Source organism: Miscanthus floridulus, chromosome 17 (assembly GCF_019320115.1).
Source record: "Miscanthus floridulus cultivar M001 chromosome 17, ASM1932011v1, whole genome shotgun sequence".
NCBI classification, from domain to species: domain Eukaryota; kingdom Viridiplantae; phylum Streptophyta; class Magnoliopsida; order Poales; family Poaceae; genus Miscanthus; species Miscanthus floridulus.
In genome coordinates this window covers 64865913-64938001 of record NC_089596.1, presented here as the reverse complement: position 1 = coordinate 64938001, position 72089 = coordinate 64865913, and the positions used below count along the sequence as shown (strand labels likewise).

The following is a 72089-nucleotide window of genomic DNA, read 5'->3' as shown; positions in this document are numbered from 1 at the left end:
AACTAAGGAAAGAAAAACCGCATGAAAAAAAAGAGGGAACGTTTGGAACAGGAATTTGTAACACAGGAATTGCAAAGCATATGATTGATAAAAGACACTCAACACATAATGACATTGGAATTTGTAACGCATAGAGTGGACCCAGGTAGGGCCTGCTATCCATGAGCTATAGCTTGAGGCAGCAAGAACAAAGCTAAGGCCCCGTTTAGATGCGAAAATTTTTGGCTTTTGGCCACTGTAGCACTTTCGTTTGTATTTGGTAAAAATTATCCAATTATGGACTATTTAGGCTTAAAAGATTCGTCTCGCCAATTACGGGCAAACTGTGTAATTAGTTATTCTTTTTACCTACATTTAATATTTTATACATGTGCCGCAAGATTTGATATGACGGGAAATCTTGAAAATTTTTGGATTTTGGGTGAGATCTAAACAGGGCCTAACATTGCATGGTGATATGGCTTGGCTAATCATTTGTCCCCAACTATGTTAGCACCTTAACAGTAGCATGCTGCCTTGACTTCCGTGAACAGGAAAAAACCATGGAATGGAGTGGATTTTTCCATTCAGGTCTTGTTCGGATGTTATCGGATTTACCTCAATCCACACCCCAACATATATGGATTAATACGAATCCGACTATATCCAAACAAGACATGTGAAATCGTGAAGGGACTACGAAAGCAAGGGGGTGTTTTCCTATGTTCCAAACAGCATGCTTGCTTTCCTTTCCTCTATTTTGGTTTTCTTTGAACTTCCTAAAAAAATATCCTATGATCCAAATGGGCCTTTAGAATGTTTTTGTCTACCAAGGTGGTGGTCCTACTCCACCTACACGATTCATCACCATCCAATTAAACGTAGGGAGTAGGATCCTTGTCCGAATTAATATAAATCTTGAGTTACCGAGTGAGTCACCCATGCTAAACACTCGATCAGAAATTTATTAGTCGAAGGCGCAAAACACCGGCAATAGCCGAAGGCCGTGGAAGGATTTTGTGATCTAGCTATTGACTTAAGATGGGAATTCCAAGAGATATTTAATTCATGCAGAGGAGTATAAGACTATTTTACAACAATCACATAGTGGATTTGGTGGAGTATAGTGAACACGGTTGCTATGGTAAAAACTTGGTTGCTTCGATTTCACATAAAACTTGCAGTATGTACTTCTGTGCTAACCGTTCGTGCTTTGTTAACAAGGATCTAATAATGTCAATGGGCTACAAATAGAATTTACAAAGATCACAATTAAAATGTTATTTTTTAGTTATAAGTACAATACACGTGTAAACTATAATTATCATGATGTTATTTTTTTATTCTTGTTATAATGCATGAGTATAACCAAAAGAAAATGGACCAACTCAGTCACGAAAACTGAGTCTACGCGTCCACGTGACAATATTGTGCCTAAATTTTAGGCCTGATATGGGCTTCAGGTCAGGCTCGGGCCTGCCAATGCCAAGAAACCTTCTTGCTAAACCCGACGCAAACCGGCAAACCGCGGCTTTCCGAGTTTCCGACTCGGCTTGAAAGCACACGTTGCGTTAAATTTGCCTTTATCGACCGGTCTCTTCTCTTCCTTGTTCCTTCCCAAGTTGTCAGGTTCCACCCCCGTCCCCAATCCTCGCGTCCCCCCAAACCCTAGTGCATTGCAAAGCACCGGAAGCCATGGCGGTCGCGGGGCCGGGGCAGCTCAACCTCGACGAGTCGCCGTCATGGGGTTCACGTAGTGTCGACTGCTTCGAGAAACTCGAGCAGATCGGGGAGGGCACCTACGGGTACGCATGTCTCAAAATCTCCCCTCAATTCCTCAATCCCTTGGGGACGCCGCCGCCTACGCGTCGGCGCAGTTTGTGCGGCCTTGTTGACTCGTTATAGTGATTGTTTCTAGCCAAGTCTTCATGGCGAAGGAGACGGAGACGAAGGAAATCGTGGCGCTGAAGAAGATCCGAATGGACAACGAGCGGGAGGGCGTAAGTATTCCCCTTCCCCTTCTCATGGCTCGCGTAAAATTCGTGCTTGTCGCGGCTTTAAACTCGTTTGAATTGAATCCGGCGCAGTTCCCTATCACGGCCATCCGCGAGATTAAAATCCTGAAGAAGCTGCACCACCAAAACGTCATCAATCTCAAAGAGATCGTCACCTCGCCAGGTTTGACAAATGTACCACGATTTTTTTTTCAATGAAAATCTACCACGAGTCGGGGCATTGTCCCTGCGAACTGTTTTCGCGCGGTCTATTATTGGCTACTGTTAATTGTTTCAGGGCCAGAGAGAGATGAGCAGGGGAAGCAAAGTATGATTCTTAACAAAAAACTACTTTTTTTTTTGCTTTATTGCATAATTTTGATCTCCTTGTTGTGATGTTGGATAGTTGAGGGCAACAAGTACAAAGGGAGCATTTACATGGTCTTTGAGTACATGGATCATGACTTGACAGGGCTGTCAGACAGACCTGCAATGCGGTTCAGCATACCACAGGTTAAGGTAAAAACCATCCATATGTGTGATGGTTCTTGGTTGCCATGAGGTGTTGTTCGTGATCTAATGATAGCAATATGTCTGGTATGTTATGTACCAGTGCTACATGAGACAACTCCTTATGGGTCTACACTACTGTCATATCAATCAAGTTCTGCATCGAGATATTAAAGGTATAACACACTAGTTCTTTTTCTAGGGTCTATGTTATGACTTGCTTGTCTTTTTCTCTAACATTGTATTTAAACATATATTCACTTTCAGGATCTAATCTCTTGATAGACAATCATGGTATCTTAAAGCTTGCTGATTTTGGCCTGGCGAGATCATTTTCAAATGATCACCATGCAAACCTCACTAACCGTGTTATCACCTTGTGGTACAGGTAGATGTTCTGTTAGTAGACTATCATTGTTGTATGCAAGCTATATACTGTATTACTTAGATGTATATTCTTCTGATGTTGTTGGATTAATGATTTGCAGACCCCCAGAGTTGTTGTTGGGAAGCACACAATATGGGCCAGCAGTTGACATGTGGTCTGTGGGTTGTATTTTTGCAGAGCTTCTTTATGGAAAGCCTATATTGCCTGGAAAGAATGAGGTATGATTTCTTGTAAGCTCTGAACCACCAACTTAGTTATGCTAGCAATTCCTATCGACTGTAATAAGTTTGTTGCTGGTCTGAGTGTCTGCCATAAGCCCATAAAGTAAGCAAACCTAGAAATATTCTGATATCTGCCTTGTTTGGAGTTGTCTATTTTTAAATTAGGTAGGAAGCACTTTCTGATATGTATTATTTTGCTAATTCATCCTAGATGATGCTGCCTCTTATTTGACTGAAGGAAACTTTAGATACTATTTTTTGTCACAATTCTCATCCAAACATTTTATGTTATGAATGCCATGTACTCCCCTACTTATTCTCTTTTGTCTTAACTGAAGTGTGTGTGGATGGGTTTTGATGATAAACAAAAAACTTGGAATGTATGAGAAACTAGAGCATGTATGATATCAGAAACAAACTTATGTGACAGGTGTGGTAGTAATAGAAAAGGAAGATTTCATGTTATAAAGTCATGTTAACTTGATTAGATGAGAAGCGTACTCATGTAGGCATGTAGCCTAGTCATGACGATTTTCAATCACATTTGGATATGTTTGAAGATTGAGTAATCAAAATGAAGGCTTGTGTGTTTGCCAATAGAAACATCAATGCGTCTAAGTGGCCATTGTCTATCAAATTCTTGCCCGAAATCTGCTTCAGGATCATCCTGGTTTTCTTAGGATCAGATATAATCATATACCTCATTATTGCAATATTGTTCCGTCTAGCACAGCAGCCCTCTCCTAATAGTATGCATGCCCAATTAGTTTCTGCAATCATTTTCCATTACTAGTGTACTCCCAAACATGATTTTTTTTCATTATAGTTATGATTAACAGACTTGCATCCATTAGTTCCATTTTGAAGCTCATACTTATAAATAAGAACCTTGTTGTTTTCTGTTTTTGTGATGCAGCCGGAGCAGCTGACAAAAATATTTGAGCTTTGTGGTACACCTGATGAGTTCAGCTGGCCAGGCGTCATGAAATTGCCATGGTATAATAATTTAAAGCCTCCTCGAGTAATTACAAGACGTGTTAAGGAGGTTTTTAAGCAGTAAGTATTATACTTTGTATTCACCATGTTGTAGCTTGCCCTGCTTCCTCACATGTTTGTGATCCCAGTTTTGACCCGCATGCTCTGGATCTGCTTGAGAAGATGTTAACACTGGATCCATCACAGGTACAATTGCTTCTTCTTACTGTTACTTAGCATCGATATGTATTTGCCATGTGAATTGACTAAAATCTTGAGACCTGAATTGGCATGCCTTTACACTTTTCAGAGGATATCGGCAAAAGACGCACTTGATGCAGATTACTTTTGGACTGATCCCCCGCCAGCTGAGCCTCACACGTATGGTTCATTGCTTTTTTTTACTCACAAAGCTTTGTGTCATAATAAGTTGTTCTAAGTCAATTCAATTGTGCTTTATCTGTTCTTTCTTAAATTAATTGTATATATTTCATGTTTGCAAATGTAGCTTGCCCAAGTACGAATCATCACATGAATTCCAGACTAAGAAAAAACGTCAACAGCAGCGGCAAGCTGAAGAAGCGGCAAAGCGGCAAAAGGTTCAGCATCCTCATCCACATGCTCGTTTGCCACCAATTCAACACCAGGGCCAACCACATTCACAGATCAGGTCAGGGCAACCTATGGGCAACCCTCATGCTCCAATGGCACCTGGGCCAAGCCATCACTACACAAAACCCCGAGGTCCAGGAGGGCCAAACAGATATCCACAGGGTGGAAACCAAGGTAGAGGATACCCAAATCGTGGTGGGCAAGGCGGCGGCTACAGCAGTGGCCCTTATCCTCAACAAGGCCAAGGGCCGCAGCCATACCCTGGTGGTGGGATGGGTGGAACAGGTGGCCCAAGCGGTGGAAATGGAAGTGGCTATGGAGTTGGCAGAACAAATTATCAGCAGGTTGGCCCTTACGGCGTGTCTGGCCCCGGCAGAGGGTCAAACTATCCCCAACAAGGTGGTTCTCGCAATCAGCAGCAGTATGGAAACTGGCAGTAACATTTAAACACTACCTTATTTTTTTTTTTAGATTTGATCACTTCAGATGGTCCTAAATCAGATAAATTTATTGAATTGTAGGTTGATTTAGTATGGTAATAAATACCCATTGACTATAATTACAGTTAGTCACGAATGAACTATCTACGTCTAGTATAACTAGGTGATTGCCCATGCTTTGCAATGGATCAACAAAAAATTGCACGAGATGTATGCAGCATGCTTGTTTGTAACATAATCTAGTAGTCACTGCCAGCCGCTTTTGGTCCCAAATCTTTAATTCTTTTAACCCAATTCAAGCTGAAGAAGCTTATAATTTAACTCTTTTAACCCAAATCTTTACGTCAGCTAGTCGTTTGAACATATAATTTAACTCTTTTAACCCAACTCAAGCTAAAGAAACTTATTCAGTGGTCACTGCCAATCGCTTGTGGTCTGAAATCTTTGGTGTTGCTAAAATAATGTTTTTGGTTCCAAATCTTTGGTGTTGCTTTTTTAACCCCCATAAATGTTGGTTACATTTCTTTATGCTATTTGTATCTGTCACCGGTTTATGGATGAGTGCTACGTGCCTATGATTTCGTTTCCCAGAAAATCCTTGTAATTCTAATTTAACTCCAAATAAGAAAGGGTGCAACAGGCACGTATCACTGTTTTACCTTATGACGAGTTTTGTATTTTTAATCATATAAGATCTAAATTCAACCACGGCCGGCTGCGGAATTCTGGAAAGATAAAATAATTGTAAAATTAAAGCATGACTTGGTTTATCATCTTGTACTTTCACATGGGAGTTCCATTTAATACTCCGCAATCCTCATCTTGTACTTTCACTTGAACGTGCCAAGTCAATTATCTTTCACAATGATACGTATAATAAAAAGGAACGGAATCCTAATACTTCTCATACAAAGAAACGGAGGGAGGGATTTTTCATGCTCCATTGTGCATAGTATACATGCTACTGAGAAGACTCAGAAACTCCAAATTTTTTAAACTCACCGCCCTAGGAATCGGCTTCTCAGCGACTACTAAGCCGTCGCACTCTGCAAATGCGCTTCGGCCTTCTTCTTTGACTCAGGCGTTTCTAGGTTTTTGTCCTGATAGTAGTGCGGCGCGATCTCCAGCAACCACTCCGGCTTAAGCTCCGTCACCTGCCTCATGTACTCCTTGGTCGTCTCCACTAGCTCGTGATACAACACCCAACGCGCGGGAGGTTCCACCCGCGCCATCCCGGAGCTCGGGTGCACGAACACCGTTCGCCAGCTCTTGAAGGTCCGGTACGACCCGTCCTGCCGCAGCTGCGCGGTGTTGCGGAAAAACCCCGCCGTGATGGCCTTCCTCACCGCGTCGAGGTCGCCGGCGCTTGACCGGCGCTCGATCTCCACCCGCTCCAGCAGCGCCTCCAGCTGCTCCCGGACGTCCCGCGCGCGCCGCATGGTGCGTGACTGCACGAAGTGATCGAGGCACCACTGCGCCGAGTGCCCGGACTCCTCCCACTCGGTGTACACGTTGAGCAGCGCGATGTGGTCGCCGACGTTGCCCGCGTTGAAGCGCTGCCGCGCGGGGTCGGCGATCAGCGCCTTGTCCCTCGGCCGGTAGAAGACAGCGTTCCCGGCCGACAGCATGGCCGCGATGGTGAGCACCTCCTCGGAGCACCCGTACCTCTCTGACGCCACGATCGCCTTGGCCATCATGGGGTCCAGCGGGAGCTCCGCCATCCGCCGCCCGGTCTTGGTCAACTCGCCGCGGCTGTTGAGCGCGCCGAGGGCGAAGAGATCCTCAAGCGCCTTGAGCAGCGCCTCCGACGCCGGCGGGTCCATGAAGTCGAAGCTTACCAGGTCGTTGATCCCCAGCGCCTTGAGCGAGAGCACCACGCTATCCAGGTTGCTCCGCCGGATCTCAGGAACCATCTCGTCCTCCATGTCATTGTTGTAGCTGTACTCCGTGAAGAGGCGGAAGCACTTGCCCGGGCCAGTGCGCCCCGACCGGCCGGCCCGCTGGTCGGCCGACGCCTTGGAGATGGGGTGGACGAGCAGCGACTCCGTCCCCGTGCGCGGGCTGTACAGCTTCACCTTGCAGAATCCCGGGTCGACCACGTAGCTGATCCCGTCGATTGTCAGCGACGTCTCGGCGATGTTGGTAGCCAGCACCACCTTCCGAGCGCCCGGCGGCGCTGGCTCGAAGATCTTGGACTGGAGCTCGGTGGGCAGGTTCGCGTAGATGGGGCAGATCACCAGCTCCGCGATCTTGGATCCCAGTCCCCTCGTCCGGCGCCGGAGGATCTCCTCCACCGTCTCGATCTCCTCCTGCCCCGTGAGGAACACCAGGATGTCGCCGGGGGGCTGCGTCACGTGCAGCTGCAGCACCGTGGCCACGGCCGCGTCGACGTAGTCGGCTTCCGGCGCCACCGTGTAGTGGATGTCCACCTTGTACCTTCTCCCGGGGATCTTGAACACCGGTGCCATGTCGAAGTAGTCGCTGAACTTCTCCGCGTTGAGCGTCGCGCTGGAGATTAGCAGCTTCAGGTCCGGGCGAAAACGCGCGACATCCTTGACGAGGCCGAGCAGGATGTCGGTGGTGAGCGTGCGCTCGTGCGCCTCGTCCACGATCACCACACCGTAGCTGGCCAGGTCCGGTTCGCCGAGGAACTCACGCAAGAGCGTCCCGTCGGTCATGTACTTGACCACCGTCTTCTCCGACGTGCAGTCCTCGAACCGGATGGAGTATCCCACCTCGTGGCCGAGCTTGACGCCCATCTCCTGCGCGACCCTCGCCGCCACGCTCATAGCGGCTACGCGGCGTGGCTGGGTGCACGCGATCTTCAGGCCATTGGCCGTGTACCCTGCCTCGTGAAGATACTGCGGTATCTGCGTCGTCTTGCCGGAGCCGGTCTCTCCGACCACGACGATGATCTGGTGCTCGGCGATGGCCTTGAGCAGCTCGTCCTTGAACTTGTACACCGGGAGAGTCTTCCTCTCGTCTTGGAGCTCCCTCTGCAGCGTGACCTTGGCATCGATTTCGTCGGTCAGTTCGTCCGTCTCATGGTCCTGCTCCGTGCCCGCCATCGCCGCCGCGGACTTGACGAACTCAACGGCATCGTCGAACACCAACTCGTATTCATCGCTGGCGCCGCCGCGATCCTTCGATCCAAACTGCAGCCGAGACTTCCTAATCTGCTGTTCTTCCCAGGACTCCTGCTCCGAGAATGCCTTCCCCTTGGCGCCTCTCGCTTCGCGGTCATCGTCGTCGTGCCGCCGTCTCGCCACGGATAACCTACTCTTCTGGTCCACGTTCGCGGCGTCGTCGTAGGCGTCAGGCATCCGGTAGTAGTCGCCTGCGCCTTCGTCTTGATCGGCGCGGCGGCCCTGGACAATAAGGTCGTAGATTTCCTTCTTGTGCTTTAACTCCCTCTCCTCGGCGTCCGTCAGCCTTACGCCGCTGAAGAGGAACTCGTTGTCGTCGATCTCGCACTGCAGCTCCCCCATCTTCTTCTCCTTCCGCTTCTTCAGGTACGCTTGACGAGAGGACCGCCTGAGCTCCGAGGTGTCGCCCCTGTCCATCGTCTCGGATCGTCGAGCTTGCTCGTCCAGCTCGTGCCTGGACGGCTTCCGATCCATCAGTTTCCTCGTGTTGGCCTCATCGCGTTCCCGGATATTCCGTTCGAGCTGCGCCTTCTCACCCTGATCACGCCTCATCTCTTCCTCCTCATCACCGAGATCGTCGGCGTCCTCGTCCGATTCCGGGCACCGCCGCCGCCGCACGTCGCGTCCAGAATCGGAGAGTGCGGCCGCCTCTTCGTCATCCTGTTGGGGCGCCCCCTTCTTCCTAAAACGCTTCCGGCTGCTGCTATGACAGGACGACGCGGCGACGCCAGCCTCGCCGTCGTCATCGTCGTCGAGTAACTTGAACTCGCTCTGCTTCTTCACCAACGCCGCCTCTTCCTGCATCTGCCTTCGGTACTCGGCGCCGGCAGCCGCGCCCTGTTTGCGAGGGATCCTGCCGTAGACGTCCTCCGCGAAAGCGACAGTGTCTGGGGAGGAGGGGAAACCGCCAAGATCCACGAGCCGTGCCGCGAGATCCCCCGCGGAGGCGCAGTCCTGCGCGAGCCGGACCACGAGCTGCACCACGATGCCCTGGGAATAGCCGAGCAGCGCCATGAGCCGATCCGAGACCCACGTCTTGAGCTGCCTCTCGCCGCTCTCCATGGTCGTGGCCCTTGGCTTCCCGGCCGTGTGATGTGGGATGGAGAAATTCGTAGACGTAGGCGGCGTAGCTCGGTGCGACGAGGGCACGCGCTGTGGCGAGGATTATTCGTGGATTGACGGATCCGAGGCAGCATCGTTTGGTTTGACCGAGTCGAATCTTGAGGCGGTTTCGGTATGTCGGTTCGGATGCTTCGGCCCACGCGGCGAACCGCTGTGGCGAGGATTATTCGTGGATTGACGGATCCGAGGCAGCATCGTTTGGTTTGACCGAGTCGAATCTTGAGGCGGTTTCGGTATGTCGGTTCGGATGCTTCGGCCCACGCGGCGAACCGGCGTGACCGGCAAGGCAGCTCAGGGAAAGAAATCCGAAGGTGCGCTGATTCTTTGGGGATGAAAATGGAAGGGATATTTTCCAACGGTATTTGAGACCGAATTCGTTAGGAGGGGTTTAGATCTATCCGTATCTGAGTTCGGATATTTAACATTCGATACCATATCCGTATCCATATTCGAATATTCAAAACACATATTTATGATGTCAACATCTAATCGTATCCTATCCGACATGGCTGACACTATCCGTATTTGAATCCGACCAAAAATATGAAAACAAATATAATATTAGTTATATCTGTAAGTATCCTATCCGTTTTCATCCCTAGTTAGCAATGTGAACACAAATGTTATGGCATGTTTGGTTTCATGGGACTATTCGGTAGTTCTTTTTTTAAGTCCCATTTATAGTCTCTAATTTGCTAAATATGGGGGACTAAAAGAGGGACTAAAGTGGTCTAACTGAGTAGTCCTATGAGGGGTGAGTTTTGGGACTACTCGTCCAACTAGATAGCCCATGCCCCTCAATTATTGTCTCCCATCGTCAGATTTGAGCATTGAATAAGGGTAACTTGGTCTTTGTTCATATGTTTTAGAGATCTTTAGTCCATTTTAGTTCCAAGAACCAAACATGGTAAGGGACTACAATTTAGAACATTTTCCCTGTGTGCCATTATGAAAGATGCTCTAGGCCTACAGGTCACTAAAAAGTTCAAACATAGCCTGGTGCCATGACGCTAAACTCTTTTGTCCAACACGCCATTCCATCCACTTTTAGCTCTAACGGTGTCAAACTATGCTAGAAAATGTCTAAACTACCCTCAGGTCTGCTAGCATAAGTGTATGCGATCTTTTAATCTTGGCCGCAGATCCAGAGAGGAACGGTGCAGGTTCATTGCCATTATAAGTGTATTTCTAAAGTATTTCTGAATTTATTTTTTAAAAGGAAAATGTCTGTATAAGGTGTAAGCATGACTTCACGGTGAGGTCATCAAGCTAGCAAGGCAGAGTTCCCTCTGCTGCTCGCTCTGGCCGCTTGCACAGCGTTTCGCGCGTGGCGTTGTCGCAGAAGCCAGTGAGGACGACAAGCCGCGTAGAGCTGCGCCACCCCGTCCCGAGCCACCGACGTCGCCGCGGTAGAGTTCGACACGCTCCTGAACGTCCAGTTCGGCGACACTAACGGGAATCACATCAGCCCGGATCTCTGCTCCATGGTCTCCGCCGCCTCCGCCAACCTCGGGGACGACGCCACCGGTGGCGTCGACCTCACCTGCGAGAGGACCGTCAACACCTGGATCGACTACCGTCCCTCTGGTTCCAGCGACGGGAAAGGCGGTGTCTTGGAGGTGTTCGTAATGGCACACAGGTAAAGGGCTCTACAATTTACACTATAATATGACATACCTTTGCCGACACTTTCTACTATTGGCAAAGGGCATCTTTGCCGATAGATAACCTCCTGCGAAAAGTTTTACCGACAGTTTAGAAATAGTCACGGTAGAAGCCGTCGGTGAAACTTTTGCCGACAGTTAAAGGAATTCCCGTCACTTTTTGTGTAGCCAAATGGTGCACCTATGCCTACAGTTGAAACATTTGCCGACAGTTAACCCTTTGTCGACAGTTAAGACCTACGTCGATAGCTAGAACCTTTTCCGAGAGTTTGTGTGTTGGCGAAACCATTTCCGAGGTATTTTGTAAATCATACCCTGTCAAACAACTAAACTATCGGCAAAACTATACTGCAGGTATAGATATAAATACAATTTGAATAATTTGACAAATCCACTTTTGTTCATATAGAAGGCATCACATTGAGCAACTTCACATGATTTTATAGAAGTAATATATTAGATCTTCCATACATACACCAACTGGATATGTGTGTGTGTGTGTGTGTATATATATATATATATATATAGCAGGGTCAAGTAATGATCACAGTACATTGAGCCATACATATACAGGTCCAAGATATAGATTAGTCACTAGCAGACATATATAGACCTATACTATAAGTCTTGTACTAATTGGTTATGGCTAAAGCTAAGAGATCAATAGATCATGACTTGGGCACAAAAGTGGCATTCAAGTCTTCCATATGTCTTTGGCCTACACGATAGTAGGTGCAAACAAAAGAACAAAACTGCAATTCATGCCTTCCTGCAGCAATTCTCAGACACTTGTTGCCACTCCAAAATACTTGAACACCAACTTGGTGCACATATGGTTGCTGCCGCTCCAGAGAACATGTAACAGCTCTCTGATCGGACCTCAAAAGGTTGCCTATCCAAAATACTTGCAACACCACATAGCTTAAGTACTTAACATGAAAAAGGAAAAATATCAGTGAAATGTGCTTTGTGTTGTTTAAATCTAAGTCCCCCTAGACATCTAAGCCCCATGCTATGTCTTGAAGTAAACCAGAGATATCATCCTCTTCATTTGGGTCGCATACTTCTACCCTTTCATGTTGGCTGCTATTTATGAAAAAACTAGAACTAGGTTCACCATGATTCACCCATGTCATATATCCATCCCTAAATCCCTCACATATCAAGTGCTCAAGTATAATACTACGGACCCTCCAACAAGAGTTCTTGCATGCCTTGTAGGGACACAAAATCTGATTTCCTTTTGCTGAATTACTAAAGGCAAACTCTAAAAACATATCCACTCCTCTATACACAAGGGTTTGCCTACATATGATTATCAAGATATCAGACCAAACACCCTATGCATGCAGGTTCTAGTATATGGTCATAGGTTTATAATGTACCTAGGCCAATCCATCCATGTTTTATCCATGACACACCTTTTACAAAATGCAGTGTCAAAATAGTGAAATATTACTCCCAAAATAAAAAATCATTCAGTTCAGATTGGGTTGTTCAACAAAAATAAAGATAATGCCAAACAGTTGTCCAAATTAAATCAATTTCACCACACTTGATGCTAAAAAATCATCTCACCACAAGCCATCAATAGGAACTATAAGGGAAATTTAGTCTAGTTTTAAGAAACTAAATCATCACATCACAGATCACACACAACCTGCAATTCTAAGCCAAATGCAGAGACAAAGTTCATAAGAAAAGTGTAGGATCTCTAGTTAGCCTAGAGGGGGGGTGAATAGGCCTGTCAAAACAAACACTCAAACTTTTATCAAATTCACCCTGTGGCACTACCGCTCTGGAGAGCAGCGCTGTCGGACTACGGCATTGCTGGACCAGAACAGCGGCACTATCGCACCTGCAGACAACTTCGAGTCACAGTTCAAAATCAGTGAAAGGAAACTTAGATCGGAGAAATTTCTCAGCCTACTGCAGGTATGATAGTCACAGATCAAAAGCTAGAAGTTATAGGAACACCACACACAAGTAGATTAACTAGAAACCCTAGAAATTACCTCAACAACAATATGTCATGCAAGTAATGTAAATCAAGCACAAAAGACACAATGATTTATCCTATGGTTCAGCTCGCCACCAAGGCTTGCCTACGGTCCACGTTGTTGAGGTTAGCCACTAAGGCTTAGGGCTTTCCAACCCTTCCTCGTTCTCAAGTCAAGAGACTTAACTCTTGAGATGATGGGTGAGTTTACTAGCTTCAAGAGATGGTTACAAACCTCTTGGGGCTGCCACACAAGTTGACAAGCTCAACGGGAGACGCTCTAGCTAGCTAGGAGCCAAGCTTCAAGAGTAACAAACACGATCGCTGGCCAAAATGTGAACCAAGTGCTCTTTTGAGTTGAGGAATCAATGGAGCTGCTCTCTAATCGAGTTTTGAACCCTTTTCTCTCAAGGATTGATGGGGAAATTAATGGATTTGCTTGAGGGCTCAAGGTCAACAATGGAGGGAGAGAGAGAGGCTCCTTTCTATTTTGGATGAGCTAGAGTGAGGAAGAAGATGCAGAGAGCCATTGGGGAGGAAGGGGAAGGGTATAAATACCCCCAGCCCCCAACGGTCACTTAAGTCACGGCAGTGCCGCGGCTCAAGTGCGGTAGTGCCTCTCTTCAAGTGCGGCAGTGCCGCACCATGTAAGACAATTAGGGTAAGAGTGAAGTGTAGATTGTCTTGGCTATGAATCTGAGGATGCATGTGTATGTTTGAGCACTTACTAGCACATATTAGCTTAAGCATTGTGTCCCCCTTTATAGTACGACTTTTCTTATACTCAAATTCAAAATATAAAAGAATTTAAACCTCCTTTGAGTTTGAAGCCATCAACATTTGCAATTGGGGGCTCCTCCATTTCATGTAGCATTCTCGAATATAAATTCCCTGCTTATCATCTCGATAAATCTTATTAGTTCTCTAATTGTGTGGTCATTATCACCAAAACCCACAATTAGGGCTTGATTGCACTTTCAATCTCCCCCTTTTTGGTGATTGGTGACAATCCAATTAGAGCTTACAAAAGATATAAAATAAGTACTGAGATTTTTAAGCCATGGGTGTAGAGCCTCCCCCTAAATATGTGAATAGAGAATTGAATTCTCAAATTGGCATAAGAAGCCAAGATTCATATTTTAGTGAAAGTGATGGGGCTCCCCCTACATCCATGCTCCTGTGGGGTGCTGCATACTGTGTCAGGTATGTAAAATGTGATGCAAATAACAGTTTATGCACAACATGGTTTGCTTTTGCAGCTGGGTGCGGCACTGCTGCACTTGCTAAAATAGCACAGATCAGAACAGACACCACACAACATGTGATACATATAAAGATATACATTCTAGCATAATTGTATCACAAGCGACAGCATAGATTAATATATGTCCATATCCTACATATATATAAAGTACTTAAGTAGCATTATTACATAAATAGAGTTTCTAATGGACTCTCAAACTCTCACCTAACGAAGACTACTCTAAACGAATATGAACATGACTCTAGCTGCAGCAACCTCCTCTTCATGGCATCGAAAAAGTTGTTGACCCCTATAATTTTCTCCCCCTTTGGCATAAAGCACCAAAAAGAGAAGAAAAGAAGAAATACCAACACTCACTCCTCATCCTCTTGGATGGTGTCCCAATCGACATCATCCCCACCAGCAGCTCCACTAGCACCTGCAACATCCTCCTCTCCACCATCATCATCATCATTGTTAGAGGAGGAAGAAGAAGACACCACCACCCTTCCTTGGCAATGAGTGATTGAAGTGTGGTGCTCACGCCTGGTGCTCCTCCTCATAGACTACAAGGTGGACCTCATACTCATGTGAGGATCAAGCTCTAGCTCCTCCTCCTCCTCCTCCTCCTCCTCCTCCTTCGAATCTATCTCAGAAAGGCTAGGGAGGTCATCAAACCTCAGTGGTGACTGAACTGGAGAAAGAGGTGGCAGCCTTGCATGCTCTCTAGCCTCCCAGTTAGCTTCACGGTTCTCCAACCAGTCCTGATATATGGTCCTTGCTGCATAGGTGCATGTGGTGAAAATAGCCTTAATCCATCTCCCAAACTTCTCCATCTTCTTTTCCTTGTGAGGCCTAGATCAGGATGACTCAGGCATGTCCTCAACTGATGGAGAGTGTCTCACTGCCCTGCTAGCACTTGCCCCTTGGGTCTTCTCAATTTTGTAGATGGTGTGAAGACCATCTTTCTCAAATCTGTAGCCGGAGACCCTCTCAATCATAAATATGAGATAGGGGGCATAGGGTATCCCCTTTCTCCCATCCTCCATGGCGTTCCTCAGCTCACGCCACATGAAGCGAGGGACATTAAACCTGTCACCTCTAGGAGCAAATCTAGCAAGCACATTCCTCACATATCCATTAAGATCAGAAGCTGCTCCATCCTTGAGATTGATAGTGTGTCTGATCAAATTATTCAGAATGTAATAATAGCTCTTCAGGCCACTGACATTCCCATATGCACTTCTCCTATCAATCCACATATAGACAATATCATAAATCTCAGCTCTAGCCTCATCATGAATATAAGTGAAGCCCCGCTCCTCTCCAAAACTAAGAATCCGGTTGAAAGTCACAAAATCAACTCTATAATGACGTCCCTCAGTCTTCTAGTGAATCTCATCAGTGTAGATGCTATAGAAGAAAGTGGCATGGAACTGGGCTAGCACTTCCTCATTCCAATTATATCTGAAGCTCATAATATCAGTTAGGCCAAACAACTCACAAGCCTTGATCACCTTAGTGAATTTTTGCTCATTCTTTGCCTTCATCTCCTCCCAATCAACATACTGCATCTTAACAACTTTGGATTTCTTGGAGTTGAAGTTCATAGATGCATAGAAGTTGGAATGAAACTCATTCCAAAACTTGTAGTCTATCTCCAAATCCTTTGACTGCTCATAGGGATTGTTCTCACATGCTTTCTCCACCATCTTTAGCTTTTCCACATAGTTGAGCATGGGATAAGCATGTGTGTCAATAGGATGCCTCATGACTACATCCTCAGAATATTCTCTGATGTAGCTCCTTTCAAACTCCTCAAGATGAGGTGGAGTATCTGGCAAGAACCTGGACAAATGGTGTGGCCATCCCTCTCTAGGTTCTCCTCACCCTGGATCATTTGATCTCTCCTCCTCATGTCTCTGGCAACATCTCTGCCTTCTGCACTACCTGCTGCCCCCTATGGTCCTCACATGGCCACGATGAGGCATCTGCTTATCCTGAGGCTCGGTCATCTTCCTCTTCCCCCTTCGGTCATCATCACCTCCAGAGGACATCTATGCAAACAAATATAGGTCCAAATAAGAAACTGTACATAAGGGATATAAAAGAACACTTGTAAAACACTCTAGATAGATGAGATGATTCAAATCACTGCCACACCCTAGGAGCGGCACTGCCGCACCTAGTGCTTCACCTCTCCCACGACTCAATTCTTCTTAACTATTTAGACTATTTCTCAAGCATTCTCCTAAACTACTAGACAATCTTAGAATGAGTAGACCAAAAAAAATACATGGAGTTGTCTACAATGTAGGTGAAGTGGCTACATATTTAAGATAGAAACAAATCTGGTGCACAAATCCAACCAAAACATATAGTCATCGATGGAACAACGTCTGCATTTACAAGTTCAATATGTTGAGTGCCGCATTGCCACACCCAACATGCAGCACTGCCATGGGTACAGATGTGGCTCAACCAACGAATCGTTGTTTTGATTCAATTCATCCATCAAACTAGTTTCTACCCTAATCATGCAGTCACTAGAAACCATCTTCCAACAAATATAGAACTCCATGGCATAGATCGGGATTAGGTTAGGATTTCACCTTGATTTACGTGGATTGAGGAGGAAAGGAAGAGAATGGCGCTGTCCATGAGCTACAACTACTATTGGTGATGATGAGCAAGAGCAGCAGCAGGGCGCGGCACAGCCGGAGGCGGCGGTAGTGCTGGATAGAGGCGTGGCGGCAGCTGCGTGCGTGTGAGAGAAGAGGGAGAGGCATCGACGTCAGGTAAGAGAAGAGGGTTACCCTGGGGGCCATGTGAAATAAGAGGTAAGAAAATAGGCCCCCACAGTAACTGTTGTCGTGGGCCAAATTTCAGTTGAAATTCAAAGTGCGGCACTACCATAGGACAGGTGCGACACAGTCGCACTCCCCAGTACAACAAATTTAGCTACTAACTAAATACCTATATATATATAGGATATGGACACATATCTCAAGCACACTATGACCAGCAACAAATAATCAATACAAACAGTGATTATAATGCACTTGTTTCTTATGATAAAATATTTTAAGCACAATATTTATACTTTTGCAATTTATTTCTCCTATCCATGCTAGTTCATCAATCAAGGTGTGCTATAGTTCAAACCATGTTACGAGAATCAAGAATATTTAGCTCACTACGCAAAGCACAAAACCTTGACTCATCAAGAGGCTTAGTGAAGATATCGGCTAGTTGCTTTTCGGTGCTCACATGTCGAATTTCGATATCTCCTTTGGCTTCGTGGTCTCTCAAGAAATGATGTCGGATGTCTATGTGCTTAGTTCTTGAGTGGCTTATGGGATTGTTGGCTAACTTTATGGCACTTTCATTGTCACACAAGAGTGGGATTTTAGTGAAGTGACATCCGAAATCTTGAAGGGTTTGCCTCATCTAAAGTAGTTGAGGACAACATGCATTGGCTGCAACATACTTGGCCTCGGTGGTGGAAAGGGCTACATAGTTTTGCTTTTTAGAACTCTAAGACACTAGGGACCGTCTAAGGAATTAACATGTCCCCGAAGTGCTTTTTCGATCTACTTTACAACCGGCGTAATAAGAATCCGAATACCCAAGTAGATCAAACCTAGAGCCCTTAGGATACCACAAGCTAAGGTTAGGAGTGTGTACTAAATATCTCAAGATTCTCTTAACAGTCACTAAGTGATACTCTTTCGGGTTAGCTTGAAATCTAGCACACATGCACATACTAAGCATAATATTGGGCCTAGATGCGCATAAATAAAGTAGAGAGTCGATCATGGAGCGATATACCTTAGTATCCACGGCTTTCCCTTCATCATTGAGGTCTAGATGTCCATTGGTTGGCATGGGAGTTTTGATAGGCTTGGCATTCACCATGTCAAACTTCTTGAGCATATTATGGGTGTACTTCGTTTGGCTAATAAAAGTTCCATCATTTACTTGCTTGATTTGGAATCCAAGGAAGAACTTCAATTCATTCATCATGGACATCTCAAATTTGTTGGTCATGATCCTACTAAATTCCTCACAAAAAGAATGATTAGTACTACCAAATATTATGTTATCGACATATATTTGGCACACAAATATATCTTTACCAACTTTGTGAGTGAAAATGGTAGGATCGACTTTGCCTATTTCAAAGACTTGTTTAAGCAAGAATTCCTTAAGGCATTCATACCATGCTCTTGGTGCTTGCTTAAGCCCATAAAGCGCCTTTTGGAGTTTGTAGACATGGTTGGGAAACTTGTGATCTTCAAAGCCCGGTGGTTGCTCAATATAGATAAGTTCTTGAATAGGGTTATTGAGAAATGCACTCTTCACATCCATTTGATATAGCTTGAAATCATGATGAGCGGCATAGGCTAGAAGCATTCAGATTGCTTCAAGCCTTGCCACCGGTGCATATGTTTCTTTAAAGTCCAAGCCCTCTATTTGAGTGAAACCTTGAGCAACCAACCTTGCCTTGTTCCTTGTCACCACTCCATTCTCATCTTGCTTGTTGCGGAAGACCCACTTGGTGCCAATGACATTGGTATTGGGTCATTCCACCAAAGTCTACACTTGGTTTCTTTCAAAGTTATTGAGCTCTTCTTGCATGGCCATCACCCAATCTAGGTCTCCAAGTGCTTGTTCTACCTTAGGAGGCTCCAAAGAGGAAACAAACGAGTAATATTGACAAAAGTTTGCTAAATGTGAATGAGTTATTACCCCCTTTCAAAGACTCCCAAGGATGTTATCAATAGGATGATCCCGTTATATGGTTTGCCTTAGCCTTGGATGTTCAATGACCTCTTGTTCATCTTCTCGATCTTCATCATCTTCTTGCTCAAATATGGTTTGTAGGTCTTGTCCATGAACTAGAGTCGAATCAGCTGCTGCTAACTGTGTAGGTGCGGCACTGCCGCCCTCAAGTGCGGCACTGCCACGCTCTGGAGTTGTAGCAGATGCTTGCTGCAGTGTAGCATTAGGTACATCAGCAGAAATAGGTGCAGCAACAACTTGAGGAACCTCCACTTTAGTGACTTCTTCTTGTGGTCTAATATCACCAATAGCCAATTGATTGATTACTTCACATAGTGGATCCTCCTTTCCTACAACACTTGAATCAACTTGCTCCACTTGAGAGCTGTTAGATTCATCAAATGTCATGTCTATCGCAATCTCAACTCTCCTAGAGGTTTTGTTGAAGACACGGTAGGCATGCTCATTTGATTCATAACCAAGAAGAAAACCTTCATCAACTTTAGGTGCAAACTTAGAGATTTTGGGTTTCTTGTTAAGTATGAAACACTTGCACCCAAACACTCTAAAGTAGGACACCTTAGTCTTGTTACCGGCTAGAAGCTCATATGAAGTTTTCTTCAACTTATTGTGTAGGTAGAGGCAGTTGATGGCATGGCAAGCTATGTTGATGGTGTCACACCAAAAGATGTCCGGCATCTTGTACTCATCTAGCATTGTTCTTGCCATGTCAATAAGTGTATGGTTCTTCCTCTCTACTACACCATTTTGTTGAGGGTGTATAGAGTTGAAAACTCATGCTTGATGCCCTCTTCATCAAAAAACTCCCTATAACAAAACCGTTCAATTTATAAGAGCACAAGTACAATAGCAATCACCGAAGTGATCGAACCATCATACTTGAACCCATATAAACCCGGTAGTTTGATGAAATCATGAAGGATGTCAAACAAACCAATGTACAAACCAAGATTGTACATGATTCAACACAACCAGTCACATGTTACAATAGGTTCACAAATAGTTCTCATACATCAGAGTTTCAACAGAGTTATTACAACCCAAATTGAGAAATAGCGGAAGCAACATAGTTTCGAAACATCATCAAGATAGTTTAAATACATAGCTAGCTCATGATCATCTCCAACAAAAGCACATAGGTGCGATGATATAGAATGACCATGCCCTTGGTCTTACTCTCCATCAACTGTAGGAGTTATGCAATGCTTGCAGTAACCATGGTACATCATGTCATCTGCAACAAATGGGAATAAACCCTGAGTACGAGAATGTACTCAGCTAGACTTACCCATCATAAACCAAAATAATAAGACACCAAGAATTATGCATGGCTTTAAAAGGTGGAGTTAGCTTGACAACATTTTGCATCAAAGCTTAAGTAACATAATTTGGAGATTTAGTTCCTTTAGCATCAATTTGAATACCTATTCAATTAAGCATCTCTAGATTAGCACCTGTACTAGAGCAATCACTTGATTAAGCTAACAAGCATTAGTAACCATATCCAGTATAAGAATAATTTGAGCATCATCATAACCATCAAGTTTCAATTAGTGCTTCTACGTTGCTTCTGCTTAGTCAAGTTCTCACTATCCGGGAGAGACGGCGATTCGAATCGATTCCTACCCAGCTGGGGAATTTATTCCTAACACAAACTGAGGCACACCCCACGAAGGTAGCCCTAGGTCACCTTTGGTACAATTTAGGACTAACTCATGGGTCCAATCAGCGCTGCACCCTTAGATATTCTACTAATCTGCTAGGAAGATTGGGACCCGATCCCGCCCTTGGACTCACATCATTGGCTCTCTACACATCCTTACTGCCTCCAGTGTGCGCACTTTCACTTATCAGGGCCCGGCCTAAATTGAGCTACTTGGCTTTGCGGTCGTATCACCAGATCTGACCAACTAAGTGCTAGGCATGCGTTCAACATGATACAAGAACATACAGCGAATTAGTCCTTAATTAACATAGATGAGGATAGATAGGCACCTAAGACCTCCATGCCTTGTTGCTTCTCTATCACGATCCCACCTGGTCTCCTTTATCCATTGACACATGGTTATATTCCACGCTAGCACATATAGCCAATCGTGATTAGTTATCAGCCTATATCATGTAGGTGATAGGTAATCACCCGACTTCTACCGACTAAGCATGGCTAAGCATATATTTGATCTTGGACCTACATAGGATTCAAGATGTATATATATATCTAGACAAGAAAGATAAATGCAGCAAGTGGTTCTAATCAATTCCTAGTACTTAATGCATCAACATAAAGGACTCAAGTTGATAGTTCGAAAACATAGAAGACGTAGAATGCTCTGGGGCTTGCCTTTCACAAAGGTTGAGGGCTGGTGATCTAGGCACTTAGGCAACTATTCACCATCAGGATCACCTTCTGGAAAGCTTATGAAATTGGCTACAACTTTAATTTAATCATCAAAAGCTGATTCAACTACTATCCTAGCCAAAACAGGTAAACTTTCTAGGTCTGTCCAGAAATTCTAAAGAGTAAGCATTTTGGAAGACCAACTTCTGACAGCTATAACTCTCAAACCATTTGGCTTATTGCCTAGAAATTTTGACACAAGCTAGATAAAGAAATTCCCTACAACTTTGTTATTAACCATTTTTACAACAAACTCCATTTTTCCTATGCAAAACACCTAGCAACAGAATCTATCCAAAACAACTTTTATAATTGAATTTTAGAGCCATAATATTTTATTGCATACAAGAAATCAAAATTGGGCACAACCAAAGGTATCAACAGTTCATAAGCATCATACACACTCTAGAAAACATGATGGTCAACCCAAATAATTTATTTACATGCCTTTATTAATTCATTAGGACACAAAGGAGAAATAAAGAAAATATATCAAAAGTGCACAATAAATTCTTAGAAAATTACAGTAGCCTACATATGACCCCAAAAGTCTACTATACAAATTTCATGCCATTTGGATGAATATAGCCATCTCTACAAAAATGAGAAGTTACATAGGTTTATTTTAGTAAAAATAGTTTAGCCTAGTGAAAAGTGTCCAACAACATATTTCATATTTTTCTTAGCTTTCTTAAAACACATTAACACTGCACAAAAATTTGCATGGCAATATGTTACTTATTTTTATCCTTATGAATTTCCTCAGAAAACACCATTTATTAAAAGATAAATAGAAAGACCCTACTCCAATCAAGTTTAGTGCAAGTTCAACTTTTTTCCTAACTAGAGCAAGTCAACACAAGATCAGTAAAATTTGACTCAGAATTTTATCACTTTCCTAGCTCAAGTTATGCATTTTACAAGATTGCAAACAATTTAAAAGCACTTATCTATCTCCATTTAATTCTCCTAGAAAAATATCCCAAACAGTAGGTTTCATATTTTTATCAAATATTAGACATCATTATGAATCCAAAAAAATTTGGTTCACCCAATTTGGACATCTACAACTGTACTTATGAATTTTTGAAACATACATTCAAATATGTGAAAACAAAAAAGAAATCTAAGACACACAGTGACTAACAGATGGCGCCCGCTGGTCAGTAGGACCCACGTGTCAGCGATATAGAAATAGAGGAGGTACACTGGCCAGCCATATCTCACCGGTGGCAAGATCACCGATGACGACGGTGACACCAAAGTGTTCCCCTAACCAAGCCGCGTCGGTTGGTGGTGAATACGCTACCTAGGGTTCACCAGAGACAGCTCGCCAGCGGTAATGGTGCACGACAAAGGTAGCGTGGTGGTACGCCGACATTCTCCGACCACCACATGCTCTAGTGAGGTGTGCTATGACTTCGTAGGAACCAAACGAAGCTATCTAGGGTGGTTGGGGTTTTGGTGAGGTGACGGTGAGCTCTGCTCACGTGCATGGCCACACGGTGGCGATGGCACGACAGTGCGCGGCCGTGTTCTGGCGCCATTATGGCGGTACCATCTAAAAGGTCACCGGCGTGAGTTCCTATGACCTAAAGAGGTGATAAGACAAGATAGAGAGAAAGAATGAAAAGGCTCGAGCTTGTGTTGGCCATGATGAGCATGGAGCTCGCGGAGCTCCGGCGAGATCACCGGCGGCGGAAACAGCAAAATGCGCTCCTACCTAGACTCGAAGTGCTTAGCAAAGTGGTGGAGGTTGAAGCATGGAACAAGGTGGAGCTATTGGCATGATCGATTGGAAAATGGTGTGATGACAGTGGTGCTACATGGCAGCGAAGCTAGCGGCGGCAATGGCGAGCTCGGCGTCGCCTGGCAGGTGCGAGAGCGACCGAGGGAGACAAAATGAGCGAGAGAGAGTAGACGGGTGCGTCATGGCGATGTTGAAGCCTTCCCTGGCTAGACTGGTGGGGCACACGCCAGTGTATGGCCGCCAGATGGCGAGCGCGGCCTAATGACGGTCGGCCACCACTGGCCTGCTCTGACTCGGCTTATGCTGTTTCAAAACGACTGAAACCGCCTCCTTTCTCACTCTCTAACTCTCAAACCAGCATGATTCAGCGAAAACTATAATAACCAAAGTTGTAGAGCTACATGTAAACTCCAACTTTGCTCAAGGGAGCAACATCTAATTCGCCATAGTTTTCAAAAAACAAAGCTCCAAAGTATGGTACATTGAAACTAAAAATCAGTCCTAGACTTAGAAAAATTTCAAAGTTTGAAAATAGTATTTTATTGCTACTTGTGAGCTATTTTTGAGCATGCTATGCACCAAATTAGGTCTTGACCCAAAAATAAAAGTTGTTACCCTAGTCAAGTACTACAACTTTGCTTAAGGGTGCACAGACATGCAAAGTCTTAATGCTATAGTTCAACTTAGGTCAAACATGCAACTTGAAAATAATAGCTTACACTATAACCATGACTTAGAGGCCAATTGGGTCCAAGTCATGAATACCAAAGTTATTTCATATGAAATTATAAACATATTTAAGGTACCCCTAAGGTCTTCCAAGCATTTTATACATTGGTCACATGTAAACCCTAGCATATGTAAAGCATTTAGTGACAACACATGTGATATAAGCAATCATAGAGAAAATTTGAGATGCTCATGCTCTTGAATGATCAATGATGCTTGTGCTCGTGCAATGCCAATGCCAAATGCATGCTTAACACCATGGTGTTATAGCCTATAACATCCCGACCTAGGGCTTAATAGGATTAATAGGATACTCATACAAATAAGTTGCAACTTCTTTTCCAGAAGCCCATCTCTAAAGAACTTTGAGGTTAAGCGTGCTTGGTCTAGAGCAATTTTAGGATGGGTGACCGATCGCGAAGTCCGTCCCGGGTGCGCATGAGTGAGGACAAAGTGCATAGAAAAGACTTGTGTGGGTCTGTGAGGACAGTCTATGTCCTAGAAAAGCTGCTAGATGTAAGCGGGCCCAGCCTTGTAGAGGCGGGATGTTACAGAATGGTATTAGAGCCGACTCTCGCGGTTTCACAGGCGCATGTGTCATAGTTGCATAGGCATGGTGCACATGACTAGAGTGGTCCTAGAGTGGTCACATAGCATGGCACATGCGCTAGCACTGGACACACGGATGTGGCCAAGAGGGGACGTTCCTAGCTTGGGATTGACCGACGAGGACGTCGGTCTCTTAAGGGAGTGAGGATGTAACATCCCGGCCTAGGGATTAATAGGATTAATAGGATAGTTATACAAACAAGTTGCAACTTCTTTTCTGGAAGCCCATCTCTAAAGATCTTTGAGGTTAAGCGTGCTTGATCTAGAGCAATTTTAGGATGGGTGACCGACCGGGAAGTCTGTCCCGGGTGCGCATGAGTGAGGACAAAGTGCGTAGAAAAGACTTGTGTGGGTCTGTGAGGGCAGTCTATGTCCTAGAAAAGCTATTAGATGTAAGCGGGCCTGACCTTGTAGAGGCGGGACGTTACACAACCCCTCCCCCTTTATAGAAATCTCATCCCAAGATTGGAAAGACCTACCAATTCTTGAAGAAAATGGGGTAGGCGTCACACAGAAAATCATCCTTTTCCCACGTAGCATCTTATTCACTATGGTTGTTCCACACCACTTTATAGAACTTAACCACCTTCCTTATAGTCACTCTCAACATTTCTTCTATCACCTAGATAGGTTCTTCTTCATACGTCAAGTCAGACTGGATCTTGACATTAGTGGGTTCAAGGGCTTCTTCGGGCATACGAAGACATTTCTTCAATTGAGATACATAGAAAACATTGAAGATGGCACTCATCTCTAGTGGTAGTTGAAGTCTATAAGCTACTGGTCCACATTACTCAATAATTTTGTATGGGCCCACATACCGGGGCGCTAGCTTTCGCTTGACACCAAATTGCTATACCTTTTTCATCAGTGATACTTTCAAGTACACGTAATCACCAACTTCAAATACAAGAGGACTCCTTCTCTTATCCACATAACTTTTCTATCTTTATTGAGTAGCTTCTATATGTTGCTGAATGATCCAAACTTGCTCTTCGGCTTCTTTGACAAAGTCAATACCATAATACATTCTTTCGCCTGGCTCAACCCAATTTAGAGGAGTTCTACACTTGCGGTCATATAAAGCCTCAAAAGGGGCCATCTTGATGCTTTTCTGATAGCTATTGTTGTAGGAGAACTTAGTCAAAGGTAGCCATTTCTCCCATGAACCCTTTGAAGATATTACATAGGCCCTTAACATATCTTCAAGAATATGATTTACTCGTTCTGTTTGCCAAGCAGTTTGAGGGTGATAAGCAGAACTTCGGATCAATTTGGTACCCAACTAATTATGCAAATGTTCCCAAAAATGATTTACAAACTATGAACCTCTATCAGACACAATGGTGCTTGGTATCCCATGCAATCACACTATATGGGTGATATACAACTCTGCATATTGATATGGGTGGTAAACTATCTGAACTAGAATGAAATGTGCAAACTTCGTTAGACGGTCCACAATTACCTAGATGGAATCATTACCCTTCTAAGTGGTTGGAAGACCAACAATGAAATCCATGCTGATTTCTTCCCATTTCCAACCTAGAATAGGCAGTGGTTGGAGTAGCCCTGCTGGCTTCAAATGAACGGCTTTGACTCGGCAGCAAGTATCACATCTAGCCACATATGCAACAATCTCTTTCTTCATCTTTGTCCACCAAAACCGGATCTTCAAATCCTAGTACATCTTGCTACTACTAGGATGGATGGACAATTTAGAAGAGTGTGCTTCATCTAAGATTTGGTTTCTATGTTCTCTATCTTTAGGTACAACAAGTCTATCCTTAAACAAGAGTACACCTCTCTCATCTAATCTGAAATGTTTAGTCTTTTTTTCTTCCATCTTTCTCTTGATATGAAATATACCCACATCGGTCTTTTGGAGTTCCATGACCTTAGCTTCAAGAGAGCAACTGATAGTGAGATTATGTAAAACTACACGATGCAGTAGGTTGAAGCCACTTTCTAGTAATGGTTTGCTATGATACTTTCAGCTCAAAGCATCTGCAACTACATTTGCCTTGCTTAGATGATAATGCACCTCTAGGTTGTAATCCTTGATTAGCTCCAACCATCTTCTTTGTCTGATGTTCAACTCATGTTGCGTGAAGATGTACTTGAGGCTCTTGTGATGAGTGTAAATGTGACACACATTGCCAAGCAAATAATGCCTCCAAATGTTCAAAGCATGAACAACCGCGGTGAGCTCTAAATCATGAGTTGGGTAATTAACCTCATCTTTCCTCAATTGAAGCGAGGCATAGGCAATGACTCGGCCCTCTTCCATGAGCACACACCCCAAACCAGCACTAGATGCGTCGCAAAACACATCAAATGGTTTTTCTATGTCGGGATGTGCTAAAACCAGGGTGGTGGTCAACAAAGTTCGTAAAGTGTGAAAAGCAGCTTCACACTCCAAAGTCCACACAAATTTCTCATCTTTTCTGAAGTAATCTGGTCATGGGCTTGACTATCTTAAAGAAGTCTAGAATGAAACAACAGTAATAACCTACTAATCCAAGGAAACTCCGAACTTCATGAACTAAAATCGGGGCCATCCAATCCATAACTTCTTGTAGTTTGCCTGGATCTACTGAGATTCCATCTTCAGATAACACATGACCAAGGAAAGGTACTTTCTTTAACCAAAATTCGCATTTGCTAAACTTAGCATACAACTTATGTTCTCGCAACCTTGTTAAGACAACTCTTAGGTGTTCTTCATGATCTTCCGCATTCTCAGAATAGACTAAGATGTCATCAATAAACACCACTATGAATTTATCAAGTTCAGGCATAAACACTAAATTCATGAGATACATGAAATGGGCAGGAGCATTAGTCAGCCCAAAAGACATGATAAGGTACTCATATAGACCATACCTAGTGGAGAACACTACTACACAAACTTTAATGGAGGCGGGCGTTTTTGATTTTCTGCGGCGGGCAAAGCCGTCCGCCGCGGCCTAGAGGCCACGGTAAATCGTGGCTTAACCGCGGCGGGCGGCTTTGCCCGCCGCGGTTAACCGATTTACCACGGCGGGCGGTGTAACGTGCCCGCCACGGTAAATATACTTTTACCATGGCGGTCACGTTGAACCGCCCACCGCGGTAAATTATTTTACCACGGCGGACATGGTACACCGCCCGCCGCGGTTATGTTCGTTAGCCGTGGCGGGCATTATTATTTGCCCGTCTCGGTAAATTATTTCCTGAATTAAAAAAAATACAGCAGGCATATAATTAAATTCAAATTCAAATTCAAATTCAAATCACATCCAGATTTCACAGATTAAACTTAAAAAGTATGCAGGCATTACACATGAGATAATATACATATATATACATTCACTTAGTCGTTCTTGTCATCGTTAATTCATTACATTTACATATTAAAGTCGTTATACATGCCCTAAGGAGTAATCTTGCGGACGCATCATCGTGGGCCATTTCCTCAGCCTCTTGTACTCCGGTAAAATCGCTAGCTGGCTGTTCTCATTGAAGAACATGCTCCCTTCAAGCACACATTTGTCTAAGACAAACTTACATATGTCCGCCTTTGTCTGCTTGAAGAAGTGTTGGGTGCTCTACACGTCTCTCCACCAGTTCAATCCATTCTTGAGCACCCTCCAACTACTGCTGTACTGCTTGCACTCCCTCAGGTACTCACAGACGTAGAAGCCACAGGTTTGTGATCCTACCGGTTGTTTGGCACACTGCATGATCGATACACAAGCATTAGAATACAGGCATTAGAACGCTTATGAACAGAAAGCACAATTAAACCTTTCAAATACTTACCGGAAAGTTGCGTCTGATTTTGATGCGGTTCTTATGCTTAGCCTTAAAATTCTCTATTCTTCGATCATAGCATTCAGGATCCTTCACGTACTCCTTATAAGCGCTATACGAAATGTACTAGTATTAGGCAGGGCATTAGAACGCATATGAGAAGACAGTTCAGTCACTTACACTCTGAGGCAATCTTCAAAGGCCTTGTACCCTTTTAAGTTTGGCATTCTCAACGAATCAAATACGCAGGCCCTGCCATCCTAAGGGTAGATGATAAATGCAACCCAGTGACCCTCGAGGCCTTGGCTGCGCCATTGAAACAAAATACAGGTTACAATGAGAAATAATAATACTAGCTAGCTACCCACTTATCTCTACAGGCATGTCTTCGACTTACCCAAAGTGGTAGGCAGCTACGATACACCCATTTCTCCTGATCTTCTTCATTGCTCCTAGTATGTACCTTGAAATGTTCAACTTCTCATTGTCCATCAGTTTCTTCCTGTGTGCCTCTCTCTGTCGCTTGGTCAAGTCTTTCATGGTTGGATGATTGTCATCTAGGTGGTAACCAATGATGACTCTTTGAGCAATATGCATTGGAGATAGATAGATAACATCAAGTTTTAGTTCCTTGGATATATAGGCCATCAACCTGCAAGGACAAGCCATCGTGGCATATATAAGTAGTCTTGACCGATTCAAAGGCAGGTGATATGTGAAACTCGCAATTCATCACTTACATAGAGAACAAGGTGACTTGGGTGATGTCAAGGTCTTGTTCCCGTAGTAGTCTGTACATGTCGTGGAAGTCCACGGGGAGTTCTACATCATTGCCGGGCAAGTGGAAGTACTCCGCCACAACCTTGACTAGAAAACCATGTAGGCCAGCTTTTGCCGCTTCCATGTACCAGAGATGAAACCTCCTTGTCTCCCACCTTTCCTCGTCGATGAGCTGGGCCTTGGTTATCATGAACTTCCCATGCTCGTAATGGCCGGGGCAGTCATCTGATTCAGGAAATAGATGGAAAGGTGATCTCGGCCTGGGATAGAAATGTTAGTACCATATTATGGCAAAGAAAAGTTATTAGCAAATTATGCTCGCCGCTACCATACCTTTCGAACTCAAGTGAGTATGTGAGATGCCCTTGGTCGCCTTTAGTCTTCGCCGGCGGTGGAGGACAGTGGCTTGTGCTCGCAATGGCAGCAGGCGGTGTCTTTGCCCCCGGTTCCTCCGTGCCTCCCGGTCCTTTGCTTGTGCCCTTAGACGGACTATCGGGAGGTGGAGGTGGACTTGTTGTTGGAGGAGGAGAACGAGGGTGAGGGCTTGTGCCTCGGGGTGACTTCCTTCCCTTGTCATCCCCGCCATTGCCTTCGTCATCGCCGTCACCGTGATCTGGATCATCGGGGGGACAAGATCCGGCAACGGATGGTTGTGATGCTGGTGTCACCATCGGCGTAGAAGTCGGCGTCGAGAGAATGATCTCTATGTCATCCTTGTTCCACAGGACTTTGGAACCAATGGCAGCTCCAAGGATCGTTACCCCTTGTGCAGTTGGATATTCCATTTCAAATTCTTCGTATTGGGTCGCATACCATGTAAGTATCACGGCAGCATAGTTGGTAGGGATCTGGTCTTGGTTGAAATCTTTGATATCTTCTTTGGGGTGCATGTAACCCTCACCCACGGTCAACTTTTTTGCCCTGTCGAACGGGATGTTGAGGTGGACGCGCATGGGTTGCCGGATGTCGTCGACGGGGTGCCTTGGGCGATCCTCGATCATCGGTAGTGGCTGCCCTTGTGTCTGCCCTTGTGGAACTTGTGGCACGGCCACGCCAGCCTAGCGAAGCATTTGTGACCTCATCGACACCATATCTGGGTCATTGCTCGTGAAGGCTTCTTTTATGGACCGACTGATCATTTTGGCCACGCCTTGATCATAGCCCTTCTAAAAGATGCCCTCCTTGTACCTCTGCCTTGACCGGTATGTGGCAGCGTCGGATTGCCATGACTCCACTGAGTTCCAGCTCATCTTCGACGACATGCCACGGACGCGGCCACGGTGCTCGGGGGTTCCCAGCGCCAGGGTTAGCAAGTCTTGGCCCCTGCGAACCTTGAAGCTGTCCTTGGATTTAGCGGCCTCGATGAGAGCCCTCTCCACCTCCTCGAACTTCGGCTCATTGAACTTGCTCGCGCCCTCCTTGAGCTTCTTCGGCTTGCGGGCATAAATGAAGTCCTTAGCCCTCAAGTCTACACCGTCGTACGGATCGGGAAGCCCGGCAGCAGCTCTAGCCCTTTCTTCCTCCTGCCACTGGGGCCTCTTACTAGCAAACCCAGTCATGCCCAAGTGGTGGGGGTGCAGGTTCTTCTTCACGAGTGCGCTGAACTTGGCACTCTTTGCCTTTGCTTTTTCTGTTGTTCTTTGTTTGCAGAACTCTTCCTAGTGATGTTCCTTCACCATAGTGTATTTGACACAGGGTGACTTGCCTAGCTTCAGGTAGTACCTGGTCAGCATGGACTTGAAGTTTCTAAAGGCTCTTCCTGCCACGTGCATGACCCACTCCCTACACTTGTCCAGATCGGCGTCCTCGGGATAATGGAAGCTCCTCATCACCTCACCCCAGATATGTGTCTTGTAGTCGACCGGGACATTGTTCCACTCTGCCCAAGTGATCTCCACCTTGTCCTTGACTATACATGCCACCTGGTTGCTGTACTTGGCAAGGACCGTGGGTGGCGACAACGGGTTTCCCTCTGGTCCCACCTCATGGATCACATGCACTTCGCCGTGGATTTCCCTCCGGTGCCTCCCGTGTTCCCCCCTTCTCAGCTTTGTCCTCTGACCACTAGACTTGCCTAAAGTGGTTGGAGATGGAGTGGGGGGTTCTTTGTCACTGACTTGTTCCTCCTCAAAATTCAATTCTCGAGGCACCACCGGCATCTATTCAGGGTTTGGAGACCGCACACTTTCAACTTCATCGTCCCTCGGTTGGTAGGTCGAATCATCATCGTCCTCTGTATGACGTTTCTTTGTTGGCCTCGGGGTCATGGACACTTGGCTCTCGAGGCTTGTTGATGATGATGCACTAGGGGTAGGGTCGCGCCATTCGCTTATCGGTTCCTCCGCCATTGGAAAGCTACAATGAATACATATTTCAGTTGTATAGACACAGTTATAGAGTAGTAAAGTAGAGTAGTACTAGAGTAGTAAAGTAGTAGTAGTTGGCTCAGATTTGCCCCATTGTCATCACATCGCTTTTAAACTGGTTGCTTGTATCTGGTATACAAGCCATCCTAGTTTAGCGGGGGCACTCGATCATCATCGCCACTGCCTCAGCATAAAAGGGTTCACATCATTGCATATGCCACTGCCTCAGCAATAAGTTTAAAAGTTCATCATTGCATATGCCAAAAAAGGAACCAGCCCCATTAAATAAAAACCTTTCACAAATCAAAAATAGGAGCAGCAGTAGTAGAATAGTAGTATAGGAGGGAGTAGAGTAGAGGAGGAGGGAGTAGTAGTAGGCAGTAGTAGTAGTATACTAGTAGTAGTATACTACTAGAAAGTAGTAGGCAGTAGTAGTAGTATACTAGTAGTAGTACAGGAGGGAGTAGAGGTAGGCAGTAGTAGTAGTATACTAGTAGTAAAGGAGGGAGTGACCAATTCATCTCAAAATTCTCACAAATTATATCAAATTTGGCAAAATTGCAGCAGAGTGACCAATTCATCTCAAAATTCTCACAAATTTAGCTCAGAATTAGTTTAAAGGCAAGGTGCATCATAGGCAGTGGCATATGCTCAGAATTTTGTCATAAATTTCTTTGGCATCATAGGCAGCAAAAAGAATTGAATTCAAATGCTACGGTTCACCAAAAGCATCATAGATCAGTAGTATAGCAGTTCAAAATTCACCAAGTGTAGTATAGCAGTTCAGTTGAATTCAGAGTAGCAGCAGCAGTAGTAAGACAACAGTGGTAGAGAGAAATAGGTAATACAAGTACAATTTTGCATCAAGCACTAGAGTACCAGTAAGGGGATAAGTAGTAGCTAGCCATCTCAAAAAACTTTCACAAATCAAAAAATTTGCATCAAGCTATAGAGTGTAGGCAGTAGACAGTAGAGTGTAGGTAGTAGAGTGTAGGCAGTGGATTAATGGGCATCATGGCAATTGGCAATGCCAAACTGCCAATGACAAGCAAGAGAGGCAAATGCCAAAAAAGTTCATCATTGCATATGCCAAAAAAGGAACCAGCCCCATTAAATAAAAACCTTTCACAAATCAAAAATAGGAGCAGCAGTAGTAGAATAGTAGTATAGGAGGGAGTAGAGGAGTAGAGGAGGAGGGAGTAGTAGTAGGCAGTAGTAGTAGTATACTAGTAGTAGTAAAGTATAGGAGGGAGTAGAGGTAGGCAGTAGTAGTAGTATACTAGTAGTAAAGGAGGGAGTGACCAATTCATCTCAAAATTCTCACAAATTATATCAAATTTGGCAAAATTGCAGCAGAGTGACCAATTCATCTCAAAATTCTCACAAATTTAGCTCAGAATTAGTTTAAAGGCAAGGTGCATCATAGGCAGTGGCATATGCTCAGAATTTTGTCATAAATTTCTTTGGCATCATAGGCAGCAAAAAGAATTGAATTCAAATGCTACGGTTCACCAAAAGCATCATAGATCAGTAGTATAGCAGTTCAAAATTCACCAAGTGTAGTATAGCAGTTCAGTTGAATTCAGAGTAGCAGCAGCAGTAGTAAGACAACAGTGGTAGAGAGAAATAGGTAATACAAGTACCATTTTGCATCAAGCAGTAGAGTACCAGTAAGGGGATAAGTAGTAGCTAGCCATCTCAAAAAACTTTCACAAATCAAAAAATTTGCATCAAGCTATAGAGTGTAGGCAGTAGACAGTAGAGTGTAGGTAGTAGAGTGTAGGCAGTGGATTAATGGGCATCATGGCAATTGGCAATGCCAAACTGCCAATGACAAGCAAGAGAGGCAAATGCCAAAAAAGTTCATCATTGCATATGCCAAAAAAGGAACCAGCCCCATTAAACAAAAACCTTTCACAAATCAAAAAATTTGCATCAAGCTATAGAGTGTAGGCAGTAGTATACTAGTAGTATAGGAGGGAGTAGAGGAGTAGAGGAGGAGGGAGTAGTAGTAGGCAGTATACTAGTAGTGTTCACAGGCAAAAGCTATAGCTGTGCGTGTCCTGTCAGATTCAAGTGAAATACGATGAAGGTCATTCAGTAGTTCATACAACTGCAAAATAACCTCACAGTATCTATGCCCCCAATTGGAGGTTTGATTACTGAAAATATATAACTGATAGCAGATTGAATAAGTATTCACATGAAAGGAAAAAAATATGCCATTTAACTGTACTAGAATATAGTAAAAATATCTTAGATACATGAGACATGCAAACCAAGCAGCAGGATTATACAGACATGTTTTATTTCATTATTTGTAGAAATTCATATGCCTAGTTGCTAAATAATTTATTGCTGGAAATTCATATGCATAGCTGCAAAATAATTTATTGCTGAAAATTCATAGCCTAGCTGCTAAATAATTTTCGGTTCTAAGTAGCTAAGTCCAATTATTTCTGATCTTAAAATTCAAGTCTGAAAATAATTTACGGCTGACCTGTACAAATTCCAAAGCTGATTTACTAAGTTCTGTTTTCTTTACCCAGTCCAGGGCAAAGTGGGACTGCTACTGTTTTGTGCTTCATTTTTTCAACTGTCCAGTTTAGTCAAGTTCTTGATTCATGATGACTTGATGCTGCTACAGGAGGTGAACGAGATGTGGGCTGGTCTTGGCTACTGCCATATGGTTCAATTTCTGCTGCAGGTGAGTCGTGCTCGTTGACTAACACTTGCTTGGCAACTTTAGTAGCTGTGCTTTTTGCTACTAATAAAATTTTTGTGTGTGCATTTTCTTTTCATTTTTTAAATGATTCTGTTCTATCATTACAAGTTGTCTCAATTGTTGATGGGTGGCTAATGCAACCTGACACTTGTAAAATGAGCTAAGATATAATTGAAAAATATGAACATATTTGTGACAAGTCATAGACTTTTTCTAGAGTAATTCTCTCATTGCCACCAAATGTTAAAGAGAACGCTTGCTGCTGCGTAGCTGCTACAGTAATTGCAGAGAGCAAACTGCAGCTGAAGCCAACAGGTCCAAAATTTTTCTGTAGTCAGTACAGGCTCTGTCATTTTAGGCTTGACTATCTATGCAGTTACTAATTTTCATGAACAAACATGGTTTCATAATTGTTTTCATAGTTTCAGTTCATAAATAAAAAAATGAAATCCCAAATGCAGAGGTTAGGTCACGTACCGCTGGTGGCGTTGTTTCCTTGCGCGCTGTGTAGTGCTGCCTGAACTAGAGAAGGGTGGAGAAGGCCGTCGAGGAATTTGGCAGCGGCGGACGGGTCGGAGCCGGCGACGCACCGGAGCTAGGGTTCCAGGGATGGGCACCGGAGGAGCACGGGGATGGGGCGCAGGCAAGGGAGAGGAGGACAGGGGCGGGGCACGGGCACGGGGGAGGAGGATGGGGGCGGGGGTCACCACGGAGGAGCTCGGCGGCGGGGATGGTGGCGGCGGCGCAATATTTCGGCAGCCCTTCGGGTCGAAATCGAGGGCGCGAGGCAATAAGAAAATTTGTGCGAGCAACGGCACATATATAGCGCATGGATTAACCGCGGCGGGCAATATAATCCGCCCGCCGCGGTAAATGTTTACTGTAGCGGGCACCTTAAATTGCCCGCCACGGTTAATCTATTAACCGCGGCGGGCACTGTTACATGCCCGCCACGGTTAATATTTTTTCATTTCCTCCCTGCTATTTATTACCAATCTAAAACTTATTAATCTAAAATTTATGGGCACTGATATTTAGTACTGTGTAAGTAGTGTGTAAGTAGAGAGTAGTGTTGTGTAGTAGTACTGTGTAGTAGAGAGTAGTGTTGTGTAAGTAGAGAGTAGTGTTGTGTAGTAGTAGAGTAGTACTATGTAGTAGTAGTAGAGTAGTGCTGTGTAGTAGTAGAGTACATGTGAGTAGTAGAGAGTAGTATTAGTACAATAGATAGTAGTAGTATGCTATAGTAGTAGTAGGTTGAGTAGTACTAGTAGAGTAGTATTGTATAGTATAGTAGTAGTAGATTCAGTAGTACTAGTAGAGTAGTATGGTTCCATGATATTAATAATAAGTTACAAAACTTGTCTTCAATAGATCGAGCTATATTATTACATATATGTCTCTGGGATACATAAATCATTTTGGTGCAGGTGCTTTCACCGTCCTCTTCTCACCATCGGGGCGGGCCCACGGCATCATCCTGGACTTGTTGAATCGGTCCTCGACGGCCTTGATCTTCTTTGGATGATCGGTAAAAAGCTCGAGCTCTGCGTAGTTGTTGTATTGTTCGGGACTCTGCACCCCATCAGCTCCCACAATCCGCTACTTTCCAGACACAACCACATGCCTTTTTGGGTCCTCTGCATATATAGTAGGCCACTTGTGTGACATTGGTTGCTAGTACCCACGGGTCATCTTTGTAGCCGATACTTTTGAGGTCCACGGTGGTTAGCCCATAACTGTCCACTGCAACCGCATTCGGTTTGACCCACTAGCAATGGAAGACGGTTATGCGTAGGTTCTGGCCGTAGTCAAGTTCCCATATTTCTTCAACTTGCCCATAGTATTGCCTCCTCTGGCCCGTGTACTCTTCTTCGCCCTCGTATTGAACACCGCAGTTCTGTGCTGAGCTCTTCTTGTCCTTGTCTTTCATGTGGAACCTGTAGCCCTGGACGTCATACCCTTGCCACATGGTGATTTGGCTGGATGGGCCTAACACAAGCCTCTTAATGGTCTCCGTATCTTCATCAGGGCATCCTTCAAGGGGTATGTGTTGCTCTTTGAGCCACTCTACGAAATTGCTCTTGTGATGGTTCTGGACCCATGCCTCCGTGCGTTGTCCATCATTAGCGGCGCGGATCTCTTCCAAGTTCTTTTCAATATATTTCTCCATGCTCACTAACTGATGAAGGATGCTGTAATAAGCTTCTTGCACCATTCGGTTTGCCACATCGGTGCGCACTTTTCGGCCTGTGCACCCCATTCCTGAGGTTTTGCCTTCGTGGTGATGGACAGGCAACCCAATCACCCTCCCATCTCTTATGTACCTCATACACCAGTTCACGGCCTCCTCCGTTGTGTATGCCTCGATCATAGAGCCCTCCGGGTAAGCGCGGTTATGGACGTATCTGTTGAGGGTGGACATGAACCGCTCGTACGTACACATCTGGTGTAGGTACACGGGGCCTAGTTGATGGATCTGATCGACCATATGCATCATTAGGTGTGGCATAATATCAAAGTAAGATGGTGGAAAGCACATCTTGAGCTGGCAAAGGGTCTCCGCGATGAACTCCTTCAGGGCAGGCAGCTCAGCCTTATCAATGACCTTCTGAGTGATGCGATTAAAGAAGTATGACATCCGTGTGATGACCATCTTCACGTACTCTGGACGGATAGCCCTAATCACAATTGGTAGGAACACCGTCAGCATGACGTGGCAGTCGTGTGAGTTGTAGCCGGTCATTATGAGGTCTTTCATGGAGACCAGGCTCTTGATGTTGGAAGAGAAACCAGTCGGCACCTTGATACCCCTAAGCAACTTAAGAAAAGCCATCCTCTCGTCTTGCGTTAGGTTGCAGGCCGCACCCAGGATATCGACTTTGCGGTCTCGGGTGAAGGTCCGGTCTGATGCCCAGATTGACAAGATCCGTCCGTGACTTAATACCATCCTTTGTCTTGCCCTTGATGTCCAGCAGGACACCGATCGTGCTTTCGAAGACATTTTTCTCCAGGTGCATGCAGTCGATGGCATGGGGTGTATTCAGTGTTTTCCAATACGACAGGTACTTGAAGAAAATTGACTTCTTCTTGAAAGGAACGGCGGAGGGGACTTCCTCCGTCTGGTCTCGCTTTCGCTTCCTTGTCTGCTTGCTCCCCTCTTCAGGCGGCTTCTTCTTCTTTCCAAACTCCACCTGATCCATGTCCTTGACCATCTCATACACCTTTGTCCCCCAACTAGTCTGTGTCGGTTGATCACGCTGCGGCTCGTCCTGATTGTCAAAGTATTTGTTCATAATACTTCTTCTATACCTGTGATTTTTTGCGAGGAACCATCTGTTCCTCGTGTACACCATCTTATTGGATCCCTTAAGGTAAGTGTAGCAGGTCCCGTCGATGCAAATTACGCAGCCGGTCTTCCCTTTGATCTGCCCCAACAGTGAGAAGAGACCGGGGTAATCGGTGATGGTGACAAAGATGATTGCTTTTAGTGTGAACTTCTCCTTGCGGGATGCATCCACCATCTGGACCCCAACATCAAATAGTATCTTCATTTCCTCCATGAATGGCTCTAGGAACACATCTATATCGTTGCCGGGCTGCTTCGGTCCGAAGATAAGCATGGTCAGCATAAGGTACCTACGCTTCTGACATAGATGGGGAGGTAGGTTGTACATGGTGAGCACGACGGGCCAAGTGCTGTGCGAGCTGCTAAGCTCACCGAACGGGTTCATCCCGTCGGTACTTAGCACGAACCTAACATGCCTGGGCTCCTTGCCAAACTCCGGGTAGGCCTCGTCGAAATCCTTCCACTGCTTGCCATCGGATGGGTGTCGTAGCTTGCCATCGTCGTTCAGGCGGTCAGCAGATGCATGCCAGGACATGAGCTTGGCATCGTCCGGGTTCCCGAATATTGCACGCAGGCGATCGGTCACGGGCAGGTACCACACCGACAGTGCTGGACTTTTCCTGTGTGTGTAACCCTCTTCTTCATCGTCCTACTGAGCCAAGATCTGTTTGGCCACACTGCTCTTCTTTGCCCCTTTCTTGTTCTTCTTTCGACCACCCTGCAAGCCTCCCTCGTCTTCTGCATCCACGCGACAACCAGTATTTTTCTTGTACCGACTAAAGCCGCAGTGCGGACAACTCGTCAAATTCTCATACTCATTGCCTCGATACAGGATGCAGTGGTTAGGGCATGCATCAAACTTTCTAAGCTTCATCACCACTAGCCGGATCAGCTTCTTGGCCCGATAAGTATTGGCGGGCACCTTGTTAGCCGTTGGGTACGTGGTGGCAAGGTAGCTTAACAACTCATTGAAGCTAGTGTCAGACCAACCATGACGAGCCTTCAACATCAACATATGGAGGTTAAAACAGAGCGCCGTGCACTCCTTTGGACAATCGCCGCCGTCCTTATAGAGAGGATCAACTGCCGCCTGTTTCAACTCTCTGAAATTCTCCAACCACTTTGGGCAACCCAACACAACGTCGTCTTCATCAAAGTGTTTGACTAGATCTTCAACAAGCTGCACATCCTCGGGTTGGCTCATAGTATCCTGACCATCACCACCGTCGCCGGCTTCGTCGGCCATGTCTTGCATTACATCATCCACCGTGATGTAATCACGACAACTGTTGTCACTGTCGGCTGGTGCAGCTGCTGCGGAAGGATCTTTATTCACCGGTGGTGCTGTCATCGTCGACGTCGAAGAGGTAACTCCAGATGCAGCGCCACTCGCACCAACTCTTTTGCCGTGAAATGTCCAGACTGTGTAGCCCTCGATGAAACCATACATGAACAAATGAGTTTGCACCTCGCTGTCTCAGTGGGCTTTCAGGTTCTTGCAACGAGAACATGGACATATGGTTGTCATCCGCTTCAGTCTCTCACGGTGAGCTTTACCAGCCGCAATAAACTTCCTTAATTCAAAGAGGTACCGCGGATCATTCACTCTATCGATCCGGTACATCCATTCCGATCTATCCATCGTATCTGCGAACATTATCCATCACAATCAACATTAAATTAAGAAGAATTAGGAGAAATTGATGATTTTTACGTCCAAAATCATGAAAAAGAGAGGAAATGATGATGTGAAAGATGAAGCATGCATCTATGATGAATCTAAAGTTAAAGAAATACATGACATCATTTTTTCCATTAAAATTGATCTAGATCTAGATCTAGATCTAAAGAGAACTCTAGGTGATGGAAATAGAGAGAGAGGATGGAAGGAGAGAGGGAGAGCCTTTATCAACCTCTTATGATGTCCTCCTCCCTCAAATCCAAGCCCTTCAACTCAAATCAAAAGTTTCCTCAAATTTTAGGGCAAAGCCTCCCCCCATGAGTTTTGAGAGAGGAAGACCCGTGGAGAAGAAGGAGGGTCTGAGGTCTGTATTTGTACAGGCTTTACCACGGCGGGCAACATAAAATGCCCGCCTCGGTAAATCAAGTCTTTACCGCGGCGGGCAGTTTAAAGAGCCCGCTATGGTAAACCGTATTAACCGCGGCGGGCTATTCATACCGCCCGCCGCGGTAAATAACGATTTCCTGCGGCGGGCAGGTAAGGTTGCCCGCCACGGTAAACCAATTTCCCGCAGCGGGCGCCCCGGTGGCCGGCCTCGCTAGCCGGCCACCGGTTAACCGTGGTGGGCAAAAAAGGTGCCCGCCACGGAGCGTGTTTTGGCCACGCTACGCAAATTGATTCCTGTAGTAGTGGAAAGCAGTCTTAGGTATGTCTTGTGGCCTGATCTTAATCTGGTGGTACCCTGATCTCAAATCAATCTTGGAGAACACTTTAGCCTTTGATAGCTGATCGAACAAGATATCAATTTGAGTCAATGGATACTTATTCTTGATCGTTACCGCATTAAGGGGTCGGTAGTCCACACATCCACAAAGATTTATCCTTCTTTTTCATGAATATGGCAGGACAACCCCACGGTGATGAGCTAGGTTGAATGAGACCTTTTTCAAGAAGCTCCTGCAATTGCACTTTGAGCTCAGTTAATTCATTGGGTGACATCCTATAAGGCCTTCACGAGATAGGTGCCATGCCTGGTAATAATTCAATCTTGAACTCTACATCTCTGTTAGGCGGTAACCCAGGCAACTCATCCAGAAACACGTTCGGGAATTCACACACCATCGGAATGTCAGTAATGGTCATGGGCTAGATAGCATTAGCTACATTTTGGAGGTCAAAATCTCTAGGAAGTGGTACTAAGAAAGCATTCTTACTGTCTGGTTCTCTTAACATAACCACCCGAGTGGAAGTATCAATAAGAACTCCATGGCCACTCATCCACTTCATTCCTAGGATTACATCTATCCCCAACCCGAGCAATACTACAAGATCTGCGGTATATACTCCTAGTTGCTTATGGAGATGCGCACATGTCTAACCATTTGGTTGGTGGAGATTTGATTTCTAGATGCACTTATGCAATAACTACCCTTATCTATAGTAACTACCCTCTGATTATGCTTGGATACAAATGTTTGACTCATAAATGAATGTGATGCCCCAGAATCAAATAAAACAACTGCGGGATGTTGGTTCACAAGAAATGTACCCACATTAACAACTTCACTGGTAGGAATTTCTTCAATAGTGGTATAGTGCACATGTCCTTGACGCCCATTGGAATTACCCTGCTTCTAGTTGTTCCTCTTGGGATAGGGACAATTTCTTGCCTAATGGTCGGGCTTGTTGCTGTTCCAACACGGTAGGTTACTGGGTGGAACATTAGAACTTCCTTGTCCTAAGCCACCCTTTGGTAGAGCAACCGAATAGGCCTTGCGAAATACCTTCTGGTTCTGAACAGTTTGCACCTTTTCCTGAGGTGGCCTAAACTTAGGAGCAGGTGGACGAAACTGAGATCTCGCAGCAACTAAAGCTTTTGACTGAGAAGCGCCTGCTTCAAAGGCTCTCTTCCAATTCTTGGATGTAGCATAAATGTTGTTTTGATTGTCTTGAGTTAAGGCATCACTAACAAATTCATTGAAAGTGGTAGACTTGTTATTAGAAAGAGTGTTCATCATCTTGGGACCAAGCCCCCGCCTGAAACTAGCAATTTTCTTCGCATCAGTGTCAACAAATTCTGTGGCATATCTTGACAAATTGTTGAAAGCATGTAGATATTCAGTCAAGCTCTTGGTACCCTGGGTCAGCTTCATAAACTCGGTATGCTTGATACTCATAAGACCTAGAGGAATATAGTGTCCCCCAAAAAGCAGCCTTAAACTGGTTCTAGGTAATGTGAGCATTCTTAGGTAGGGTGGCTCGGTGATGACTCCACCAAATGCCTGCAGGCCCTTGCAACTGGTGGGATGCATACTCAGTTTTCATTGGCTCAGTCAGCCTCAGCAAACAAAACTTTTGTTCAAGTGTGTTCAGCCATTTCTCTGCTTGGAGCGGCTCTTCAGCCTCCTTGAAAATAGGTGGCTTGGTATCTAAGAACTCCTTGAAATCACTATGTTGGTTTGGCTCTGCACCCTGGCGCTGATATTTGCCCTGGGTGACTTGCTGCGCCATGGTGTGCATAGCCTCGCCCATAGCACGTTGCCCTTCAGCTAGCATAGCCATCAACTCTACCGGAGTGGGCGGTGGCGGTGGTGGCAAATCTTCATTATCATGAACATTCAAGCCACTACACCCGACACCATCGTTCCCATTATTCCCACTGGCACTAGAACGGGTGCGAGGCATCTATAGAATTGCAACAATAAGCAATTATTGATGATGTCGGAAAATTGGAGAAGAATTATATAATTATGCCAAACTGAATTTACTAGAGAGAAGATAAATTCATATAATAAAATAGAGGCACAATAATTCATTTCCACAACCATACATCACCAATTATATTACTTAACGCCATTCGCAATGCATTCCGTATATGCCAAATTGCTTGCCAACACAACGGGCATTCACTAAAAGTGCAACCACAACATGGATTACATGTAAGGTTTTAAGAGTACATCAAAGGGTACACCCTAAGATCAAACTAAATTATGAGTTCATTACATAAATGATCGAAGATAGTGAGCTAACGCATCTAGCTAGATACTAAAGCTAAGCTACTCCTCGGGGTGGTCGCTATTGATGTCAGGCACACCATCACCGTGGTCATCCTCAAAAGGCTCAATCTCCTCATCTTTAGGCCCAGCCTTGGCATCCACCTCCATGACATTGTCCTCGGCAATCAACACATTGGGATCTTCTTCCACCGCTAGAGCATCTGGAGGAAGAATTGGGTTCACCATGTTGTTGAGATGATGAACATCCATCTGAAGCCCCTCAACCTGGCGTATAAGTTCCTGCTCTCTGCGATCAAACTCCATTGCCTACCTAGCAGCCTGGAACACCATATGGATTCAGGCAGCCTCCCTAGACTCAGCAAGACAAATAGCCTCGTCTCTCTCCACATGGATCCCCTAAACCTCTGCTATGGCTGCATCCCTCTCAGCAATAGCACCGACAAACTACCCCCGACGAGCTTCCAAGGCTATCATATAATTACCTATCTTATTCTGAGCTGCTCTAACTGCCCTTTGGTGCCTGCGCACATGTTCTCGCATCCTACGCTGTGCAGCCTGTGCTCTTTGGAGCTCTTGCATACAGCTAATGTAGCTATCCTAGAGAAAGTAAAACATCTTCATAATAGCATACATGGCACTCATGGTAAAATTACTACTTCTTGCTCTTTCATCCCAGTCTCTTACCAAAGCATTACCACCTAGTTGGGTCCAAGTAGTTTGCGAGGGGTCCACTCGAGGAAAGGATCTGATAGGACCATTGACAAGCTCATCCCCAAACTCCTGACATATCTCACTGAGGACCTCAAAAGCTACAACTTGGGCACCCTCCCTAGGTGTCTGTCCATCTGACTCCACACTCTAGCCTTGCCACTGTGGGTGATCAGCATGGGCTAGGACAATCACCTATACATCATACCACTGTTCTCCCTTAGTTACCACTTCGCTCCAAAAGTAGCGAGGCGGTTCCGCATACCCGATCGAGTGCAGTACCCTCCACAGTAGGGTGGAAGTTCCAAATAGTGCCAAAAAGATGTCGCTTGCAATAGGGGCTCCTAGGGCTGCCATCTATATCAAAATGGTATAACTCCTATGAGACAACGCGGTCATAGAAAAGGGTTACATAACATAATCTAAAACTTATAAGGGGAGGAACAATGTAATGATATGAATGAATGATTTATCATGATGCATGCACATTCCATACGTCCTCATGAACTTAGGAAAAAAAATTAAATCCTTAACGATATCACGGTGGCATACATACGTTTTCTCAATATAATCGTAACTAAACGAGCTACATGTTTTGTTGTTAGTGTACCTGCAGAAGATTCATTTCAGCCCATCCTAACAATTAAATGTACAAGAATGTAATCTAGGCTCTAGGTTGAATATATGAGAGCGGTAAACTAAATACTTCCACACATATATATATCCATATATATATATATATTTCTGTATCAAAGCTACCCGATGACAATTTATTACCCACAATTAAATACGCACCATACACACATGCAAGCATGCATATACAGCCATATCAAAGCTAGCTCTCCCTGACCGCACGCTCACATCTTGCGGTCAAGCCACTCATTAACTTACCATCTCTACCTAGGCGTAGAGGCATTCGATCCATACATTACCACTCAACTGAATGGCATCCATACAATAGCACGCCGTATGGATAATGAAAGTAAAAAGCCCATCCCATGTTAGTACTTATATAGCCACCTAATAGTCCTTAACTAGGCATAATGGAGATGACCACTGGCATACTTTATAATTTTTTTAAAATAAAACCTTTGTTTTAAATACACATATGACAAGTTTAATGTTGAACCTGGCTCCAATGCCAGCTATAACAGAACCGTCCAATTTATAAGAGCACAAGTACAATAGTAATCACCGAAGCGATCGAACCGTCATACTTGAACCCATATAAACCTCGGTAGTCCGATGAAATCACGAAGGATCTCAAACAAACCAACTACAAACCAAGATGGTACATGATTCAACACAACCAGTCACATGTTACAATAGGTTCACAAATAGTTCTCATACATCGGAGTTTCAACAGAGTTATTACAACCCAAATTGAGAAGTAGCAGAAGCAACATAGTTTTGAAACATCATCAAGATAGTTTAAATACATAGCTAGCTTAGGATCATCTCCAACAAAAGCACATAGGTGAGATGATATAGAATGACCATGCCCTTGGTCTTACTCTCCATCAACTACAGGAGTTATGCAATGCTTGCAGTAACCATGGTACATCACGTCATCTACAACAAATGAGAATAAACCCTGAGTACGAGAATGTACTTAGCTAGACTTACCCGTCATAAACCAAAATAATAAGACACCAAGGAGTATGCATGGCTTTAAAAGGTGGAGTTAGCTTAACAATATTTTGCATAAAAGCTTAAGTAACATAATTTGGAGATTTAGTTCCTTTAGCATCAATTTGAATACCTATTCAATTAAGCATCTCTAGATTAGCACCTATACTAGAGCAATCACTTGATTAAGCTAACAAGCATTAGTAACCATATCCGGTATAAGAATAATGTGAGCATCATCATAACCATCAAGTTTCAATTATTGCTTCTACGTTGCTGCTGCTCAGTCAAGTTCTCACTATTTGGGAGAGACGACGATTTGAATCGATTCCTATCTAGCTAGGGAATTTATTCCTAACACAAACCGAGGCACACCACATGAAGGTAGCCTCAGGTCACCTTTGGTACAATTTAGGACTAACTCGTGGGTCCAATCAATGTCGCACCATCAGAGATTCTACCAATCTGCCAGGAAGATCGGGACCTGGTCCCGCCCTTGGACTCATGCCATTGGCTCTTCGCACATTCTTACTGCCTCCAGTGTGCGCACTTTCACTTATCGGGGACTGACCTGAATTGAGCTACTTGGCTTCGTGGTCGTATCACTAGATCTGGCCAACTAGTGCTAGGCATGCGTTCAACATGACATGAGGACGTATAGCGAATCGGTCCTTAATCAACACAGATGGGGATAGATAGGCACCCAAGACCTCCATGCCTTGTTGCTTCTCTAACACAATCCTGCCCGGTCTCCTTTATTCATTGACGCATGATTATATTCCACTTGAGCACATATAGCCAACCATGATTAGTTATCAGTCTATATCATGCAGGTGATAGGTAATCACCCGACTTCTACCGACTAAGCATGGCTAAGCATATATTCGATCCTAGACCTACATAGGATTCAAGATGTATATATATCTAGACAAGGAAGATATATGCAGCAAGTGGTTCCAATCAATTCCTAGTACTTAATACATCAACATAAAGGACTCAAGTTGATAGTTCAAAAACAAAGGAGGCTTAGAATGCTCTAGGGCTTGACTTTCACAAAGGTTGAGGGCTGGTGATCTGGGCACTCAGGCAACTGTTCACCATCAGGCTCACCTTCTCCTAGGGCCTCCTGTTGCTACACTTCCTAATGCTCTTCTTGGATATCGGCCTCGTACTCCAATACGGTGATTTCTTCCATCGCACCTATTGCATGCATATGCAAAAAGTGAGGATCATGAATGCATAAGAAGGGTCATGGATGACATGTCATGATAATGTGCATGGTTAAATTATGACTATCACATTAGGTCATTAGGATGATAACAAGGTCAAATTCTTATTTACTGAGTAGGTGCATATCTCTTCTCTAGAAATTTCAAGAATCCACACTAAGTCCATTTCTGGACCACAACACAACAGCTACAAGTTTAGATCATAACTAGAGTTCTACTCAACCAAATGCTATGATCCTAGACTTTCTGGAAAGCTTATGAAATTGGATACAACTTTAATTTAATCATCAAAAGCTGATTCAACAACTATCTTAGCCAAAACAGGTAAACTTCCTAGGTCTATCCAGAAATTCATGAGAGTAAGCATTTCGGAAGACCAACCTGTGATAGCTATAACTCTCAAACCATTTGGCCTATTGCCCAGAAATTTTGACACAAGCTAGATAAAGAAATTGCCAACAACTTTGTTATTAACCATTTTTATAGCAAACACCATTTTGCCTATGCAAAACACCTAGCAACAAAATTTGTCCAAAACAACTTTTATAATTGAATTTTAGAGCCATAATATTTTACTGAAATCAAAATTGGGCACAACCAAAGGTACCAATAGTTCATAGGCATCATACACACTCTAGAAAATATGATGGTCAAGCCCAAATAATTTATTTACATGCCTTTATTAATTCATTAGGACACAAAGGTGAAATAAAGAAATTATATCAAAAGTCCACAATAAATTTTTAGAAAATTACATTGGCATACATATGACCCCAAAAGTCTACTGTACAAATTTCATGCTATTTGGATAAATATAGCCATCTCTACAAAAATAACAAGTTGCATTGGCTTATTTTAGCAAAAATAGTTTAGCCTAGTGAAAAGTGTCAAACAATAGATTTCATATTTTTTTAGCTTTCCTAAAACCCATTAACATTGTACAAAAATTTGCATGGCAATATGTTACTTATTTTTATCCTTATGAATTTCCTCAGAAAACACCATTTATTAAAAGATAAATAGAAAGACCCTACTCCAATCAAGTTTACTATAAGTTCAACATTTTTCCTAACTAGAGCAAGTCAACACAAGATCAACAAAATTCGAATCACAATTTTATCGCTTTCCTAGCTCAAGTTATGCATTTTACAAGATTGCAAACAATTGAAAAGCACTTATCTAGCTCCATTTAATTTCCTAGAAAAATATCCCAAATAGTAGGTTTCATATTTTTATCAAATATTACACTTCATGATGAATCCAACAAAATTTGGTTCACCCCATTTGGACATCTACAACTCTACTTATGAATTTTTGAAACATACATTCAAATCTATGAAAACAAATAAGAAATCCAAGACACACAGTGACTGACAGATGGGTCCACTGGTCAGAAGGACCCACATGTCAGCGATACGAAAATAGAGGAGGTGCTTTGGCTAGCCATATCTCACCGGTGTCAAGATCACTAGCGACGACGGTGACACCAAAGTGTCCCCCTAACCAAGCCGTGTCGGTTGGTGGTGAATACGCTACCTAGGGTTCATCGAAGACAGCTCACCGGCGGCAATGGCGCACGGCGGAGGTAGCATGGTGGTACACCGTTGTTCTTTGGCCACCACGTGCTCCAATGAGGTGCGCTACAGCTTCGCAGGAACCAAACAAAGCTATCTAGGGTGGTTGGGGTTCTAGTGAGGTGGCGGTGAGCTCTGCTCACGTGCATGGCCACGCGGCAGCGATGGCATGGTGGTGCGCGGCCATGTTCTAGTGCCATTAGGGCGGTAGTGTCTAAAAGGTCACCAACGTGAGTTCCTACGACCTAAAGAGGTGACAAGATGAGAGAGAGAGAAAGAATGAAAAGGCTCGAGCTTGCTTTGGCCATGACGAGCATGGAGCTCGGTGGTGCTCCGACGAGATCACCGACGGCGGAAATGGCAAAATGCGCTCCTACCTAGACTCAAAGTGCTTAGCAAAGGGTTGGAGGTTGAAGAACAGAACAAGGCGAAGCTGTTGGCATGATCAATTGGAAAATGGTGCGGTGACAGTGGTGCTACACGACGGCGAAGCTGGCGGCAGCAATTGTGAGCTTAGCATCACCTGGTGGGTGCGAGAGCGAGCAAGGGAGAGGAAATGAGTGAGAGAGAGCAGACGGGCGTGTCGTGGTGATGTTGAAGCCTTCCCTGGCCAGACTGGTGGGGCACACACCAGCGTATGACTGCCAGATGGTGAGCATGGCCTGACAACGGTCGGCCACCACCGGCCTGCTCTGACTCGGCTTATGCCGTTTCAAAATGACTAAAACCACCTCCCTCCTCACTCTCTAACTCTCAAACCAACGTGATTCAGCGAAAACTATAATAATCAAAGTTGTAGAGCTACATGTAAACTCCAACTTTGCTTAAGGGAGCAACATCTAATTTGCCATAGTTTTCAAAATACAAAGCTCCAAAGTACGGTACATTGAAACTGAAAATCAGTCCTAGACTTAGAAAATTTTCAAATTTGAAAACAGTATTTTATTGCTACTTGTGAGCTATTTTTGAGCATGCTATGCACAGAATTAGGTCTTGACCCAAAAAATAAAAGTTGTTACCCTAGTCAAGTACTACAACTTTGCTTAAGGGTGCATAGACATGCAAAGTATTTATGCTATAGTTCAACTTAGGTCAAACATGCAACTTGAAAATGATAGCTTACACTATAACCATGACTTAGAGGCCAATTGGGTCGAAGTCATGAATACCAAAGTTTTTCCATATGACATTCTAAACATATTTAAGGTACCCCTAAGGTCCCACAAGCATTTTATACATTAGTCACATGTAAACCCTAGCATATGTAAAGCATTTAGTGACAACACATGTGATATAAGCAATCATAGAGATAAAATTTGAGATGCTCATGCTCATGAATGATCAATGATGCTTGTTCTCATGCAATGCTAATGCCAAATGCATGCTTAACACCAGGGTGTTACACTCCCCAACTAGAGTATTCTTGAATTCGGTCCCATTGTTGCTCCTCACTTTCTTGATGGGAAGACCGAACTCCTTTTGAGCTCTTCTAACAAATATCTTCTCCTTCTCTTGAACTTGGCACTTGTCATGCAAGAAAAATACCCAAGTAAAATAGGAATAGTCATCAACAATAACAAGACCATATTTGTTACCCCCGATACTTAGGTAGGCGACCGGTCCAAAGAGATCCATATGTATTAGCTCCAATGGTTGCTTGGTGGTCATGATGCTCTTTGGTGGGTGAGGTGCTCCAACTTGCTTTCCAGCTTAACAAGCGCTACAAATCCTATCTTTCTCAAAGTGAACATTTGTTAGTCCAAGAATGTGTTCATCTTTTAGAAGTTTAGCCAAGTTCCTCATCCCAACATGGGCTAGTCGGCGATTCCAAAGCCAACCCATGCTAGATTTTGCCACTAAACAAGTCTCAAGCTTAGCTTTACTTTTGTTGAAATCAACTAAGTAAAGTTTGTTCTTTAATTGACCCATAAATACAATAGAGGAATCCTCCCTTCTAAAGACTTTCACACCCTTATCTAAAAAGAGACAATTGTAGTCCATCTCACACAATTGAGAAACGAGCAACAAATTGTAACTCAATGAATCAACTTGTAATACATTTGTAATTGATTGCTCAAGGGTTATAGCAACTTTACTAAAACCAATCACATCCCCCTTTGAATTGTCTCCAAAGGCAATATTTTTATTTGAGTGTGTCATCGGGGAATATGATGAGAACATACTCCTTTCTCTGGTCATATGATTTGTACATCCACTATCAAGCACCCAACTTGATCCACCAGAGGAGTATGCCTACGAAACAAGTTTAGTAGCTAGATTTAGGTCCCCAATTTGACTTGGGGCCTTGCATGTTAGTCACAAGAATCTTAGAAACCCAAATAGAAGTATTCCTATATATGTTGGTTTCCTTTCCAACATATTTTGCCACCACTTTCCCACTGCTGTAGTTCCTCAAAACAAAGCATGATGTCATGCTTTGTCGAGGTGCATAAGTCTTTGGTTGGTAGGCATACTTATTCTTGGTGGCCCACACTAATTCCTTAGGCTTCTGGAAAACCTATTTCTCCTGGTACACCTTCTTCTTGGGCTTTGTTTGATCAGGAATAGAATTGGTAGCCTTCTCATTTTTGTGGGGCACGACACTACCGTTGTGCGACACTGCCACTCTAGGACGCTGCACTGTCGCAGTCTGTGAGGCTGATCTATACCAATTTTGCCCTTCCTCTCAAACTGTACACACTCATAGCCATTCACTATCCTTCTTCCATTTGTCTTCGCTCCTTTTGTGTGACCAAACACATGCTTGATTAAGGGATGCCTTCCTTCCTTGAATTGTGGCACTTTTGATTCATCAACCTTCTTGTAATTGGATTGGGTCACACTTATCCACCCTTTTCCAATGACTTCATTGAGCCTAGCAATCTCCTTTCTCATAGCTTCCATATTTGCAAGGTTAGTGGAATAAGCATTCAAGTCAAGATTAAAACATTTTCCACAACCTTGACTAGTAGAGGGAGTAGAGTTTTCCTTTGCCTTAGTGAGATGTGAGTTGCTATCCCAAAGAATGCTATATTGCATCTCAAGTTCTTTGTGCTTTTCATCTAAGCCACAATACCTTTTCTTGAGAGCTTATTTGCTTTCTTTGTGATAGCATGGTCCTCTTGCTCTTTGGCCAAGGCCTCACGTAAGGATTCCACCTCACTTCTCTCTAATGCAAGAGCTTCTTTGCTAGCAATGTAGAGATCCTCTTGTTGAATAAGAGTCTCTTCTCTAGATTCTAGCTCGGCTTGGATACTCTCTAAATTCTCCATTAGCTTAGTGATGAATAATTTGGTCTTTCCTTCCAAATTTTTAGTTATCATATTTATTTCTTCATCACTAGATTCATCATCACTAGAGCTATCACTAATATCACTACTAGAGATATCACTAGGAGGTGGAGGAGATTTGGCCTTTGATTTGGATTTTACCTTCTCACGCTTTGCCATGAGACAAGTGTGAGGAGAGTAGTAGTCATCATTGGACATGTTGTTGAAGAGCCTTGGTGTAGGGGATGACTTGTGAATAGCAATGGTTGCAACCTTCTCATCCTCTTCACTTGTGCTCTCTTTAGTTGAGTCCCATTCATGCCCAATGTGAGCCTCTCCCATGTTTTTCTTGCTCTTCCTATGTTCGGCCTTGTCCTCTTTCTTGTCCTTCTTGTATTTGTTGTCCTTGATCTCATATGGACACTTGGCAATGTAGTGATCGGTGCTTCCACAATTGCGACATGTCCTCTTTTTCTTGTTTGGGAAGCTTCTCTTCACTACCTTGTAGCCTTGCTTCTTTAGCCCCTTGTGAAACCTCCTCATAAAGAGAGAAACATCATCAATCTTCTCATATTGATCATCATCATTTTCACTTTCACTTAAAGATGATGTGGTCTCTACTCTTTCTTGAACTTGCTTGCTTGCTTTGGGCTTGCTAGTTGAAGCTTGTTGGTTGATCTTGAACTTGCTTGTAGAGCCTTGCTTGCTTGATTTGTTGGCCTTGAGAGCTACATCTTTGATCTTGATGTCCTCTAGCTTTGCTTGCAATTCTCCAAGTTTCTTCCTCTCATTTGCTTCTTCTCTTTGCATGTCAAAGGTCAAGATCCTTCTAAGTACATCATTTGGTGTGAAGTACTCAAACTTCTTCTTGTCTCTAATTAGACTAACTACGTTCTCATTTGTAGGTGAATAAGCTTCCAACATAATCTTGACAACTTTGTGACCATCTAGCTCATCACAACCATAGCCTCTAATCTTGCCCACCATTGTCATCAACCTATCAAACATCTCTTGTGGCCCCTCCTCATCCAAGATTACAAACTGGTTGAGCTTTGACATCAACAAGTCAATTCTTGCCTTTCTCACTTTGTCAACCCCTTCATGTGCTAGGCACAAAGTGTCCTATATTTGCTTGCAACATCAACTCCAATCACTCTATTGTACTCATCACCATCCAAGGCACTAAGCAACACACTTGTGGCTTGACTATTGAGGTGAATAATTCCCATCTCTTCTAGTGTTGGGTTCTTTGGATCAACCGATGGCTCAAATCCATTGCAAACAATCTCCTAAATGCCGGGGTGAAGACCTATAAGATAGGCTCTCATCAAGTGCTTCCACTTGGCAAAGTTAGTCCCATTGAAATAAGGTAACTTGCCCACGGGCACATTGATGAAAGACCTCCGATCATAGTTAGTCATAGGAATAGAAGAGTAGTTAAAGGATACGGTGGCATATTTGTTGTTGTTGGCCTTGCCCTTTCCTTTCTTCTCCTTCTTATTCCCCTCCGACATTTGGTATGACTCATCATCATCTCCATCTTTGTAACTACTTGATATGCTTGATGATGCACTTGTTGCCTTCTCTTCTTCTTCCTTCTTCTTCCTACCTTCTCTTCTTTTTCTTCTTGCTTCTCTCTTGAGCCTTCTTTCTTCTTTCCTTTGCTTCTTCTCCTCTAACCGCTGCTCTTCCTTCTTCTCTCATTATCATTGAGAGCTCTTTCAGAATCGGTAGTCTCAAGATGTGGTAGTGTGGTGTTGCTTGCTATCGACGCGCTTAGCTCGCTGCTGTCCATGTCGACATCCACCCGCTTCACGCCACTAGTTCCTCCTTCGGGCTCCATACCTCATGCGGTGAAGCGTATATGAGGTAACCTGCTTTGATACCACTTGTAGGATCTCTGGTTGACCTAGTGGGGGGTGAATAGGCCTGTCAAAACAAACACTCAAACTTTAATCAAATTCACACTGTGGCACTGCCGCTCTAGAGAGTGGCACTGCCAGACCAGAACAGCGGCACTGCCACACCTACAGACAACTTAGAGTCACAGTTCAAAATCAGTCAAAGGAAACTTAGATCGGAGAAATTTCTTAGCCTGCTGTAGGTATGATAGTCATAGATCAAAAGCTAGAAGTTGTAGAAACACCACACACAAGTAGATCGACTAGAAACCCTAGAAATTACCTCAATAGCAATATGACATGCAAGTAATGTAAATCAAGTACAAGAGACACAATGATTTATCCTATGGTTTGGCTCACCACCAAGGCTTGCCTACGTCCACGTTGTTGAGGTTAGCCACTAAGGCTTAGGGCTTTCCAACCCTTCCTCGTTCTCAAGTTAAGAGACTTAACTCTTGAGATGAGGGGTGGGTTTAATAGCTTCAAGATATGGTTACAAACTTCCTAGGGCTGCCACACAAGTTGGCAAGCTCCATGGGAGACGCTCTAGATGGCTAGGAGCCAAGCTCCAAGAGTAACAAACATAACCGCCAGCCAAAACATGAACCAAGTGCTCTTTTGAGTTGAGGAATCAATGGAGCTGCTCTCTAATCGAGTTTTGGACCCTTTTCTCTCAAGGATTGATGGTGAAATCATGGATTTGCTTGAGGGATCAAGGTCAACAATGGAGGGAGAGAGAGAGGCTCCTTTCTGTTTTGGACGAGCTGGAGTGAGGAAGAAGAGGTAGAGAGCCATTGGGGAGGAAGGGAAGGGTATAAATACCCCCAGCCCCCAACGGTCACTTAAGTCGCGACAGTGCCACGGCTCAAGTGCAGCAGTGCTGCACTATGGCAGTGCCTCTCTTCAAGTGCGGCAGTGCCGCACCACACAAGACAGCAAGGGTAAGAGTGAAGTGTAGACTGCCTTGGCTATGAATCTGAGGATGCATGTGTATGTTTGAGCACTTGCTAGCACATATTAGCTTAAGCATTGTGTCCCCCTTTATAGTATGGCTTTTCTTATACTCAAATTGAAAATATAAAATAATTTAAACCTCCTTTGAGTTTGAAGCCATCAACATTTGCAATTGGGGTCTCCTCCATTTTGTGTAGCATCCTCGAATATAAATTCCCTACTTGTCATCTCGATAAATCTCATTAGTTCTCTAATTGCATGGTCATTATCACCAAAACCCATAATTAGGGCTTGATTGCACTTTCAAAAAGGAAAGCATACCAATCCAGCAATGATAATAGAAGAACAGATGAAGACTAGAAGGCCAACTTGCTCGTGCTCCCTGTAGATAATATTACCAATGCTAATTAATCACACAAGGCAATACAAATTAGTCAAAAACCTAAGCACAAGCAAACTTACTTCCTAGCTACAGTTGGTGATGACTTGTTTAGAAAGAAAAATCAAAGAGTTGAATCCTTTAGTGCTTCCTTATTGGATATTTTGCAACATGCACAAGAAAGAAAGAAATACTTAGATCTGATCTTTTTGCAATGAGGAGACATGTATGCATTTCAATAGTTCCAAGACTAACTTATAATTCTACTTGCATCTTAAAGTTAAATTGATTCTCTTCTCTCTCTTTTTATATAGAATAGTCACAACATGTTTTTTTTGCATAAAGGACCAAAGTAAAAAGACTATGAATTTCCATCAGTGTGAACTTTGCCTTCATATACTAGAAATAAGTTGTAGATCTAGCATAAGAAAACTTACATGCAAACTGATTGATTCTCTTGTGTACAAGATCTTGAATCCTGTTGGTTCCTCTACAAAATCAACTAAGGCAGTAAACATCACATTGAAGTCAAGATGAATATGTTCCTTCTCCAAAGAGGGGAAGAGGGTGAATTTGGACTGAATGAAAGTTTAGCAAGAGAAGTAACCCAAACGTTGAATCTTTCTAGCCTTTCTCACCTTCGTCTACACCTTTCTGCAACCAAGAAAAATATAAGAAAGTAAGCTATGCTGAAACCCTAGCACACAGGGGAATGGGGATGAGAGGAAGGGGATGAGGAGATGACGCACCTGGATGTGGAAGGGAATGGAGATGTAGTGGCGGCACCGCTCCTGCTGGCTGGCGGTGGTGGGCTAGGGCAACGACGGGCTTGGGAGGCAGTGGGCTAAGGCGGTGGGGGTGGGGGCGCCGATGCCCATTGGATTTGGCAGCAGGGACCTAGGGTGGGAGGCGGCAGGGCTCCAGCCAAGGTCTTTGGCGGCGATCAGGGCGGGCATTGGAGTGGCGGCCGTGATGGGTGCTAGCCTCTGGCAACGGCTCTTATCGGCGCCCGACGGCAGAGCCCTCCTTGCGACGCCCGGCACGGAGCTCTGCTAGCGGCGCGCGGCATTGGTCTATGCTAGCTGCATGCTCGCAAGTTTTTTTCTTTTTTTTCCCAAGTCGCGTGAGTGGGAGAGACAAATGGGGATGGGCCTATTTTAGTGGGCTCAACATTTAGCATTTTAGCTCCCATGCATGCCTCTGTTTTGGCGCGTGGTCTCCCGCGCAACACTAGCATTTCTATTTGATTGGCGCATACCCCTTCGACGACAGTTCGACAGTGGTTTGGTTAGGCTACGATGACATTTTCTTTGTCTAAAAACTTTCGCCGACACTTTTTGTGTGGGAAGGACAAACGCCGACACAAAAAAGTGTAGCCTTACACCGTTATTGGCGACAGTTTATGTGACCCTAAAAAGGTACATAATTACCGACACATTATGTGTTATCAAAAGCCTGGTTTTACCAACACATATCTATAGGCAAAAGTAGGTCATGGTGTAGTGTTAGTCCCTGTTTTTGTCTCTAGTCCCTAGACTAATGAACCAAATAGGTCATTAATGAAATTGAATTAGGGCAATATTTTGATCCATTAGTATTAAAAATTAGCTACCTAGCTAGCTATAATTTTTAGCATGGGGTGTTTGGATCCACCTGCTAATAGGTGGTTGCACAGTGAGTTTAAATGTGTATATGAGCTATATATTACTATATTAGCACCTAGGTGCAACTCCAAACCTGCCAATGGAACTGATAATTAGCAACCCACTAGCTAATAGGTTTATTAGCAAGTTTGTTTGGATCTACTAGCACTAATTTTACCCGCTAATTTTTAGTGCTAATGGATAAAAAGGCCCTTCCATTGACACTATAAATAGTGCCATGTTTTTTAATGGATCTCGTAATTGTTTAGGTTACCAAAATACGCTATATAAGGCATACCTAATAAATTTAACAAGTAAACCATATATTGAGATGGCGACTAAAGTTGTTGTTTTCATTTTTATAGAATTTCAATATTACAATGGATCAATAAAAAGATCGTGTTCCCTAACAAATGGATTCAATTCTCAATTCAAAATTTACAAACTATAGTATGGTAGTACAAGGAAGGGAACCTACGGTGTTTTTCTTTAGCTTGTGGACTAGCGGCCTAAGTTGCTCTCCTTAATGTAGTAACGTCGGCCTCATGGAGTAAGTTGTTAGTGGATCAGGGTGACTACCGAGTTGTAGCATAATCGGAGTCTCGAAAAGTGAGTCATCACGTCATGACTTGCTTCACACGGTATGGCTCAAGTGTCAATTGGTGATATGTCATGGTGTTCCGCTGCTATACCTTGTTAAGTTTTGAGACTTTTAAATTTTATTATAAACCATATATACAAAATACTAGCACTACATATTACGTATCCGCGAAGGGGTCCCATCGTTTTGGGGCCTGGAGCGACCTTCCCTTGCCCCACCTCTGGAACCGGCCTTGACAACTCGTGCTTGTTACACTACTACAGGCAGGAATGGTTTCTAGAGACGGCTTGTGAGGCTTTGTAGAGGCGGCTCGGCCAACCGCTTTTACCATACCATCTCTATAAATCATACATTTGTAGGGACGGTTTCTAAACCGCCCTTACAAATCGATTTGTAGAGGCGGCTGGTGTTATCAGCCGCCCCTACAAATTGATTTGTAGGGGTGGCTGATAACACTAGCCGCCCCTACAAAATCGATTTGTAGGGACGACTGTAGTACCAGCCGCCCCTATAATACCTATTTGTAGGGGCGGTTCAGTCTAGAACCGCCCCAATAGTATATTTTTTCGCCAAAAAAAATTCAAGTTTACAATTCAAATTCGACCAGAACATATATAATTTAAATCTGACCACAAGCACAAGAGCATTATATAAACTACCATTACAAGTCCAATTCACAAGAATATATACAATCCATCATTAAATAGACATAATTCACAAGTCTAATTCGTTCCACAAGTCCAAACCATCCCACAGGGTAAGACCAATGTCAAATTCCATACACATTGTTATCAATGGCCTAGAGCTAGCCTTTTAGTCTCATGAAGGTGTTGGTACTGAGGATTTCTACCTAAGTAAGAATCTCGGTCATGGTAGGTGCCTTTGGCGTGTACAATATGGTCCAATATGAAGTTGCAAAGGTCGCCGATGAGCTCTAAGAGTTGGTCATCCTTGTATGGGTCTCTTTTCATTTCTTTCTCTTCTTTCTACTACAAGAGAACAAGTTTTGGTTTAGTATTTCATATCATGTGCGAAGTTTTTATACTACGAGTGAAGAGGTTCAAACTTACCCTTAAGGGGTGTCTCCTGTAGGCACCAGTGTTACTCATCATAGAACATACATAGTATCCACAATTTACACTCCCAGGCTTCTGCTTGGGGCACTATGTGTTTTGCATATGGAAATGTTAAGTAATACTTTTGATAGCCATGTAATAGAGTACTAAACTAAGTTACACTTACTGCACATAGTGTTTTTATAGCCAGCCTTTCCTTCCTTACTGGATCATGCCTTTAGTGATGTTCATTGACATAGAACCTGTATGCCCTGTTTGAATTATTTTGGCAAATGCAACTTGTTAGTATCCAAAAGTGAACGTTACAAGTATGTATACACACATATAAGCTAATGAGGATTGTCGATATGTATACGTCTTGAGAATCGATATGAAGTCTTTGTATGTCACCGGGTCTCTATCTATTGAATCAAAGACCCATGCCATGCTCCTCTCGACATCGATGCCTATACAAATCCAGTGGTTGCTGCATGAATTTAATCAAAGAACTATATAAGCTCTTTTGCATCGAATAAAATATATCAAACAAAGCTTTAAGTATAGAGTTGAACTTACTCAAAATTGTATGGTACCCATATAGTAGAGTGTTGTTGGAGATTTTTAAAAGCCAGGGCAATGTATGCCGAAACCTTAAGGGACTCTGGCATTAGTTTCTTTGCACGGATGTCCTCTTTCTCCCGATGGGTCTTTCCAGCAGCTAGCTCTTTGGCATCCAGTTTCCACTGTCTAGGGTAATTAAAATTTGTTTGTGCTATAGCTTGAGGGTCTATATACCCGGCTTTCACACTTGGCATTTGTTTTACAATGTGCACTTGCATTCTACAAATCATGGCATGGGTTAGTTACAACAAAATCCAAAGATTACATTCATATCATATCAGGAGGGCAAGGACTTACAGGCACCACGTGCAAATTAGATTCATTTCCATTGCTCCGAGGTGAAAGCATGTCTGCCTGTCATTAAAGTCAAAGATAATTTTCTCGTCTGGGCTTCCCAATGTGCTGGCGGGGAAGCATGCTTGTACGAGGTATATGCTCGTTAGGAGAACACGCAAGTACCAATCTTGGAACCTTCTCATTCCAAGTGGTAGGCACTGGATGTCTCGGTTTGGTAGGAAGGGCTTGTGTGGGGTGTACGACCCCGAATACCCATGACATACCACATGGGCTGCACCCCTAGGGGTGGCCTAGCCCACAAGAAGAAGCCTTGCGAGGCATGACTCTGCTCGGCGCCTTCTGCAAGACATCGGGAAGATATCCTAAAGATACTATGAGATCTGTTAGGATATGTATGATCCCAAGATTCCTATAATCAGTTATTACTTTTCGGTTATCTCTCAGATCTAACCGACTTGTAACCCTACCTCCCGGACTATATAAGGCAGGTAGGGACCCCCTCTAAAATCATGGCATATCATATGATAGCTAATACAAACCAACAGACCACAGGAGTAGGGTATTACGTCATACTGACGGCCTGAACCTATCTAACTAGTGTGTCTCTGTTGCCTTCTTGTTCTTGATCTCACGCTCCTCTGCCGATCAATCTACCTTCATGGGATACCCCTTGGAGGACTACTGACGATATTCTATCGATAGTTGGCGTGCCAGGTGGGGGTGTGCATGCTGTTTTCTTGTCGAACAAGATGCCTTTTTCCGTAGGCTCTTCGTCCCTTCCGTAGCCCGGCTAGATCTTCACGGTCGGATCCATCTCATGGGTCATCAACGCTGATGGAGTCGGAGAGCTCCTCGAGCCGGGGTAGATCAGTTCTGCTTCGGCCACCCCCGCACCTGCAACTACAGATATGATCTCGGAGCTAATTCCGAGGTCTCCTTCGGCGATGACTCACCGTCTGCTTCCTCGCTACTAGAGGAGGCCGATCAACAATGATGATCTAATCGAATCCATCGATTGGGTTGGACTGAAGCTCGCCAATTGTCTCTCCATCATCGAATCAGCACTAGACACTCTAGTTCAGCGCCGACCACCCTCTGATCCAGATCTATTGGAGGCTGCTCGGGAAACTGCAGGGGTTATGGCCCTACCCTTCGGATTCTCCAACACCGCCGCCGCTTACCAACTTGCCCTATGGAGCAAACTCGTCGACCAGGTCGCCATCCAGCTTTCGCCGGCCATCAACACGCTACACCTAGGTCGGAGCCTCGGGGCGCACCTCTAGACCATCCTGGAAGAAACTCTAGGCTCCGAGTCTTAGGGCTCTACAGAGACCCACGCCAAAACCTTCTTTGATCAATTTCTCCTTCCACCCTTCTAGGGTGGTGCGATCTTCAATGTCAGCATCGATAGCCCTCCTCGGAATGGTGAAACCGAGGAGGAGCGTGTTGCTCAGGAGAACTGGAACATCAACCGTGTGCAGCGGTGAGAAAACGAGGCAGCCATCACGTGAGCTGAGGCTGCTCGGAACAATCGGCTCGATTGTCAAGGAAGACCGCTCCCACTCCACCACGACCTTGACAAAGAGTTTCTCCGCGTCGACGGCCACGATGTCTTCAAGACTCCAAGTGCCAATTTGGCGGTAGCCGCCAATGAGCTCACTTGTTTCCCTCAAATGCCCGAGCTCGCCAAGATCGTCGCCATGCTTAAAGTAGCTCACTGTCAGGTTAATGAGATCCACAAGGATCAGAGACCTTCATGCTCTACGAGCATGATTCACCAATCAGCTGCGCCGAGATCCAATTGCTGCCCTAGTCAAAGCCATTTCGCCGACCAGTCGCTACCTCTCCAGGGGAGACCTAGGGGGCATTGCGCTGAACACCATCGCCAGCATGACTAGGATGTCGAACAGGATGCTAGAGTACATCTCAGCAACCTTCGGGATGCATGACGGCGTATCGAGCAATGTCACTTTGGTCACCATGAAGATGAAGTGCGTCGTCGCTAGGATTACGAAAAGGAGTACGACAACCCAGACTCAGCCCTTGAGCCTATCCCTGACCATAATGCCACAGACGACGGTGTCAACAACCCTGAGGGGCCTCCGGCTTTCACAAGGGCACTCCAAACGCTTTGGTGGTCCCATGGTTTTAAGATCACCAGGGTCGAGCCCTACGAAGGAAGAATGAACCCAACTCAGTGGTTGTAGGCTTACGCCACTATCGTCCGTGCCACGGGAGGAGACACCAGCATCATGGCAAATTATCTCGCCATCATGCTCATGCCACCCGCCATGAGCTGGTTTACCAGCCTTGTGCCAGACTCCATTGGGTCATGGGAAGAGTTGAAGAAAGTCTTCACCGACAACTATATGGCCACGTGTACTCGACCTGGCATGAAGCATGATCTTAGCCGCATTAACCAGAAGCCATCCGAGCTCCTTCACAGCTACATCCGGTGTTTCTCTGAGATGAGGAACTCTATCCCCAACATCACAGAAGCTGAAGTCATCACCGCCTTTATCCAAGGACTCCACCATCGCGAGTTTCGCTCCAAATTCAACCGTAAGCCGCCGACTGGTATCGGCGAAATGATAACTAATGCCAACCAGTACGCCGATGCTGAGGAAGCCGAGGTGCGCTTCAACGAGGATGTAGGCACTCAGCGACTGCCTCACCGCTACAACGATCGCCTCGACGACCGACGTCACAGCGACCGCCACCCCGACGACCGCAGCTATTATCGCGATAGCGGCCGTGATCAAACAGGAGGACACAGGCCTGGCCAAAATCACCGCCGCCGGCCAGAACACATCTTCACCGCCGTTAGTCAACCTCGTGCTAAGCGTAACTACGACAAACAGTACCAAAAGATCCTCGACGGCCTGTGCCCTCTTCACAAGAATGCCAAACACAAGATGAAGGACTGCACTGGTCTGGACAGGGAGTTCCAGGACAAGAGGCTCGATGACGACGCCAATGATGGAGCCGGAGGTCACCGACCACCTGGGAACAACAACAACGCCTTTTAGGACCACGATAAGGTGGTCGCCACCATCTTTGGGGGCCTTGCCTCCACTAAGAGTAGAAGGGAATGGAAGCTCACCGCCCGACGAGTGCTCACCATCGCTTTAGAAGAAACTACCACCATCCCTAGCTATCACCCATGGTCCGAGGTCCCCATCACCTTCAGCAGGACCGACCAGTGGGCAGACATACCCTACACAGGGCGTTTCCCTCTCGTCCTCAACGCAACCATCCAGAAAGTGCTCTTCAAAAAAGTCCTTGTTGACAGTGGTAGTGCTTTGAACCTACTCTTCGCCAGGGCCCTAAGGGAGTTGGGCCTCGCGATATCAGATCTCACACCCTTGGACTCCTCCTTCTAGGGTGTGGTACCTAGAAGGGCATCCAGACCACTTGGAGAGATCACCCTACTAGTATAGTTCAGCACTTCAAGCAACTACCACGTCGAGCATATCAACTTCTACGTCGCCGATTTCGACACCGCCTATCACGCCATACTTGGCTAGCCAGCTCTAGCAAAATTCATGGTTGTACCACACTACGTGTATCTAGTGTTGAAGACGCCTTTGCCTATAGGAGTGCTGGCTCTACAGGTGAACCTCTTCGTTGCCAATGCCTGTGAGACAGAGAGTCTCGCTCTCGCCGAAGCCACCGACCTCTCCATCCTAATGGCTAGCATGGTCGCCGAAGCCAAGACAAAACCCGCCAATGACATGGAGATTCTAGAGCTAGAGCTTCCCCACACCTCTGCCAAGTCCAAGGAAATCAAGGAGGTCAGCCTTGGCCTCGACGATGCCTCCAAGACCATGAAAATTAGGGCCCACCTTGACCCCAAATAGGAAAGTGTGCTCGTCTCCTTCCTACATGCCAACGCTGATGTGTTTGCTTGGAAACCTGCAGACATGCCGGGGGTACCACGGGAGAAGATCGAGCACTCCTTGAATGTCTCGCCGACCACCAAACCGATCAAGCAGAAACTCCACCGATTCGCGCTAGACAAGAAGGAGGCTATTAGGGTAGAAATAAAATGGCTCTTAGCTACTGGGTTTATAAAAGAAGTGTATCATCCAGATTGGTTAGCAAACCCTATTCTTGTTCAAAAAAAGAATAAAGAATGGATAATGTGCGTTGATTATACTGATCTTAACAAACACTGCCCTAAAGACCCCTTCGGCTTGTCTCGGATAGACGAGGTCATAGACTCTACCGCCGGCTGCGAACTACCATCCTTCCTTGACTGTTACTCCGGCTATCATCAGATCTCCCTCAAAAAAGAAGACCAGATAAAGACGTCGTTCATTACACCTTTCGGTGCATACTGCTACAAAACTATGTCCTTCGGACTCAAGAACGCCGGGGCTACCTATCAAAGGGCCATTCAGATGTGTCTCGACCAATAGATCGGCTGCAATGTCGAAGCCTACATCAATGATGTGGTCGTCAAGACCAAGACAGCTGACAACCTTATCGCCGACCTCGAAGAAACCTTTGCCAACCTGAACAAGTACCGATGGAAGCTAAACCCTTCAAAGTGCATCTTTAGAGTTCCATCCGATATATTGCTGGGCTACATCATCAGTGCTCGAGGCATCGAGCCTAATCCTAACTAGGTCTCTGCCATCACCAATATGAAATAGCCAACATGTGTCAAGGATATACAGAAGCTTACAGGTTGCATGGCTGCTTTAAGCCGCTTCATATCACGCCTCGACAAAAAAGGGCTACCTTTCTTCAAGCTCCTCAAGGCCTCCAAGCGCTTTACCTGGTCGGAGGAGGTAGACTCAGCTTTCGAGCAGCTCAAGTTGTTCTTCACAAAGCCGCCGATCATGACAGTGCCAAGGCCAGATGAGACTCTGCTAATATACATCGCCGCCACTTCTCGTGTCGTGAGCACAGCTATTGTCGTCGAACGCGAAGAGGTCGGTCATGCTTATAAAGTACAACATTTGGTTTACTTCATCAGCAAGGTACTTAATGAGCCCAAAACTCATTACCCTTAGGTACAAAAGCTGTTATACGCCATTCTTATTACGTCACGCAAACTCCGACACTACTTCGAATACTACAAGATCGCCGTGGTCACTGAGTTCCCTTTGGGGGACATTCTCTGCAACAAAGAAGCCAATGGCCGCATCATTAAATGGGCTATTGAGCTCAGCACCTATTCCATCGAATTCAGAAGCAGACCTACCATTAAGTCATAGGTGCTCGCTGACTTCATCGCTGAATGGACTGAGATCCAAGAGCCCATCGCCGCTGCTTGCCCCGAACACTAGGTGATGTACTTCGACGGTGCCCTTAACATCAATGGTGCTGGTGTGGGCATTCTGTTCATTACACCGACCAAGGATAAGCTACGTTATGTTCTCTGGATACACTTCCCGGCCTCCAACAATGCCGCGGAATATGAAGCTTGTCTCCATGGTCTTCGTATAGCTATCGAGCTCGGCGTCAAACGCCTCATGGTGTACGGGGACTCCACGCTGGTTATCAACTAGCTCAACAAGGACTGGTCCTATTCCAGTGATAAGATGGATGCTTACTGCGTTGAAATCAGAAAGCTCAAAGGAAAATTCTATGGCATCGAGTATCACCACGTGGTACGTGACCAAAATCAACTCGCCGACCACTTATCCAAGTTGGGTTCTTCTCGTGCCGTGATCCCACTGGGAGTCTTCATTCAGGATCTCCTGGCGCCATCCATCAAAGAAGATAAGGAAGTCGAAGAAGTTCCCCCCGCCGAGCAGTTGGTACTTGCGGTACCTTCGCCGATCACCAACTGGAGGGAGCAATTCATCAAGTACCTCACCAGTGCTGAGGTACCCATAGACAAGACTGAAACTGAATGCCTAGTTCGTTGAAGCAAGCTTTACGTGATGGTGGATGGCAGCTTGATGAGGAAGAGTGCCAAGGAAGGGATACTATAGAAATGCATCACCCAAGAGGAGGGAGTGAAGCTACTTCTCGAAATTCACTCTAGTTCTTGTGGCAACCATGCGGCCTCGAGAACATTGGTCGGCAAGGCTTTTTGAGCTAGTTTTTATTGGCCCACAGCCATCACTGATGCAGAAGATCTCGTCCGACAATGTGAAGGATGCCAATTCTTCGCTAAGCAAATACACGTGCCAGCGCAAGAGCGGCAAACCATCCTAGCTTCCTGGCCCTTTGCATGCTGGGCACTGGACATGATCGTGCCTTTCAAGCCAGCACCAGGTGGTTTCCGGTACGTGTATGTCGCCATTAACAAGTTCTCCAAGTGGATTGAATATAAACTGCTCGTCTCGGCTACTGCAAAGAAAGTAGTTGAGCTCTTTGAAGATATCATCCACAGATTTGGTCTACTAAACAGCATCATCACCGATCTCAAAACTACGTTTACTAGACATCACTTATAGGACTTCTGTGAAGACCATTGCATCTCCGTCAAATATGTTTCTGTTGCCCATCCAAGATCCAACGGTTAGGTTGAATGGGCGAACGGTATGATCCTTGATGACCTAAAAAAGCGATTGTATCAGAAAGAACAAAAGCACCTAGGCAGATGGCTTAAGGAGCTTCCAACTGTAGTCTAGGGACTGCATACTCAAGCTAGTCGTAGCACTAGCGTAACTCCATACTTTCTGGTCTATGGCTCAGAAGCCATACTACCAGCGGATGTTACTTTCTGAGCACCTAGAGTGGAAAACTATGATGAAGAGCAGGCCGAGGCTATTCGGTCTGAGGACGTCAAGAGAGCCGAAGAAGAGCGCCTAATCACCTATGTCCGTACAACTAAATATCTAGAAGGCTTGTAGAGGTACTACAACCAAAACATCAAAGGTCGTTCATTTGCTGTCGGCGATCTCGTTCTCCGTAGGAAACAAAAGACTAAAGGTTTGCACAAGCTCTCTTCCCCCTGGGAAGGGCCTTATGTCGTCAAAGAGGTTACTTGACCAGGTTCTTATCGCCTAAGTGACTTAGAAGGAGTCGATGTTCCCAACTCGTGGCACATCGAACACCTTATACATTTCTATCCTTGAAACACTACAGATATGTACTTTTATATTCAGATAAGTTTTTGGTCTCCATAACTTGTCACCGTTTTGTCTCCTTTGTGGTTTAACATCCTTTTGTGGTCGCCGAACTATATGCTATTTCATGAAAAACTCCAATACGTACTTGCCGTAACTACGCCGACCACGTTTCTCCAAATCGCCGAACACGATTTCTCCAAATCGCCGAACACAATTTCTCTAAATCACCGAACACGATTTCTCCAAATTGCCGAACGATTCCGCCGAATAAGTCTCTCCAAAGCTAGCATCGAATGATTTTTCCAAATTCGCCAAACAAAATGCCAACAAATTTTCGCCCACAATCGTCGAATAAGTTTTCTCCAAGTCGCCGAATATGTTTTCCACAAACCTCCAACGTATTTCACCACATGTTTGCTCCAAAGTTGCCAAACACTTTGTCCAAAATCTCCAAGACCTTTCACTGATCAGCAAGCAGCTTACTTTCTTTTCTATTCTCTTTGGAGAAGACCCAGTCTCTGATCTCTCCCTACACGTGCTATGGGCTCCGCGTTCTATGTTATGGGTGGTCGGCTGTGGTTCCTTGGTCGCGCCTATTTATCCTACACGACTACGGGGTCCACGCCCCACATTATGGACTATGGGCTGGCTAAGACCAAATGCTCAGCACAGAACTAGTTGCTCGGACTATGCTTATATGGTCTATATCTCCAAGTTAATTCGATAAACTACCGAGCAGCACACGTTCCGCTTTTTCCTCTCTATGGAGAAGACCCAGTCTCTGATCTCTCCCTACATGTGCTACGGGCTCCACGCTCTGCGTTATGGGTGGTCAGGTGCAGTTCCTTGGTCACGCCTCTTCTTCCTACACATGCATGGGCTCCGCGCTCGATGTCATGGACTATGGGCTAGCTAAGGCCATGGGGGTCGGTAGCAAACTAACTGCTCAGACTCTACTTATACTCCATATAAATACTTTATGATCGTAATTACGAAGATTTTTTTTTGCTGAAATTCTTTCTGACCGCATATGCATGCACTTCATAACAGTTATCATCTGTATAAGTATTTTCCATGCTTTCGCGCATTCTAACTATACTGTCCAGAAATTACAGATGATGTCCACCAAGGAGATCATTGTGCTTCGCCACTACCGTCAGTCTCTCCAAACAGGTATATATCGCCGGCCAACTTTTTCACCATGTCTTCCACCTCATCCTCCAGCTGCTGGGTCTCCGCTTTGCTCAGCCCCTCGGTGTACCCACCCCCTATCGCCTCTAGGTCAGTGGTTGGATAGTGGGACCGAACAACAGCAAGGGCGTGGGTAGCGGCGGAAACAACGGCATCATGGTTGAAGCTCTTAAAGCTTTCCCACGCCGTCTTGCATCTTTCAATGATGATATCCGGGCATGGCGGCCTGCCGTTGGGCTAAGGAGCAGTTTCTGGTTCGATGCAGTCGAGCACTGGGTTGATTCTGGCAACTATGGCATCAAATTTGTTCCTCTAGGTCTAGGCATCTTGCTCCAGCACATCGAATTGTGCCTTGACCCTCCGACGGTAGTCTGCATGCATTTTGAAGTTCCATCAGGCAAGACAATTACTTTAGCAGAAAACCCGACCAGGGGGTACTCACCGTTCAGCTCCTCGGTCAGTTTGTTTGCTCGCCCTGTCTCCTTCGCTTTCTCCTCTCAGAGTTGCTCGAGGGCCTATCGCAGTTGACTGAGCTCCACGTCTTGTTCTACAAGTACATCATTCATCACCAAAAGTAATCATATCCAACTATGCGAGGCATTTTTGTGGATCATACGTACCTTTCTTCTGCTCAGAGATTTTCTGCAGCTTTTCCAACTGCTCGGAAGCATCTTTAAGTTGTGTAGAGGCAGTGGTCAGCTGCTCAGACTTGCTCCGAAGTTGTTCTTTCGCAGTTGTCAGGTGCTCAGACAGGACCCCTTTCTGGTATTCTAGGTCCCGCGCATTGGACTCAGCAAGGTCTCGCTCGCGCTGGGCCCTTTGAATGTTTTTCTATGAACGGTTCATCGCCTCCTTGAGTTTTTTGTTCTCCTCGGCGAGGGGCTCCATCCTCTTAATCAGCTGGTAACGGTGCTCGGCAGTCCGTGTTATCCCCTGGAAATGCACAATGACAATGACGGAAGGACACCACCAATGTCAACGAAGAATATTCAGGATTCAGTATTAACCTCAATTTGTTTTACTACTCCATCGAGGGCAGATTTCAGCCACCTCATTTCTCTAGGGGTGTCCTCTTCCTCGACAACTACCACTTCATCACTGCGCTTGTGAAGGATTCGGATGAATTGGGTTTGAGGCTCATCACGAACGATCTCCTCCACCTCGTCCTCCTCTTCTGCAGCAGTAGGGGTCACCACAGGGGGGCTCTGTGGTCAGATAGTAGGTCTGAGCATGACCTGCGACCACTCAGGGTGCACCATTAGCTCCTCGGGCACCCCTAGTCTTGCCGACCCAGAGTCTGTTGCTTCGCTGGCAACTCCAGTTTTAGCTCTTAAGGGTCCGGCGCTACCTGACATTGCTTCGGGCATTATCGCTGAGCTGGCCTCTGCTGATGCTGGCCCCTCGCTGTCTCCAGCTCCACCAGCAGCGGTTGTTGCTTTTTCCACCAGCTGTCGAGCACTAGGGGACCCTGACACAGGGGCGGCAGGCGTTACCTCTGCCTCAGGATCAGCCCGAGCCTACTCGTCAGTCTGGGCGGGTGATTTTGTATCCTCCATGTGCCTTGCGCTGCATCAGAACAATTGGTCAATCACCCAAAAAGCTAAGCTCAAATAGCAAAACAACACCAACACAAGGATACTTGCCGTTTGGTCTGCCGATGCACTTTTTTGAATCGGCGAGGCCTATTCGAGCCCCCAGGTGTGGCTGTGGGGTCGACCCCGTGCTCTCAAGTGGAGGTCTGTCCTCCTCTATAGTCGGCCTCTGCTCCACCTATTGTTCTGGTGTTTCCTCCACCTGTAACACCAGGTTTACCTCTGCCTGTTGCTTGGGGACTCCCGTCGTTTGCTCCATGGGGATTTTTGTTGCTGACTGCTCAGGGACTTCATGGCTTCCCCTTGGTTGCTCCTCCACGCGTGTGCTGCGTTAAGCTATTTGCACGCTCGAAGGAGGGGGAACTGTATATTCGTCGTCATCAGACCACTCGATCACCATGGCCCTCTGCGGACGAGTGGTCTGGTCACCACCCAGTGATATACCGCCCAGTTTGCAGGGAGCGGCAGTCGCCGTTTTCCTCTTCTTCCAGGCCGGCTCATCTGCCGCTGCCCGTTTCCCCTGGGATTTCTCTGATAATGGGGGGGGGGGGACGCGACGTGTGATCAACATCCGAATCTCTGGATTCTGATGAGATACCGATGGAACTTTCTTCAGGGTGTACTATTGGTCGGACGTCCACCGTCGGTGGCCATTTAGCTCTCGGTACATCAAAAAAATACGTTGCCCTGTCCTACGAATGGATCTTTGCATAGGTAAGTCAGTTCCCTGCTCGGTGATCAATAGTTGAACAATGCAAGTTAAGATGGTTACCTGAGGAGGTGGGTTCGTACAGTTGAAGGCCTTTGTTTCTTTCAGCCAACTAAATGAGGTGCCGAAGGTGAATAGTTTTGTGGCGCGGCTTACTACTTCTTTCCTTGACAGCTATTCAGGTCTCTCTCGGGTTCCGTCGTCGTCACCCTTGTAGTCAAAAGTAGGGTAGGCCCTCTCCTTGCAAGGCTAGACACGGCGTACTATGAAGCTTGCTGCCACAAGTTCACCTCTCAACTCCACACCTTGAATCAAGTCAAGGAGCTCCTTCACTTGCTCCATATCGATACTTCTTGGTCTCTCCAACCAGCTTCTTTGGTTCTCCGGGATATGGTGGACGTCGCAGCGGACGCCTGGGTGGTTCTGTTTCATGTAGAACCACTTGGAATTCCACCCTTTCAGGGAAGTGTTCAGTGGTACGCTGATATAATCGCTGGCCATTCCATCCCGGAGCTACAGATATACGCCACCGACCACCTTGGAGCCATCGCCGCCTTTCTTCTTTAACCAAAACAAGTGTCTAAAGAGGTTGAAGTGTGGCAGAATCCCAAGAAACACCTCACAGAAGTGAATAAAGATCGAGATGTGCAATATAGTGTTGGGGTGGAGATTGCACAGACTAATCGACCAAAATACCAATAGATCTCACAGGAAAGGATGAACAGGGAACCCCAATCCACGCTAGAAATAATCTTCAAAGACTACAACTTCATCGGTGTTAGGCATTGGAAAGGGCTCACCACTGGCTGGCCGCCATCCGGCGGTGACGCGGTCAGGAAGCACGCCCGTAGTCACCATTCTTTTGAGCTCCGCTTCTCCAGTGCACAATGGCGTCCACTCTTCATCGTGACTGGCTCCGCCTCCTGCCTTCTTTGGGCTTGTTTTCTTCGAGTTCACGGCTCTCCTCTTTGGCGCCATCACTCAGATCTAGATGCAGTCTGGCGTCGACAACATGTGTGGTTGCGAATCTAGAGGTGTGGTGGCTGAGGCAGAAGATGAAATGGCAAAGTGGCAAAGGTGGGAGAATGGGGGGCAGCGGTACTATTATAAAGCACTTTCCTCACTTTTACGACTCAAGGGTTTTTGGGAAACCGTTCCCGCGATCTGCGCTGCTCCAAATTCTCTGATGCGGCTTAATGGGCCGTTACCAGGATTTTTGCACAACCACAACCCACGTCGCTCATCTATTGCTACCGTCAGTTGCTCCTCACCGAAATATCGCCGACTTCTCTACCATTTATTGAGGCTAAGTAACTAACACTGTACAGCCATTACTCTAGTTTTTTCTTTAAGATTCGATTTCTCCGATAACTCCGCCTGCAGCTTGGGGACTGGCGGTCTGCTCTGTTGGTTTTTGATTGATTTTCTGTTTCTGACCCTGGCACCACGTGACTGCGTCACCTACTATCAGGCTTGGGGACTAAGTGGGCACACTTCACCTTGCGGTGAATGTGCTTTGTTTTCTTTTTAGGCCACGCCCGGGGACTGGCTACCTGCTCGGCTGGTTTTCTACTATTCTTCAAGTTTCTGACCCTAGCACCACATGATTACATCATCTGCTGTCAGGCTTGGGGACTAAGTGGGCACACTTCACCTCGTGGTGAATGTGTGGGATTTTTTCTAGAAGATTACGTGCCTATAGAGGAGGATTGATTCCTACAACTTTGTTTGGACTCTAAGTGGGCCCACTTGGTCCACTGCGGAGAAATTTTCATTTCTAAACTTGAGCTCCTTACACCCTTATGGCAAGCCATACTTGGGTCACTCTAGTCGGCAATGGTTCACGGTGCTTGGCGACAAGTCACGCTGCTCGGTGACAAGTTATGCTGCTCGGCAATGGTTCACACTGCTAGGCAATGGTTCATGTAGCTCAGCAGTTCAGCATGGTGGTGGAACCATGAGCTTGACTGCTCGGCGTTATTTGCACCTACTCAGACAAGATCAAGACGGCGTTGCACAATGGGTACAAGGCGCTCGAAGACTAGCTGTGGGGTGTACGACCCCGAATACCCACGGTAGACTACATGGGCTATGCCCCTAGGGGTGGCCCAGCCCACAAGAAGAAGCCTTGTGAGGCACGACTCTGCTCGGCGCCTTCCGCAAGACATTAGGAAGATATCCTGAAGATACTACGAGATCTATTAGGATATGTATGATCCCAAGATTCTTGTAATCAGTTATTACTTTCCGGTTATCTCTCAGATCTAACCAACTTGTAACCCTGCCTCCCAGACTATATAAGGCAGGCAGGGACCCCCTCTAAAATCACGGCATATCATACGATAGCTAATACAAACCAACAGACCACAGGAGTAGGGTATTACATCATACTGACGGCCTGAACCTATCTAACTTGTGTGTCTTTGTTGCCTTCTTGTTCTTGATCTCGCGCTCCTCTGTCGATCAATCTACCTTCGTGGGATACCCCTTGGAGGACTACCGATGATATTCTGTCGATAGCTTGCCTCTTTCATATGTTTTTGGGCAATTCTTTGACCATTTGATGGCATCAACATTTGGATACTTCTTTGCTGTTTGGTGGACTTTGCTAGTGACGGCCTCCTCAGAAGCCCATGTTGGGACTTTTTTAACTTGGTTCTTAGGCTTGAACTAGTCATGGGCATACCACTTGTGCACCAACGAGACGTCTTTCATCAGAACATAAATTGGCGTTATGGTGATTGATGCTACTTTTGAAGTTCCCATTCAGGCATGTCCTCATCTTCTTATGCATCACCTTCTTTAGGAGGCACTCGTTGTTCATGTATCAGCTACGCTTGTTGAGAAGACTGTGGCATCTCATCACGCACTTGCTCGGTATGAGCTAGAGAAGGTTGTGGCTTATCAGGCACATGCTCGCTAGGAGGTGGGGAAGAATGTGGCATCTCAGGAATGTGGTGGTCACGAGATGGTGAAAATATCTCACCGTCCTCAACAACTCGCTCCAAATTTGAGAGAGGGGGAGACAGCGAAGAAGCAGTCAATATAATGTCCCATTTGTGCCAGAGGATGAACTGCCCCATTATGTCTCTGAGTAACACCAGTCCCTCAGGAGTTGCATAGTCTATCCTCCACTACATGAACTTGGGCTTCATAGTATGTAGCTCGACCCTAGTGTAGTTTGGCGGTATCTTATTATTGTGGTGTAAGCCACCAGGAGGATGTGCCACACCCATTGCCACCTCCATCACAATGTTCTGTCAGCCGCTGAGAAACACCAAGGTGCAACTAGTTGGTTCCCGTATATGATTGATGGAAGTTGTGGCTATAGTGGAACCTTGGCTGCTAGGAACTTCCAGAGGGCTGCCAACTAATGCCAGTTCTCCCGGTGGTGTCATTAATGTCCAT

At 45.2% G+C, this 72089-nt stretch overlaps 4 protein-coding genes across 4 annotated transcripts; 2 read left to right on the top strand and 2 right to left on the bottom strand.

Annotated features, from left to right (window-relative positions):
- The first annotated feature begins 1545 nt into the window (after positions 1-1545).
- LOC136516748 (cyclin-dependent kinase C-2-like) lies at positions 1546-5392 on the top strand. The gene is made up of 12 exons (XM_066510232.1): positions 1546-1784; positions 1898-1979; positions 2067-2157; positions 2272-2301; positions 2380-2492; positions 2587-2659; positions 2751-2871; positions 2972-3089; positions 4009-4148; positions 4217-4274; positions 4378-4448; positions 4576-5392. Exons 1-12 carry the CDS (start codon positions 1675-1677, stop codon positions 5117-5119), a joined length of 1551 nt encoding a protein of 516 aa, XP_066366329.1. The 5' UTR covers positions 1546-1674; the 3' UTR covers positions 5120-5392.
- A 450-nt stretch (positions 5393-5842) lies between these two features.
- On the bottom strand, positions 5843-9394 carry LOC136518691 (pre-mRNA-splicing factor ATP-dependent RNA helicase DEAH1-like). The gene has a single exon (XM_066512377.1). It carries the CDS (start codon positions 9325-9327, stop codon positions 6151-6153), a length of 3177 nt encoding a protein of 1058 aa, XP_066368474.1. The 5' UTR covers positions 9328-9394; the 3' UTR covers positions 5843-6150.
- Positions 9395-40948: 31554 nt separating this feature from the next.
- LOC136515713 (uncharacterized) lies at positions 40949-41963 on the bottom strand. The gene is made up of 2 exons (XM_066509232.1): positions 41561-41963; positions 40949-41460 (listed from the first exon to the last, which is right to left on the bottom strand). Exons 1-2 carry the CDS (start codon positions 41961-41963, stop codon positions 40949-40951), a joined length of 915 nt encoding a protein of 304 aa, XP_066365329.1.
- Positions 41964-63707: 21744 nt separating this feature from the next.
- Positions 63708-64037, top strand: LOC136515712 (uncharacterized). The gene has a single exon (XM_066509231.1). The coding sequence runs from the start codon at positions 63708-63710 to the stop codon at positions 64035-64037; it is 330 nt and encodes a 109-aa protein (XP_066365328.1).
- Positions 64038-72089: the final 8052 nt, after the last annotated feature.

Excerpts from the sequence above, each read along its gene's own strand:
- LOC136518691 (XM_066512377.1), bottom strand. The coding sequence starts at position 9,327 with ATGGAGAGCGGCGAGAGGCAGCTCAAGACGTGGGTCTCGGATCGGCTC.
- LOC136516748 (XM_066510232.1), top strand. The coding sequence starts at position 1,675 with ATGGCGGTCGCGGGGCCGGGGCAGCTCAACCTCGACGAGTCGCCGTCA. Across the intron at positions 1,785-1,897 it reads ATCGGGGAGGGCACCTACGG|CCAAGTCTTCATGGCGAAGG; the intron begins GTACGCATGTCT and ends GATTGTTTCTAG. Across the intron at positions 2,302-2,379 it reads AGATGAGCAGGGGAAGCAAA|TTGAGGGCAACAAGTACAAA; the intron begins GTATGATTCTTA and ends GATGTTGGATAG.
- LOC136515713 (XM_066509232.1), bottom strand. The coding sequence starts at position 41,963 with ATGCCTCGCACCCGTTCTAGTGCCAGTGGGAATAATGGGAACGATGGT. Across the intron at positions 41,461-41,560 it reads CCAGTTGCAAGGGCCTGCAG|GTCTTATGAGTATCAAGCAT; the intron begins GCATTTGGTGGA and ends ATATTCCTCTAG.
- LOC136515712 (XM_066509231.1), top strand. The coding sequence starts at position 63,708 with ATGGATGCTTACTGCGTTGAAATCAGAAAGCTCAAAGGAAAATTCTAT.